This window comes from Hibiscus syriacus, unplaced genomic scaffold (assembly GCF_006381635.1).
Source record: "Hibiscus syriacus cultivar Baekdansim isolate YM2019G1 unplaced genomic scaffold, ASM638163v2 tig00015426_pilon, whole genome shotgun sequence".
Classification (NCBI taxonomy): Eukaryota; Viridiplantae; Streptophyta; class Magnoliopsida; order Malvales; family Malvaceae; genus Hibiscus; species Hibiscus syriacus.
Genome location: NW_024062362.1, coordinates 59,168 through 131,256, shown reverse-complemented (window position 1 = coordinate 131,256; position 72,089 = coordinate 59,168). Strand labels below are relative to the sequence as shown.

The 72,089-nt window shown below is 32.9% G+C and overlaps 3 protein-coding genes across 4 annotated transcripts; all 3 read left to right on the top strand.

Annotated features, from left to right (window-relative positions):
* Nucleotides 1-39,354: 39,354 nt before the first annotated feature.
* LOC120207834 (protein NLP6-like) lies at nt 39,355-43,807 on the top strand. Its single transcript, XM_039207254.1, has 5 exons — nt 39,355-39,704; nt 40,649-41,220; nt 41,373-41,420; nt 41,531-42,452; nt 42,566-43,807. Exons 1-5 carry the CDS (start codon nt 39,452-39,454, stop codon nt 43,684-43,686), a joined length of 2,916 nt encoding a protein of 971 aa, XP_039063185.1. The 5' UTR covers nt 39,355-39,451; the 3' UTR covers nt 43,687-43,807.
* Nucleotides 43,808-48,107: 4,300 nt separating this feature from the next.
* Nucleotides 48,108-68,432, top strand: LOC120207835 (polygalacturonase-like). 2 transcript variants are annotated; one of them, XM_039207256.1, is made up of 6 exons: nt 48,108-48,248; nt 48,329-48,637; nt 48,739-49,254; nt 49,332-49,592; nt 65,844-65,851; nt 68,428-68,432. In XM_039207256.1, the coding sequence occupies exons 1-4, from the start codon at nt 48,108-48,110 to the stop codon at nt 49,590-49,592; spliced, it is 1,227 nt and encodes a 408-aa protein (XP_039063187.1). In that variant the 3' UTR covers nt 65,844-65,851; nt 68,428-68,432. The 2 variants fall into 2 exon arrangements, with proteins under 2 accessions (XP_039063187.1, XP_039063186.1); XM_039207255.1 differs by lacking the exons at nt 65,844-65,851; nt 68,428-68,432 and having other exon boundaries at nt 49,332-49,762.
* LOC120207878 (polygalacturonase-like) lies at nt 51,237-52,749 on the top strand. Its single transcript, XM_039207292.1, has 4 exons — nt 51,237-51,405; nt 51,486-51,794; nt 51,896-52,411; nt 52,489-52,749. Exons 3-4 carry the CDS (start codon nt 51,926-51,928, stop codon nt 52,747-52,749), a joined length of 747 nt encoding a protein of 248 aa, XP_039063223.1. The 5' UTR covers nt 51,237-51,405; nt 51,486-51,794; nt 51,896-51,925.
* Nucleotides 68,433-72,089: the final 3,657 nt, after the last annotated feature.

The window sequence follows — 72,089 nt, the reverse complement described above, 5'->3', positions numbered from 1 at the left end:
ATTATAATTTTGAAATAATAGGATTATAAATTAAATATATTTTGAATTTTTAAATTTCTAATAATAGAGACAATTTATAATTAAAAAGTACCAATTTTGGGCTTTGTAGGGGTGCTAATCATTCCCTAAACGTAACCGACCACGAATCCCTTTTATTTTATTAAAAAGAAGAAATTTTTGGTTAAAACGCATATAAGTTTATCTTTTAATCGATGTTTTGTTAAAAACTCTTTTAAAAGATGATTTTTAGGTATTCGACCTACCTGATCCAAAAGGCCGATGGCGACTCCCAAATTATTTTAAAAACCATTTATTCATATCACGTTTCCCCCCAAATAAAAACTTCGTGCCCGGACGAAAACCGGTTACGACAGCTTGGCGACTCCGCTGGGGACCGGTCAAACTTTAAAACCAATTATTAATTGTCTCTATCAATTAGAAAATTAAAAATTCATATATTTAATTTTTAATTCTTTCTTTTCAAAATTTTTATATATATACTTATTATTTTCATAATATTTATATGTTATTTAATGCTTTATTTTCAAATATTAAATTTTATTATTTATTTGTTAGAGGTTTGAACATTTCTCCTCACACACAACACTTGCATTGCATAACATAAAGCTCTATAATTGAGTTTGTCCCTTTTAAGTGGGAGTGAAAGCGACGTCTTCGTGAGAATTTATTCTCCGTGTCAAACCTAGCAAGTAACTTTCAGGGTTCATATGCTCTATGTCTTCGTGAGAATTTATTCTCCATGTCAGTCATAGAGAAATGTGTCCCCTCGAATTGAACTCGATCCGCTTAAGTCTGTAATAGACTAGGATTGAGGGTTTGACAGCCCAAGGGGGCATTAACAAGGACAGTTCGAGTATCTTTACTCCTAGAACTGAAAACCTGCATATAATAAACCCTAGAAACTCTCCCGATCTGAAACCATGCCGAAATTTTGTCAGTAGGTATACACAAAGGAGAAATAAGCTCTAGCTTTTAATTTATTTTATTTCCTTTTCTTTTTCCTGAATAAATGCATGCGAACTAGAAATCATGCGGTTAGGTTAAATTTTCCAAACAAAGCATGGAACTAGAAAGCATGAGGTTAAGATTTATACCTTGATAGATAGATTTTTTTCCATTAGTTGGTACTAACTATTCTATTTTTTCTTATTTTTTCATGCATGTTACATTGCTCTAATCTGTTCATATTGATTTCTTTTGTTTGCATTGCATGATCATGGCATAACCAAAAGGTGTTTACTGGAAAGACTGTTCATCATATTGGAAAGAAATCGTAAATAGACAAAAAGTTTTATGATCAAACAAAATATGATGCAGCCAAGGAAAGACATCCTGAAGAAACTATGAGGATCGAGGGAAGTTTTGTACATAGAGAACCGGTTATATTAATACCAAAAGTATTACACAAAGATTCTACCAGATTGATACCAAAAGTAGTCTACAGTAAGAGTATCAGTCGGGACATTCAGAGTAGTGGAGGTTTTTATAAAGCTCAAGCATGTTATTTGAAGGACTTGAACGACCAAAACAAGAAATTGAGCACATAAATGAAAACCATGCATGAAGATTTTCAGAAGATCAGTCAAGCCTTTCAAAATGCTGGCCTAGGAAGTACCCTAGAAGAGTGGATAACAGGGGTCACCAAGCTGAAAAAGAACTGCAACTTATATGAAGATCTTGTGGAAAATAAGTAACTCCAAGAATTGATACAGAAGATGAAAGAGAATGTCATGGAAGAAGCTGCAGTCCAGACAAGCAATATAACCCATAAGCTGATAGATCAACCTGATTTTACGAGGAATTGAAGCAGACTGATAATTCAACTATTGAGCATAAATGGAAATTAACTTGGCCTTAGAGAAGTTAGGACTGAAAGATATCCCATACATGTAAAAGTTTTGTTTGATGTACCGAAACTTTTGTGTTCAATGAAATCTGTTCTAAGATGATCATTCTTGAGTAACACCTTTTCATACATACATTTGCATTTTGCATCTTTGCATTTTTCATTTTTGCATTTATACTTTTATGTTTGCTTTTGTATTGCACAATTTGCATTTTTATTGTTACATTCACATATTTACATTTGCATTTACATTTGTATTTTTTATGTTTGTATTTACATTTTCATTTTTACATAATTGCATTTGGTTTTAAATTATTTTATATACATTTAAACATGAAAACATGAGAGTAATTCGTGGAGGATTCCATGACAGAATTTCTGAAATCAAAGTGGGGCTAACTTGGTCTTCCTAAACAAGGATAAGAACCATGAATGAGATTTTAGCAAGGGTTGGTAGAATTGAGAAACTACAAGAGCAACTTATCAAGACTCAACAAGAAATGATTGATCAAGTAAAAAAATCCCATAATGATTCAAAAGAGCAAATGACAAAACTGATGGACCTGAAAAATGTTGTACTCCATGGAGAGAAACCCTTAAAGGATCCCGCTGTGAATGCTGTGAATAAGGTTTTGAATGATAATGATGAGTTCGATGTGATAGTGTCTGATGATCAAGAACCTATTAGAGAGCATGGTAATTTAAGATAGCTTCAAGATTTGGTCCCAATGGGCAATCTAAGGAGTCTGGTGAACACTACCCCAATTATAGCTGAAATGAGCACCCAGAACCCCCTCGATAACATGAGAGCATTCAGTCGTTCAGAACGATCAAAGAAGGTGATAGCCTCGCGAGCAAGAAAAACTCTGAAGGTGTTTCAAGAATCTATCTCAGACCTGTACCCTCATTTGGTTAAAGGTCAATATATTACACCAAGATTGGTGAAGGTGTCACCAAAGCCTTATGCCCATTGCTATGATCAAAATAGCTTCTGTAATTTTCACTTGGGGGTATCTGGACATTCAACAGGGAACTGTTGGTCACTGTTAAAAGAAATAGAGACGCTCGTCGACAAGGGAGTCTTGACACAAGATATGATCAAGAAATGGGGGGCAAATAAGGATAAAAATCCTGTTCCAAGTACACACCCAACATTAGAGGAGTAATGATGCATAAACAAGTGGAAGTGTTATCTACCATTGTAGTACCTTTCTACTTTCAGCATCTTGTTTGAACTTGTTTTTTGTTCCTTTTCTCCGCTCTTTTGTGCAATAAATAAATTTATGTTTCTTTTATGGTTATAAGCAAGTAATTAAGTTTTAATCTTGAAATTTTTGAGTATCAATTAGATTAAATATTCTTTTAATTTTTCAAGAGTTATAGATCTTTGGCAAGTGGTAAAATTATATCTTTCATATCCCATCCAACGCCAATTACTTGATCCTTACAAAACCAAATCCTGACATTACGATTATCTGTGACTCTGAAGAAATATCTCTACCTATTTTTGAAAGACCAAATCCATATGTTTACTGGTTTATGATATTACCCCTTCCACCATATATATATGACCTTAAAAGTCACACATTTGACCTTCCAAACACAATACCACCAAACTTTCAATTATCCGTGAATTTTCCTGCAATAAGAGATGAGATGAGGCATCATGGACCAACTTATCGAAGATAATTTCGAGTGATTGGGACATACTCAAAGAAGAAGGAAAAGGTGATTGATTGAAATAAATATATCATGCATTAATTACATTGTTTTCATGTAAATAAAGTTAATCTTGAATATTCATCCCCCTGGAGATACCTCTTTTTACAAAGGTTTCTGTGTATGAGATGATGAACGACATTGTTTCATTTATCCTTTTAAATATATATATATATATATATATATATATATATATCATTTGTTGTCCCCACTTGAGCCTGAATGATTTTTCTTCTGATTCAACCCTAACCAAGGATCACCCTCTACATTGGGGGGGTAAAGTGAAGGATATTTGCTCACAAGAATAAAGATTGTCAATATAGTTTTATTACAAAGACAAGTTTCCATGAAGTCAAGAAAGTTTTGAACTACAAGGTATGTCAAATACAGAGTGCTTGAAGATCAATCCAATCAAGAATAATGGAAAATCTCCAAAATGCAAAATGAAAATGAGGTGCTCAAAGCAATTGAAGTATTATACTCATCCAACAAAGAAAGAAGAAGAAAAAAAAGAAAAAAAAAGAAAAAAAACAAAACAAAACAAAAAGAAAAAGAAAAAGAAAAAAAAAGAAGGAAAATTGAATCAAGATGGGTGACTTATTGAGCCTCAAGTTACAAGGTTGATCAAGTACAAACAAGAAGAGCAAGAAATGTTGGAGATATGAGAAAATGGAAATGAATCCAAAATTTGGCAGTCTAGAGGGATCCAGATGATGAAAAAATCCCCAGCAAGGCAGATCCAAGTCAAACAAAACAAGATTGATGGCATCAGAATGAATTGATCCTTGGTTTGATTACCCTTAAACACTTATTTGGGCTTTTTTATCCTTTTTTTTCGTAACCATAAGCTATGGCCTACGTTACGTACCTGAAAAGTCCATTTTAATCATACATGGATTTCTAAGTAAAAGAGAATATCTTCAGAATTCATTCCGCCTTTCAAGATTGATTTTTATTTGCAAAAATTAGTTTTTAAAATCCTTAATGCATGATATGAAAAATGATAAAAGGGGGGTTCAAGATGTAAATTTTTAAATAACATCTTAGAACCAAAGGAGGATTCGAGTTGAAAACCTAAAAAGGCAGCTCGAATATTGAATGGTGCAACAAACGACATAAGAGATGATCTTAAGCTCTTAAATGAAGCACCGCACATCCCAAAAGACGTTCCTGAGATTCTGGAATCAAGAAGTATCTCTACAAGATGAGCATAACAACCATTTCTTCAAGTTAGTGGAAGCCCGAAGCGACATACTGAACCAACTTGAAAGAACTTACTTTACCAGAACCAACCTATACATTAAATCAGTCAATATTTTTGACACTTGCTATAGGACTATGATTTTTGAATGATTTAAAAGTGTAGTTGATTTTTTTGATATTCATTAAACTCATTATTTATGATTTGATTCTATTGTGAACTTGAGAAGTGCATGACTTTGCAAAATTCTTTCATTATTTGATAAAGAAAGGAGAAGAAAAAAAAACATTTTCAAACAGGACAGTCTCAAATGAGGAAGGTCCTTAAAGCAATTGTTGTTTATTCTACTTCTGTTGTAGAAACAAAAGAATGAACGAGGCCAGAATAATGAAGCACTTCACATTTTTGAAAGCCAGTGGTCCAAGAAGCCAGAAAGTCTGGAGAATTGAACTTGTGACACTCTCCTATGACATTATTAGCAGCTCATCAAGAAAGATTATCGTTTATCTCATGTTGAGGTCGATAAGCATCACCAGACAAATTATTTTTCCCAACCATTAATTCATGTTCTCTATAAGATTACATCATAGAGCCATGAACAAGTCACTACCTGCACTCTGGTTATACAGTGATGCTGGCTCAAGTCTTGATACATCATTGTTGTTTCTTCTATGCCGATCACTTTCTTTGTCAAGATGATATTCATTATGTCCTTTAGAAGATTACTGAATTTGAATTTGAGGACTTATGTCACAGAATAAGACATTGGAACAGAATCTACCCTTATAGGCCTTTTATATAGGGTAATATTGGTTACAAGATTCCAAAAGTTGAAGATGACCAGTTTTACCGTCAACTAAACCGTTCCATGATTCGAAAAAAGTGGGATATATTGGAGGAGCAGAAGATACAGTTGTCATAGCAGTCATTGCAAGAAAATGCACCAACAAAAATCCTCGAGTCCATCTTGATGATGTTTAGTGCTTCCATTAAAGTTGTTACACGGGATGCCACCGACAACAAGGTCGAATTCGAAAAATCTACTCATCAATTGCTCCAACTGATTATCATTCAGTTCTTACACATCTGTTTTCAAAGATATGCCAAGACAATAGAAGGCAATCTTTGCATAACTGATTCCAGAGAAAAGAGACAGGACATTGATATCCTAGGGGAACATGTTTCTAGCAGATCCTCCTCCTCGTGTATGGTTTTTAGGGAAACCTAGAAGCATTTTCACCTCATCAGGTTCAAGTGGAGCAACTTTATTCCTTCCAACCCATACTAGATTCCATTTTCGGCATTCATCAAGAATATACTTATGGATACTCGAAGATGGCTCATCATCACAAGCTTTAAGAACCTTGCAGATCCTTTCTGTCAATTTGGCACTTCTTGTACATGTTTGTAAATAGTTCAACCTTGTTCTTGGATCTCATGAAGGCCACCATTTTGTCAATGGAAAAGCATCATGTATGGTGCAATGAGAAGGCAGATAAGGGGAAATCTGTTCTCAATTGGCAGATTATAAATATAGCCCATTTTCAGTGTAGCAGCATGAAAATGCTTCGAATATACAAAGTCTGGCTCTACATCGAATAAGTACTCTGATATTCCAATCCAAACATTAACTGGAACAAGTGTCACGTTCTCGTAGTAGAAATAAGGAAACCCAATAGCATCTTCTGGAAGTGTTCTTTGAGTTATCTGATCTGATTTAGTATGAACCTCAAAACCAATCATTAGATTTGAAAGATGAATTTGCTCATAGTAGAAATAAGGAGACCCAATAACATCTTTTGGAAGTGTTCTTTGAGTTATCTGATCTGGTTCGGTAAGAACCTCAAAACCAATCATTGGATTTGAAAGATGAACATGATCATCTTCATTAAGAAGCTTCTTTTCAAGCTTCCTCTGCTTCTTCCTTTTCCACAAATCATAGCCCAAGTTTCGCCTTTGCTTGTAATTGGGGTCATTGCATAATGAATTCCTATCTTCTACCATAAGAAGTGCATCAGTAGCCTTAGCCATTTGAGCAGCACATATAAAATCTGTCAACTCTGCAATTGATGAATCCATACCATATCTCTCCATGGTTATTGAAGCCTCAACCTCTGAGTACCCCATTTTTGTCAAGAATAACAGTTTATTCTCCTCATCAGAATCAGAATTTAGGATTTCCTAGATATCAGAAGAACTATCAATATTTGTGAAATCATCCTGAAAGATCGCTTCATAATCAGATGAGTTGTTATCAGAATCAACATGTTGCATGGGTGCAGATTTTTCAAGAGCATGTACCACTGTATATGTAATCTTGCTATTTCATCAAATTACTGTTCGCATAAATTGGTTTCTCTCCCACAAAAAAGTATATTTCAGAGATGGCCTTCACTGAAAGATGATAAGCCACTGTGTCAGCCTGGAACGGATTACCAAGCAATTTATACTGCTCTGTCTGACTAAATCCCTCCAGATACAGAAAATGGTCACCTCATTCAGAAGACACGTATCTCAGACGTTTCTGTCAGAATGATTGAATACTTCTTAAGTTTGTGACAACATGAAGAGAATTTCTCTAGTTACTTGACAATACTACTGTTTAGTGACACCATAATGAGAGTATTCAAGATAAACAGATTTGGGGCATGAATAAAGCCACAAGTACCTACAACAGTTCATTGTCAAAATTGGACCTTGTGGGGATCATGACATTTCAGTCAAACATACATTGAGAGTGAATCAGAAAAATCTAGAGGGACATCTTGAGGGCCCATTTTCAACCAGAAATAGAATATTGGGGCATTTTGAAGGCTCACAACAATATGAATATTTGGGCATTCTTGGAGGCTCAACTCAACAAGAAGTAATGTTGAGCACACTTTTAACATCTGTATCAACAATTGTTGGGGGATTTTAAAGGTTCATTCAGACAGATCCATGTGGGGCATTTTGAAGGCTCAGATTAACAAGAAGCAAATGTCGGGGCATGCTGAAAGCCCATTTCAATCAGAATTAGGATTGTTGATGCATTTTTGAACATTCGTATCAGCAATGCTGGGACATGCTGAAGGCCCATATCATCATGTGTTAAAGATCATTGATTTGAGAAAATATTTCCAATGAGACAGAAAGATATGAAGAATGAAAATGATAAAACAGTGGCAGTCGAGCTGACTATACATAATTGCTTCATTCATTAGGCAATTATATCAGGGTCTTGTTGTTGAACAAATATTTACTCAGCAAGTATGGTTTCAAATACCCAATCTTCTTGAGCATGTGTCACATGACAACGTGTTCTTTGTTAAGCTACATCACGGTTGCATGAATAAAGATGGTCCCCTTGTAGACCATTCAATCCAAGGATCAGTTCCTCATGATCTCAGCTGTGAATTTGGCCTTTTGTGTGTCGGTGATAATTGAAAATATTTCTTTGAGATTCCTGACAGTTAGTTTCAATCATACTGTTGGGATTATGAAACTGTTTTTCACATCAGTTTTTGCTTACTTGATGACATTGAAAAGGGAGACTCAACTCACTTATATTACTGTTATTCCCGTTATTATTGGGGTTATCATTGCCAGCCAGGCTGAACTAAATTTTTGGGGTTTATCATGTGCGTTTCATCCCCAGCAGCAAGAAATCCATGAATATCTTTCTGTATATGGATCCTATAGCTGAAGTGTTTCTACTATCTACAAAACTCATTACAGAAGAAAACGTGATCAGTATTACACTTGCTCTTGCCTAAGATGATATCGAGATCAATTAGTGTCTCCTATTCAATTCTACACCAGCACATTTTGTAGACTTGACCAACTTTTTGGTCATACCAACATCACACTTGAATCCCCATTAAGTTTTGTTCTCAAGTGATCTTGTGACATCATACAAAAGCTTTGAATACTAGGCAAAGAACTTCAATGATTGAGAAATCTGAGCAAAAGCCACAGAAAAGGATGAATGTGTTGTCAAATACTTTACAAACATCTGAGCAAAAGCCACAGAAAAGGATGAACGTGTTGTCAAATACTTTACAAACATCTGAGCAAAAGCCACAGAAAAGGATGCATGTGTTGTCAAATGTTTTACGAACCAGTTATTCTGATGTTGAACCAATGTTGTGATCATATGGTTTCCATTTTTGATCCAAGATGAAGTTTGTCTTCTTCAACTTCAAGATTATAAGATGAGATATGATGAAGATTTCTTTCCATAGAAGGAGAGCTAAAATTTTAACCACAAGAAACTAGTTGAACGACAGGTTGTGGTTAAGCATCTCGACATGATATGGTCCAAGTTGCTTTGTTCGAGAACCAATTAAATGTGGAGACATGAAAGGAATTAGGATAAATCTTTCTTATGATCTGTTTCAAGAGTCAAATCAGAACAGACTCTACTCTCCTAATTAATCCCCGCTGAGTCAGACATATCTACATCTACACTCTTCAAAGATGATAGATTCTCTTTTCAAAGATGATAAATTCTCTTTTCAAAGATAATAGATTCTCTTTTCAAAGATGAAAGCTTTATTGGATTTCTACACAAATCCAGACAAAGAAAACCGGTGTTACCAAAGATAAAATAGGGCATCAAAATCCTAGTTCTGACTACGGCAAGAGTTCCACAAATGAAACATTTCTTCTGAGACTTAAATGAAACAAAGAAGGCACCAAGATACAAGTTGATCAGATGATTCTGTAGAAATGCAAGCTTGATAGCATAAGTTTCTACACTGATATCCAGAGGTAACCCTGGCAATAAATAATGAAGTGAAGGAGAACCACTTCACCACTTTGAAGTCAAATGAAGATTGCATCAACATTCATGCATTCATAAGAACATCATTTGCACAATAGAAAATGCATTACATTGATACATCTGAGTGCATTCAAACATGAAGTTTTACAGACCTTCGTAAGAACAAGAAGATTCATGATGAAAATACCTTACAAGAAGAAGGTAGAAGTCAAAACCGCAAATACAGGAATCATGCAAACATCTGAAGAATATATGGACGTAATCCACAAGAATGAGCATTATCTTGAGATTGGGTCATGTTACTCAATCAACATGTTATTTTGAAAAATAATGAGAAAACGATTTCCATAGTTTCTCATTTTATCTTTTCTAAAATGAAATTGTTGAAAATTAAGAAAACGATTTTCTTAGTTTTTTACTTAGTAAACTATTTCCACATCCATAAGACCTACAATGCAGGATGTTTTCAAATAAAATTTATCTCACTTGAGATTGTTTTTCTTAAAACAAAATTTTTCTCGCTTGAGAAAGTTTCCCTCGAAACAACAATTTATCTCACTTGAGATTGTTTTTCTTAAAACAGAACTTTGTCTCGCTCGAGACAGTTTCACTCGAAACAGAACTTTGTCTCGCTCGAGACAGTTTCACTCGAAACAGAACTTTATCTCACTTGAGATTGTTTTTCTTAAAACAAAATTTGTCTCGCTTGAGACAGTTTCACTCGAAACAGAACTTTATCTCACTTGAGATTGTTTTTCTTAAAACAAAGATTTGTTTCGCTTAAGACAGATATTTCGAATTATTTTGAAATGGGGCATGTTACCCAATCAACAAGTTATTTTGAAAAAGAATGAGAAAACGATTCTCCATAGTTTCTTATTCAATCTTTTCTGAAAATGAAATTGTTGAATAGTAAGAAAATGATTTCCATAGTTTCTTACTTAGTAAACTATTTCCCATATCTGTAAGTCCTGCAGTGCATGATGTTTCCAAAAAGCCTTCGGGAGCTTTTTGATGTTTTCAAAGCCTTAGGGTCATCTGTAAGTCCTACAGTGCATGATATTTCCAAAAAGCCTTCGGGAGCTTTTTGATGTTTTCAAAACCTTCGGGTCATCAGCATTACCAGGTAGAGTTCATAATGAGAAGAACTCATCTGAAGAAGGAAGAAGAAGTTCATAATGAGAAAAGCTTGTTCAACCTTTTGCTCAAATCCATCACTTGATGGATCAGCTTTTCCAGAGAAAGTTCATAATGAGAAGAACTCATCTGAAGAAGGAAGAAGAAGTTCATAATGAGAAGAGCTTGTTCAACCTTTTGCTTAAATCCATCACTTGATGGATCAGCTTTTCCAGAGAAAGTTCATAATGAGAAGAACTCATCTGAAGAAGGAAGAAGAAGTTCATAATGAGAAGAACTTGTTCAACCTTTTGCTTAAATCCATCACTTGATGGATCAGCATTTCCAGAGAAAGTTCATAATGAGAAGAACTCATCTGAAGAAGGAAGAAGAAATTCATAATGAGAAGAATTCGGTCAACCTTTTGCTCAAATCCATCACTTGATGGATCAGCTTTTCCAGAGAAAGTTCATAATGAGAAGAACTCATCTGAAGAAGAAAGAAGAGTTCATAATGAGAAGAACTCATCTGAAGAAGAAAGAAGGAATTCATAATGAGAAGAATTTGTTCAACTTTTTGCTCGATTTCATCATTCGATGGATCAGTATTGCCAGAAAGAGTTCATAATAAGAAGAACTCATCTAAAGAGGAGAAGAAGTTCATAATGAGAAGAATTTGTTCAGCCTTTTGTATGACTCTATCACGGAAGGAGATAGATCAACATCAACATTTCCAGAAGTGTTCATAATGAGAAGAACTCATCTGAAGAAGGAGAATAATTTATTCAACCTTTTGCTACACTACATCTCAGAATGAGATGAATTGTCATCCCCAGTGGAAAAGTTCATAATAAGAAGAACTAATCCCAGAGGAGAACTTGTTTAACATTTCCATCTTAATCAGGAGAAGTCAATTGAACAAAAATTTATTGTCTTTTCGTCTTTGCTCTATTCTTGTTAACACAAGAATAAGCAAAGAGGGGCAGCTGTAGACACTAAATTTTTGTCCCGGTTTTAATTATATTATTATTATTATATTATTATTATTTATTATATATTTTTATTATTAATATTATTATTATTACAAACAGGCCCAGATTACAATACCCAATACCCGGAGCCCAATTATGGCCCAAACAGACTGGCCCAAACCTAATAACAAACCCTAAACCCTCTTAAGGTTTTAGCATCATCTCTCAGCCGCCTTTCTTCTCAACCGTTGGATCTGGCCTTGATCCAACGGTCCCCAGATGTGCCAGAGGAATACCCTAGGGCCACATCACCGCTTCCCTTGCTTCCACCACTCCGCCGCCTCAGGAAGCTACTGCCACTGCTTCAACAGAACGCTCCAGAAGATCCAGCTGCCCCTCCACACTACAACTCTATGGTGAGTCACCACCATAGTATGGTGACTCACCAAAGAGCCCCTTTTGGACTGATTCGAGGCCATTACCATGGTGGCTATAAAGCCACCAAACCTGTAAAACAGAGAGAAGAGGAACGAAAGAAAACAAACAACAACACCCAACAGCAGCCAAATAAAGAAGGAGAAGAGGAAAGGAGGCTTACCAAGAAACTGCTATCATCGGAGCCTCCCTACGTCTTTGAAACCGAAAAGTCGAAGGTAAAGAACCTTAGATCTACACGTATTGGTAGTGATCTAAGCTAAAGTATCTTCGGATTTGGCTTTAGGGAATTTCAGGCTTCAATTTGAGGTAGATATGTAATTTTCCGGCCACCATTGACGATGGTCGGCGGCGGCAGTCGATGCCAGATAGAGACCGACCGCCTTCTGATTTCCCTCCGATGAGGGAAAATAAGAGAGAGTTGAGAGAGCTTCTAAGCTCTCTCAGTTAAAGAGAGAAGAGAGAAAGGAAAAAATGAGAGAGCTGGCCCGAAGGGCCAGCCGTTTCGGGTATAAATACCCCTTCCCAAACGACGCCGTTTTGGGAGGGGTATATCTGTAATTTCGTGCATGGCCAAACCCTTTCCGCAGCCATCCTAGTTTGTAATCCTTACATTTTAGTCACTAAAGCAAATTTTAGATCCTTTTAATTCGGTATTCGAATTTTATATATATGTATTTTAGTCCTTAACCGTAATTATAAATATTTTAGGTAAATTACTGATTTAATCCTTTAATTTTAATAATTAATTTTTTAATCCCGAATGCATGTTTTTTTAATTTGATATATGAATTTTATATAATTTTAGTTTAGTCACTAAATTAATAAATAAGGAGAATAGCATGTTTAGTCACTCAAATTTTAAATAATTAATTATGAATTAGGTATTTAATTCTATTAGATTATAATTTAGTCAATAATTTCAATTTTTTTTTTTACAAGTTTTATTTATTTTAAATATATAGTTTTAATTTTATTTATTGTTTAGTTATATGTTAATTTTATATGTTTACTTTTAATTATTATTACTATTATTATTTAGCCATAAATATATATATTTATATAATAAACAATATTTATTTTATTTATTAAAATCTTATTTAATTACTTTTAACTTATTTTAATCCTGTTTTAATATTTATTTTTCAATATTAAGAAATGGCAGTCTTAAAACAACTAGATGTTCATTTTCTGATATTTTTAAATAAATAAATATCCTATTTTATAAATTATATATTAATTGTTTTAATTATTTTTTAATATCGAAGAAAAGAGCTGTCTTAAGGCACCTAGAAGTCCTTTTCTGATATTTCTAAATAAATAAATATTTTATTAATATATTTTTTTTCATAATTATAATTTTGAAATAATAGGATTATAAATTAAATATATTTTGAATTTTTAAATTTCTAATAATAGAGACAATTTATAATTAAAAAGTACCAATTTTGGGCGTTGTAGGGGTGTTAATCCTTCCCTAAACGTAACCGACCACGAATCCCTTTTATTTATTAAAAAGAACGAATTTTTTGTTAAAACGCATATTAGTTTATCTTTTAATCGATGTTTTGTTAAAAACTCTTTTAAAGGATGATTTTTAGGTATTCGACCTACCTGATCCAAAAGGCCGATGGCGACTCCCAAATTATTTTAAAAACCATTTATTCATATCACTTTTCCCACCAAGTAAAAACTTCGTGCCCGGACGAAAACCGGTTACGACACACCCCTAATCTAAACTTTTGTAAATCTTTCCAAGCTACCTCAGTGGTTAAAAAAATATTTATTATCTCTAGATGTCTCGAGTTTGAGCACCAACTATTATAAAATTTAATCGTTTATTATCAAATGGGTACAGGTCTCTGAAGCAGATACTATCATTCGTGATCACCTTAAACTAATAAAAAAATAATCTAAACAATATTTGTGCTTAAACTGAAAAATATCAGAAAGGATGGTCCCCTGGAGGAAGGAAGGTCCTGGATAAACTAAACAGATAAGCACAAAGAATGTAAATTTGGACCACCAAATCAAAAGTATAGGTTCCTAACCACCGCATGAATTGATTTATTCTACGAATTTATCAGCCTTTTTAAATCAGAATGTATTAATTGACAAAAAATCACATTTCTCCTCTTATTCTTATCTGCGAAACGAAAATCAAAGTGGTTGTAATTGTATTTCTCAGGATCTGTAGGTTGACCGCAAACTATTGGAAAATTCAGCTCTATACGTATATTTAGAGAATTTATTAATAATAAATATCAGTTGACTTTATGAATTGTTTTATTATGTTTATTATTTTTTTAATTCTAATTTTAAGGCTTTATCATGGAATTGTCCGTCCAGCTCAGTTGGTAGAGCGCAAGGCTCTTAATCTTATGGTCGTGGGATCGAGTCTCACGGTGGGTAATTTATAATTCTGACTGTCGGAGGTCTTCCACGGAAGCTTCTCTCAACTTGGTGTTGGGGGCAGTTTACTACCTTACCTCCCCTCACCCCCATTACATATGAGAATAAGATCAGCTAATTTTTAAGGCTTTATCTTGATTAATACGGATTGATCTGCGTCTCACACCCGATTTTGGTGGGTGAGTCTCCCAATAAGAATTTCCTGCATAAATAAATACTCGAACTTAAGATCTTATTTAAATAATATCAAACTACATATCACTTGAATCATCTCGGGTTGGTTTATTAAGTTTATTTTGCTTGTCTCAGAATGGTCAGCCTATAGCACTAACTAATAGAAAACGCATTTTCCCCATATTTAACGCCGACTAATCTTTTTGTTTTTGTAGTAATTTTAAATAAGAGAACTTCTATATATATATGCTCGTAAATCTTTTAAATAAATAAGAAACGTATGCAAAATAACTTTTTATATTATTTATTGTGCCCTATTAAAATTAATTCTCATTAAATTTTTTATAATTAATGTTTTTAAATTTTGATAGTAATTATATTAAATATTTTAAATTCATAAAATGTATATTTAAAGATTTAATAATATATTTATTATGTACGAACTAAAGTGACCTTCGTGGTAAAAGAATTGATATTATTCCTTGAGGACTTGAGTTCGAGCACTATAGATGCCAGGGGTGTGAGCGATCAATGCCGAAAAATTGATAGTGTTATCTTTAAACGTAGTGGTTTTTCTTTTTCTTTCACAAATGGTTTCAAATGTCACAAATTTATTTATAAAAAATCCATAATCATAAAATAATGTCCATAATATATAATCAAATAATCACTTTAGTCTTTATTTCTTTTAGAAAATTTATATCTCAAACATTTTTTTGGGAGAAAATTGTCCATTTGTGGATAGAAATTATTAGACAACAAACAATTAACGCTTTAAAATATGGGTCTATTTTTCCTTAAATAAAATATTGGGATCAAAATGTTCAAAAAAAAATAAGGACAAAAGTATCTATTTAGTCAAATATTAAGAATATTTTTATCGTAAAATAAAATGTTGGGATAAAAATATTATTTAGTCAAACCTTTGACACATTCTTTTAGCATTGTGTCTATAAAAACGGGTAACCTACACTGATGGTCATTAAACTTTTAGGATGTTTTCACTTTAGTCACTAAAGTTTTTAAAATTTACATCAGAATCATTAAACTTTTCATTCGCTTTCATTACATTCACGGTTAGTAGCTATCACTAAGAAAAAATGATGTGACACTTAGAAATCTCCTTAAAAAAATTCTTAAGGTTCTAAATTGACAGTGGTTGCAAAGATCAAATTTTTTTATGAACAGAGCAATTATCGATAATCCTAACAATGGGAAGGCTTCGTTTAATCAAAAGGTTAATATATTTTAATTTCAAGCTGATTTGACAGTTGTTGCTGACAGATAACAATGTTTAAACTTTTATTTTGATTTTGATTTAAAGGACTGTAATGCTTTTTATGAGTATGAATTGGGAAAAAAAAGAGAGAGAAAAGATGAAGAGTAGTTAGTGATCTTTTCAACTAGAGAACCATACAAAAACGGTGAAAAAAGGAGCCACAACTGTAAACTTTTTAAAAATTTTCTAACATGTCAACCTTCTTTAATGGTTTCATGATTCGCTGATCGAAATAATATATATATTTTTCTTAACGATAGTGACTTTAATGATTGTTTCCCTCGATTTTGATGACTAAAGTGAAAGTTCTCTAAAAGTTTAACAATTATTAATGTAGTTTACCCTAAAAATAACACGAGACATCTAGGAATAGGCATGGGTATGGTCGGGTTTTTGGTTCATCCGACCCGAGAACAAAGGATCCTCCACCCGAGACCCGACCCGACTCGAAATAATAAAATAATATTATTTTATTCAATAAAAACAGTGACTTAATTGAAAAAAATTATATATAGAGGGATATTATTATAATTATTTCTAAATATATAAGATAAAATTATATATATTTTTCAAGTCGGGTCGGGTCGGATATTTTTTACCTTAAACCCGAACCCGACCCGAACACCACACTTAAAAAAATCCTCCCCGACCCGAACTCATTTTTTTAAAAAAAAATCCGACCCGATCAGGTCGGTCGGGTCAGGTCGAAACCCATCGGGTTCGAGTCCCGTGCCCAACCCTAGAGACATCCAGCAAATGGTTAAAAAAATTTGTTGAACCTAATAAGAAATAGTTAAGCTTCATATCCTTAATCTTTATCTCCAAAATCAAAAGGGAAAGCTATTTAATGGTTTGAGCACGTCAACCTCGTCTAGGGACGGAACTCGAATTCAATGTTCAGAGGGGCAAAATTGTTTTATGTCAAAAAAATGAAAATCAATTAAGTATTTAAATTTAAAATTTGATAGGGACAAAGACCTTATTTAACTAATATTTAAACTAAAAGGGACCTAAAATGTCAATATACCAAAAATTTTGGGAGAGGCAACAACTCCTCTCAATCCCTATATAACTTCGACCCTGACCTCATCCTGTTATCCTCATCTTCAACCCCTATGTAGCTTCGTCCCTAACCTCATCCTCATCTTCAGCCCCTACATAGCTTCGTTCTTATCTTCAAAGGATACATGAACAAAATAAGAGGAAGAGGAAGCTGCAAAACAAAAGTGAAGGTTCCTTTCACATATTTTTTTCCCCGTGGAGGCCAATAGGCGAATAAGGAGAAGTTTTGATTCCGAATCATGGAATATATGTTTTGGTTATAATTCATTTGTACGAAAAATGCAGCTTTCATAAGATTGAGATTTCTTTTCAACTTGAAACGCTTGGGATATCTCCCGTACGACATCATAATATACGGTTAAGGAAATGTTTTAGGTAGCGCTTTACCGGAAATGTTAAAAAATCAATAACATTTCTAGTAACGCCTTTCTTTAACCGTATGTTAGGATGTCGTACGACAAAACTACCCTAAAACGCTACGATTGTGAGAGATTATTTGTCCACCATCGCCACCAACGTATAAGTATTATTCTTTCATTTTAATCAGTATTGATTATAAAATAGTATATGCTCAATATCTTTATTAGTTAATAATGACGTTCACAAATTTCATACATACGACTGAGGTCATTCAATAAATTCACATATTATATAAGTATTATTATATTTTTATTAATCTAGGGTAAGTAAAAGGTCGTATATGTGCAAAGATAACTCTCAACCATTATGCTCACACCCCGGCATTCTTGATGCTAGAACTCGGGACGTAAAAAAATAAAAACAATTTGTTTACCACCAAGATCGTTCGGTTCGTGCTACATATAAGTATTAAAATATCAAATAAAGGGACAAATAATTTTTTTATAATACTAAATAACTTTAGTGGACTTTAACTGATATTCAAGAATAAGAAGTGATTAAAAAATTAATAAGCACACATTATATATTAATTAAATTTAGAGTAAAATACACGTTTAGTACCTAAACTATCATTTTTGTTCTGATTTAATATCTAAACTTTTATTTTTTTAAACTATACCTATTTTTACTTTTTATTTCATTTTGGTCATTGAAGTTTAATTTATCAATTTAATCACTTAACTTTTAAATCACTCATATTTTAATCACTCTAACTTATTTTATTAATATTTTCTATGATGTGTCATCTGTTAATTATTATTTTATTAATACATGATTAAAGTAAAAAAAGAAGGGACGTGTTGGAGAGGTCGATAAGAGTAAGGTTGCGAGGGTAGAGTGAGTGGTTTGTGATTTAGGGTTTGTGATATATGTTTTGGGTTTGGGTATAATTTTAAACTTAATTTTTACTTTAATTATATATTAATAAAATAATAAGAAAAATGACATGTCATAAAAATATTAATAAAATAAATTAGAGTGATTAAAATAAGAGCAATTTGAAAATTGAGTAGTTAAATTGAATTTTTTTAAACTTTAGTGATCAAAATAGGAGTGAGAAGACAGTTGAGTGATGAGTGATGTAATTTATCCATAAAAATTCCATGTACAACAGTTTAGCTAAGTTTTTAATGGCTTGATACTAAAATGACACAAAAAATAAATGTTAGGTATGATTTAAAAAATTAAAGTTTATGTTACTAAAATGAAACAAAATTGATAGTTTAGGAACTAAACATGTAGTTTACCCTTAAATTTATTGTATGAAACAATGAAACAGTCTCAATAGTTAAATTGAGTGTTGTTCTCTCTAAAGGTTCTGAGTTCGAGCAATTACGTCTGTAGAGTGTGTGTTCATTGTCAATTACTAAAAAAAATTATGAAGAGATACTACCTTATAATCGTGATTATTAAAAAAACTTGTATTATGATAAAGTTACATAATATTGAGTATTTTATAAATCCCTTCATTTTTTATAGAAAGTCGTTAGTTTTATTAAAATTAAAAAATATCTAGAATTACAATGAAGATTTACAAGCATAATCGTAAACTAACATATAATTAGGACATTTTCCTATAACTATTGACACAAAAACTAGTCACCTAGATCACACAAGGACCAAAGAAGGAAATGTTAAAAAACCTAACCAAAAACCTCGAACAAAATAAAAATACGAATAAATCTGACTGCATCAGTAAACAAACCACAAAAGGGTAGTAAGCTACTAAAAGACCACCGACAAATCGCAAATCAGAGTCGAGCGACGAGAGAAAACTATCCACGAATGCAAAACGCATATCCAAATCAATATGAGGATCCAAAGTAGGGAAGATCAGCATTATAACAAATAAACGTTATCTTGATCAGTTGTGGTGATATCAAATCCAACCATAAAAAAACAAGATAAATGAAAACAACGGCTAAACGACCCAAAACTATCACAACAACAAATATAAACGTGCTATAAAGGCAGAGATAAACATGTCACAAAGGCATATATATTCTTATTAAAAAATTAAAAAAAAAACAAATAGAAAAGATAACTTACGATCGACAACAAGTATTAAAACCAATGTGCAGACTAAAGAAAATTAAAGAAGAAGTTAATTTAACTTATAAAAAATAACACAAACTTTAAAGAAGGAAAAGGAAAAAGGGTGGGGGAGAGGAGCAAAGGAGAAAGCGGCTAGGTTCCAATGTTGACAAAAATCCCTTTATTTGTATAGTTTTTTTTTGTTGCACTCCCGGTTTTAAGACTTCGCTTTAATTAATCCGGACCGACCAGCGTCGCACACCTGACTTTGGTGGGTGAGTCTCCCAGCAAGGATTTCCTGCATACACAAAGAATCGAACTTGAGACCTTTATTTTTATCATTAATTAGCTTTAGATTTAATATTTTATAGCAACATTTAATAAATGACATAAAAAAGTAGTAATGTTTTTCCCCTTTTTTTTAGTTTATTAGTTGGAGCTGGTAAAACAAAGTAAAATTAAAGGTAAACTACATATTTAGTATTTAAATTATTACTTTTGTCTCATTTTAGTATCTAAACTTTTTATTTTTTTTAGAATTATACCTAACTTTTACTTTTTATTTCATTTTTGTATCTTGTTGTTAAAAACTTAGCAGAACTGTTACAATACAATACTTTTTATGGGTAAATTACATCATTCACCACTCAACTATCTTCTCGCTCATATTTTGGTAACTAAAGTTTAATTTTAAAAATTAATTACTTAACTTTCAAATTACTCCTAATTTAATCAATCTAAATTTCAAATTTATTTTTTATTTTAATTATATATTAATAAAATAATAATAATAAAAGATGTCAAGTCACCAAATTTATTAGTAAAATAAATTAGAGTGATTAAAGCACGAGTAATTTGAAAGTTGAGTAGTTAAATTGAAAATTTTTAAACTTTAATAACTAAAATAAGAGTGAGAAGATAATTAAGTGATGAATGATGTAATTTACCCATAGCAAATGCCACATATAGCAGTTCCTTTAAGTTTATAAAGGCCGGATACCAAAACGGAACAAAATGTTAGGTATGATTTTGAAACAAATAAAAGTTTAGGTATCAAAATATGACAAAAATAATAGTTTAGGTACTAAACTTGTAGTTTATCCTAAAATTAATGTGTGAGAGAGTAACAAATCTTGTAGTTTATCATGATTTGTTTTTGTAATTTTTGTATATTTAAATTATATTTTATTATTTTGTTTAAGTGGTTTTTTTCTTGTCATACAAAAATTATAGATAGTTTTGTTTGATCTTATAGTATATCTTTTTTTTTTAATTAAGTTTGAAATTATTTATTTATTTTGAGTTTATTCGGTTATATTGTTGATTTCTTTTAAGATCTTTTCAATTCATTGAGTTAATCCTGTGAATAGCATCCGAGGTACCTCACAACTGGGGAGCGGGGACCCTGCCGTCTCTTTCTCGCTGTTTATGGTGGAAATGACTTTTGAAAGAATAATTGCCCAATAAGATTTCTGTTTGATATTTGCATCTCTTAATAATATAATAATAATTATTTATTATTATTATTATGTGGAGACCATCAATGATTTTAACATGTCGGCCCGGCCTATTAACAGTGATGAGCATGGAATCTGAATTCGACATGTTTTTGATTTAATTTGATTTGATTAGGTCAGATTTTTAAAAAAATATAAGTTTGGGTCGGATCAAATTTTTTTAAATGTGATATTCGGGTCGGGTTGGATTCAGGTTTAGAGTGAAAAATACATGACCGACCCAACCCAAAAAAATAATTTTATCTTATATATTTATAAATAATTACAATAATACCCCTCTATATATTACTTTTTTCAATTAAATCACTATTTTTATTGAATAAAAATAATATTTTTAATATTTCGGATAGGGTTAGATCGGGTTAAGATTTTATCTTAGAAAGTCGGGTCGAGTTCAGGTCGATGGAGGATATATATTTTTCGGGTCGGGTTGGCTGAAACCCGATCTATGCCCATCCCTACTTACCAATTATATTTCTTTGGCTTAATATAAAAATAAAATTTTAAATTATACTCAAAATTTATTTTTGGGTGCCTAAAGAATTTTTTTTCTTAAAAACAAGTGTCTAATGTATTTTTCGTTATATTTTTAAGTGTCTATCGTTAAAAAAATTAAGTGATATGTATCATGTTTAGTTTTTTTAGATAATATTTTATTTTAAAAAAATATAAATATAAATGTGAAATGTGTCGCTTAATGGTTATTTTTAACGATAGACACCTAAAACTGTAACGGAGATATCATTAGACACATATTTTTAACAAAAAAAAAAATCTTTAAACACCAAAAATTAATTTTGGGCATAGTTTAGTCATTTGTTTTTGAATTAAGTCTATTTATTTCCATAGTTAACTATAATATCTTCATAAATTGGATTGTTGGTCAAAGTCTACTAATATATATAACTAATTAAAATAATTTATCAAGTGATCTCAGTGGCAAAAAAGGTTATTTTTATTAAAAAATTTAGGTTCGAGTAGTTAAATCCATTGGATGCATGTGCGTTGTCAATTAGTTAAAAATGTACTAAATAAATACTACTTATTAAAGTTAAAAAAGTTTAACTTAAAAAAATTAATAGAAAATGATTTAGGTACACTATATATTTAGTACCAACTTTTCCTACGATTTCATTTTGATCACTTTTTTTTTAAAAACATGTATAACATTATATTTTGGTTCCGTTTTAGTCACATGTTGTTAATAAACTAACAATGATGATGATGTCATGTCACTATAAGAATGTCATATCATCGTTAAAAAAATAAAAAATTTCATGTCAACTGTTTTGTTTTTTAAAAGGCGGGTAACCAAAAGAAAACTAGAATGTAATGTTAAGTATAATTTTAAAAAAATTAGTTAGGTGACCAAAATGAAACCATAACAATAGTTGGTGACCAAATATGTAGTATACCCTAATATTTTAATGAAATAGAAAAATAAATCTTTATATATTAATAATTGAATTATTTTATGTATTTCTAAAGTTGAGACACTATCAATAGGAGTGTATTCGGTTCGGTTTGGTTCGATTTTTTACTAAAAATTGAATCGAACCGAAATAAACGAATTTTTAGAATTTAAACCGAAACTGAATGGTTAAGAAACCGAATTATGTGAAATCGATTTTTTCAGTTCGGTTTATCGGTTTTTCAATGAAAAATTCACTTGAAACTATAAATTTTTTTAAAAAAATTATCTATTCGGTTTAATATGGAACAAATAGGTTCCATATGAAAAACCCGAACCGAATCAATAGAATTGAGACTTTAAACCAACCTGAAAACCGAACCGTATAAGATCAAACATAATTAAATCGAACCATTTTACTAGATTCTTATCGATTTTTAGATTTTCTCTATTTTGTTTCACGGTCCTAACTATCAATACATGTATTTACCTTGGGGAATGGAGGTGCAATCTCGAGAAGCCTCAAAACAACTCCATCAGTACGGCAATACAAATAATAATTATAATTTTCAAAACCAGCGATTTCTGTGGCGACAGCCACAGCCACTGGTCCATCTCTTTGTCTGCTTGTCTCGTATTCTATTCCCAAAAAATTATTCTCTACAACGTATTTTTTTTAATTAATTATTCCATATATTGATCAATTAACTCTGATCAGGTTCTGTAGAGACAATGACAACACTCTCAACTCAGTTTATTCTATTTATAAACATCTGGATTCGAATTACTGATTTTGTTTAAGAGATCTAGCATTTCATCTTACTAAACCAACTAATTTTTTTTAAAGGAATAATATTATTTCATTGATTTAAACTCACGTCAAAAGCTTAATATTATTTATAAATGTCAGGATTCAAATTTCTGACTTTATTTAAGGGATTTAACGTTTCATCTCACTAAGTAAAATCATTTCGGCTCACCCATACAGACCAGGAGATAGCGCAAAATGCCAGAAACCACATGGGTGCTTAGTTAGGAGCGGGGCAACAGCCAAGCCACGATTCCATAAACCCTTTTGCATCTAAAGGGAATGCGCTTTGAACCTTCCATATCTTGCACCACCTACACCACAAGTTCCACACAAAGCTACAAGAGAAAAACTATGCTGCAATGATATGGATACGGGGAAGGATACGAGGACGAGGAACGTTAATTTTTAAAATTACATGGTACGGAGACGGCAAAGGTACGACATATAAAATAATTTTAAAATAATAAATATATATAAATATCATAAATAAAGTCAAATATCAAAACTCAAACCACAATATTAAGTTTAGAATAGTAAAATCCTAACATTTGAGCATTTTTTTTAAATTATAAATATATATAAAAATCATAAATAAAGTTAATACTTCATAGAAAATTGGTGTAACACCCTAGTTTAACTCTAATTAAAATCTTAACATTTGAGAATTTTTTTCCAAACCACTAAATTAATTTTAGAGCCCAATTTGAAAAATAATGAAAAAATTGTTTCTAAATTCGAAATCCCTGGGAAGATCAAGGATCAAATAGCAATTATGCCAAAAATTCTATAAACCCTACTTTCTCCACCCCGATGCCGCTTCTTCTTCCTTTTGTTTCTTTTCTTCCTTTTCGGAAATAGGGGAGCTAAATCACCGGCTTAGGCTCATCATCTACCGATCGTGATTTCCTCTTCTTGTTCCCACTGCTTGTCTCACCACTCCCGTTCTGCTTTTTATTCGAATCCAAAGGAGGGTTCCAACGACTTCTCCTCCGCCTTCGGCTAGTGGTTTCCTCTTCTCCACCCGAGTAATTCTTGTCGGTGGTAATTACCTCGGGACGTCCCCATATAAGCTTTGACAGCCCCTGAATTCGGTCAGTCGTACCTGTCATCGTGGCACGTCCCTGGTACGTACCCCGGCCATCCCCGTACCGTCCTCGTGCCCGAAACGTATCGGGTACTTGAAACGGGACTCCTTTGTCGTCCCCGTGCTTCCTAGGAGAAAAGTAAATGTCTCACCGATTCCTCACCACTCCAACTAAGCTAATTGGGTGAAATTCATTTATAAACTTTATTTAAAAAAACCGGGTCGAGTTTATAAACTTTAAGTCAAGTCGAGTTGTTCGAGTTCTCGTTTAAATTTATTTGTAAATATTTATAATATTACGATACTATTTGATTCTAATTTAAATAATTTTCTATAACCATGTATAATGTACATATATTTTTTTTCATATTTTTTTCGTATGTGATATAAGTATATCTTACAGAGTCGAGAGACATTATTCAGACTTAAAAACCAATCCATCAATTATTAAAAATTTTGAGGTACTATTCAAGTTATATTTTATAACTTGACTCGAATTTGAAATATTTTTCGAGTTGAGCAGAGTTTATATAATTACAACTCAAAGTCAATTCGAGTCGAGTTAAAAAAACTATTTTTCAAGTTGAGTCAGTATCCATTATCAATATATCTGGGGGATGTCTCAGGTACGACAACCTTAATATACGGTTAAGGAAAGGCGCTATCGGAAACATTATTATTATTTTCTTCTTTACTTTTGTTTAACCGAAGACGATACCAATTTTAATACTGATTATTACACGTCAGTTATCTTTTTCTCTTTATTTTTTAATTTTTTAATAAGAATAATTATGTCACTGTGACATGTTCTCTGCCTTTATGATATATTTATTTCTGTCTTTGTAGCATGTTTTTTTTCTACATTTTGATAGTTTACGATTTTTTACCATTATTTTTGTTTATTTTTTTCTCAGAGTTAGATTTTGTGTTGCTTCATCCATAACATCAATTTAATCAAATATTTTAATTTTTAATATAAACTCATATATTCATATATCAGCCTGTTAATTTTATGATTTAAACTCTTAATCTAAATTGATGAAATGAATTCTTACTCGATACTAGATAAAACAATAAATTATTAAAATAAGTATTTTATTAATAAGAAAAATATATGAGTAATGTGACAGAACTTAATACTTATCGTCTTAAATTATTATGATTCAGAAATGTAGTTTGGGGTAGGAAGTTTGATATCGTTTAAGTAAGGTCTTATGTTCGAGTTTTTGTGCATGTAGAAAATCCCCGCTAAGAGACTCACCCACCAAAATCAGGTGCGTGATCCAAATCAGTCCATATCAATTAAGTTTTCACCAAATTGCCATCACTTCGACCATCAATTTTTCCAATTCAGAAATGTAGTTTGGGGTAACATTGTCATTTTGCAGCTGGACGGGTGTTGGTGCATCTAGGGATGGGCATGAGACACGAACCTAATGGGTTTCGACCCGATCCGATCCGATCGGGCCAGGTTTTTAAAAAAGGTTCGGGTTGGGTTTTTTTAAAAGGTGATATTCAGGTCGGATTCGGGTTTAGAGTAAAATAGCTGACCCGACCTGAAAAATATATAATTTTACCTTATATATTTAGGAATAAATTACAATATTATCTCTCTATATATATTTTTCAATTAAATCACTGTTTTTATTGAATAAAAATAATATTTTTTGTTATTTCGGATCAAGTTCGAATTTTGTCTTAAAAAGTCGGGTCGGATGAAGGATGTAAAATTTTCGGATCGGGTCGGGTTGGCCGAAACCCGACCCATGCCCATCCCTAACCACCACCCATAATCTTAATTAAAAAGGGATTAAGTGGTAAGGGCAGCTAAAATCGTATGGTAATCATCGTGTTAAAAAAAGCAAAACAACTTTGTTTCCCAAGTTGTGTTTATTTAAACAATTTTGCTTTAAAATCATATTTTCTTCATTTTTCCATGGGTTCACGATTGGTGCTATGTTAAAACAAAAGCAATGATGCAATTAAGATAAATTATTTGAGTGGGCTCACGAAATCAATGATTTAGAACAACATTAGACTCGAGTCGTAAATGAGATGAGACATATCATAAATTATGTAAGTTTGATTCGATCAACACTTGGTTAGAATAAATTACTAGGTGTAAATTTGACTCGAGTTCTTAACGAGCTGAAATGAGCTACTTGATATCAGATTCAAAAAAATATTTATATATTTTTTAAATACGAATATAAAGTTTTCATTTACTTAAGGTTCAAATTCGAGCTTAAATTCGAGCTTAAAATGTTTCAAGTTTGAGGTGCTTATACTGAAAAATCACCTTTTCACACTTTATATACCTATCAGACGTCATTCCATCTTTATTTACCGATCTAACACCCTTTGCAGAAAGACGCCCCCTGAAGTGCGCCTTACGCTGATCTGGCGCCACGTGGGGTAAGGCGCGCCCCCTGAAGCGCGCCTTACGCTGACATGGATACACGCTGGCTAAAGCGTGGCCCCTGGGGCGCGCCTTATGCCACGTAGGGGTATAGCGCGGTACAGAGATCGCGCCTTCCTGCAATTATGACACGCGTCAGAAAGGCGCCCCCCTAAAGCACGTATATGTGTTGAATACATTTTGATATTTCGATATAACAAATTAAGATAAATGAATTTTAAGATTTTCCTAAAGATTTTCTAAGTATATTCGATATAATTATTCGAATATCAAAATATTACTCCAAATCTTTCAAAAATCATTTTTAATCCTTACTCAAGTGTAAAATTAAGTTTTAATCTTAAAATAATTTCAAAATAATTTTACAAAATATTTCGAACCATTTCAAAGCCAAAAATTCCAGATTGCTCAGAGGGAACCGATTCCCCCCTAAGGGGGTACCGATTCCCCCTGAATGGTTTGGCTCCGAGAATTCCAGTATGCTCGGAGGGAACCGATTCCCCTCAGGGGGTACCGATTCCCCCCACTGTTCAACGGTCGAAATATTTGAATTTTACACTTAGGGAACCGATTCCCCCTATGGGGTACCGATTCCCCCACGCTCCAAGCTGTTTTATTAATTGATTTCACACTAAAACGACTATATTATCTTCATTAATGATCCCCAACATTCAGAAGTGATTCAAGGTGTATTTAAGCAAGCTTAGAAGCCATTGATCATGTACAAGAAACATCAAGCAACTAGAATCAAGAGAGAATCAAAGAGAAAGCATCAAACCTCAAGTTTGAGCATTTCAAGCCTATTTTTCATTCAATATTCATTTTGCTTTCAAGAACACTTATTGTGCTAAATTGTATTCATTCTTGAGTGTTATTTTCTTTGTTCTATAATTGTGCAAACAATCTACCTTGTGAGGATTTCCTTGTAAGTTTGCAAATTTGTATTGTTCTCTTTGGGAGAGAGTGTTCTCAAGAATTTGGGGTATAATTCTTGAGGGTTTGTAAAGTTACTCTTTGTCCTCAAAAGAAAGACAAATTAGTGAATTTGTGGAAAATCCTTAGTGTGGATAGCTAAGGTAGTGGACGTAGACTTTGGTTGAGAAAGTCGAACCACTCTAAATCGTTGTGCAATTTCTTTCAATTTTCTGCAAAAGCTTCCACCAAAATTTTTATTGCCAATTCACCCCCCTCTTGGCCGATTCCGTCAATCAATTAACTCAAAAATTGACATCAGAGCTTGAATCATTTGAAGGTTTAACCGCCTCTTGAGTAGATACAGGAAGAGTTAAATCGATAAAGATGGCATCCACTTCCGGTTCATTCTCCATGGAAGAATCCATACCTATTGACGTGCCTCCACACTTCAATGGAACAAATTATCGTCATTGGAAGAGGTGTATGATGATATTCATCAAAGCATTTGATATGGAAGCTTGGATGATAATCAAGAAAGGATATTCCTCTCCTACTAAGAAGGCAAAGAAGTGGAGTGTTCAAGAACAGAAAGAAGCTCAACAAAACTCAAAGGCTATGCACATGTTGATATGGAAGCTTGGATGATAGTCCAATTCACCCCCTCTTGGCCGATTCCGTCAATCGATTAACTCAACAATTTGCTTTAATTACACAGCCACCCCGCCCATTCACACCTCATCCCCTCCCTATAAATACATCAATTCTCAATCACTTTCATCACACCAAATCCTCTCAACTTCTCTCAAATACTCTTATATTCTCTTATAGCTAATTAAGGTATATTTTATTATATTTTAGTATTTTGTTAGTATTTTATTTAACTATTTAAATTTGTTAACATTTTATTTAATTAATTTTTTTGTAGTTATAAAATGGAAGGTGGTATACTTCGTTTGGATGGAAATCATATATCTCGACATTTTGCTAATACGGTAACATTTTAATTTAATTTAAATTATTTTAATAATTTATTTATTTAATGCATGATTATTAGTTTATAAATTAATTTTTTTAATTATTTATATTTTAGGAGAGCGGCCGTATATTAGATCCTCTTATTAGGAACTTTAAGTTAGCGATATATACCCGTGTGTGGCCGTATTTAGTCGAGGCTAGATTCAGTCACATATAGGCCTGTAAATGAACTGAACGTTCAGCGAACCGTTCATGAACCGTGCGGCGGGAAGTTCGTTTATGTGCGTTTATTTATTAAATGAACGAACATGAACAAGATTTTGTGTTCGTTTAATTAAATGAACGAACGTGAACATAGGTCTCGTTCGTTCATTTACGTTCGTGAACGTTCGGTTATGTTCGTTTATGTTCGTTCGATTATGTTCGTTTATGTTCTTTCATTTATGTTTAACTCAATCTTCTTAAATCAATTTTGGTGACCAATTTGTAAGTATCTTAAAAATATTAATTAATCTGATATTCTGATGACCAACTCTATAATTAACCCAATTTATTTGGAAACGATCGCTGAAAGCTTCAAAACAATTTATATTATAATGCAATCTGAAGTTTTACAGGTTTATTTTCATCTCTTTCTCTGTTTTATTTGGCTTAATAGTTGATATGTAAAATTATTGCGGGTATCATTACATCTAAAACTCAAGAAAACATCATACTTCTTTCTAGAAATAGATGAGAAGATAAAGGTAACAATCGGAAGTATATGAGCATCAGTAAAGAGAAAAATATATAGAATTTGCCAGAAAACAAAACAAAGGTTTCTATGCAATTTCTGAAAAAGAGTGTAATAGCAGAAGTAATGGGTTTTACAGGAAGAACCCATTAATAAGTAGAAAAAACACTTTGACAATGAACTTTTGTTTTCATAGTTCTTGTGTGACCTCTAGTTGTGGAGTACACTTTAGGTACGTTAAAATTTTGAATGGTGGTTTAGCAATAATATCAGTTACGATATGTAGCATCGAAGGGATTTCGGATCTATGTTATTGTCTTGTAGTCCAATTTGTACCGTTCGAAATCTTTATGCTGTTAAATTTTCTACTCTGCCAACGGAAATGACTATTATTAACAAACCTCACTAAATTCTGACATTAATGTCACAAAACTTTTAGCCGGCAAATTTATTAGAATAACGTAGTGTAAAATGATTGTTCATATGTAATCATGGACCACTAAGATAAATGTTATAGCGTTAAATTAAAGTCGTGTGAATCATTTAATATTTTTAAAAGATCGATCGAAATATTTGATATCTTCTAATATTTCATCACTGCTAATCAGTTCTTACGCTATTTATCACTGTAGATTTGGTTGATTTGCATTGTCGACTATTTTTCATGAAAGAACAATGGAAGGTAGGGTCTCCAACGTTGATGTTCGTTTATGTTCGTGTTCATTTATGTTCATGTTCGTTTATGTTCGTGTTCGTTTATGTTCGCTTATTTATTAAATGAATGAACATAAACAAGTTATATTCCTTAATAAACGAACATGAACAAAAAAAATTTTGTTCGTTTATGTTCGTGTTCGTTTATGTTCGTTTATTTATTAAATGAACGAACATGAACATACCTCCGTTCGTGTGCGTTCGGTTCGTTTACAGGCCTAGTCACATAGCTAGATATGAAGGTCTTTGTAAGATAGAACCAAACTTAATTTCTGCATTACTGAAGCGGTGGAGGCCGGAGACCCACACATTCCATATTCTGTGCGGAGAGTGCACGATTACGCTTGAGGATGTTTCTATGCACTTGGGGCTTTCGGTGAATGGAGATGTGATTTCGGGGATAGCGCAGGGTAGTTGGGCTACTTTGTGTCAGGATTATCTAGGAGGTGTCTCGCGAAATTTTAACGGTGGTCGGATACCGTTAGATTGGTTAGATGCAAAATTTTTGTAATTTGAGGGAGGACGCCTAAGTGGATCAAGTTAAAATGTATGCACGGGCATGCATATTGCAGCTGATAGGAGGGCTGCTGATGCTGGACAAATCGTGTAACCAAGTTCATTGTATGTGGTTACGACATCTTGGCGACTTTCATCTGATCGGATCACTGAGTTGGGGCTAGGCAGTTTTGGCATTCCTGTATAGGGAGATGTGTCAAGCGACTGACTACAGAAAAAATGCTATCGGTGGATGTCTCCTTCTGCCGCAGTCTTGGGCATAGTATCGATTACCCTTTTTATGTCATGTTGTGAAGATTTCGTTTGTATTTCTGCTAATATTGAGGTAATTATAAAACTGATTTCGTATATTAATCATTTTATCCAGTGTATAATAAAAAAATTCCTTGAATAGGTGGTCTACTGACAGGAAAAATCATCGGGAGCTACCTGATGATTTAGAAAAAATGAGGGTGCTAATCGATCAGAAGGCTGGCACAGAGGTATGCATTTTAATGTTTAAAATTTGATTTTTTATTATAGTTATATAATTAGATTATTATTTTGATAAAAATTATATATATTTGTTTTAGTTTGAATTGGTTCCATATTCTAATGATAATGTGAGGATGTGCATCCCACCTGAGTTGAGGGGCCCATCATATGTTTGGATGGCGGTGGTCCCTTTGATCTGTTATACGATTGTCGAGTGACACTCCAATGATCGCGTGCTCCGGCAATTTGGTTTTATACAACTAATTCCTGAAGTAATTCGCAGTATGGACGAGTTGCATAACACAAATCAATGCGGCAAGTCGGATACAGATTGGCAAGTTAAGCATCATGAGTAGGTCGTGATATGGGAGGATCGACATCGGCGCCTTCCCCATAGAGAGCTCATTTATGATGACCTCTTGACGGTTACAAATGATAATTATGAGTGGTTCAACAGTAACGGGAAACTATTTCTGCTTTCCGAGGATGCACGAGGGCGGAACTTTCATCGACGTCGACAAAGACGTGCACCGTCATAACCCCATCGTCCCCCCGACTCGTGGACGGAGAGCAGGTGCTTCCGGTTCGTCCTCAGCTGCACAAGCATGACCTTCACAACAACCACTGTCTGCAGCGACCTACATACCACAACCATATAGGATGCCGCCACTGCCTTTCCCTTACCAGACGCCGTCGTCGCCACCGTCACAGAGTTATATGACCCCTCCTGGAGGATATTTTTTTAATTTATTTTGTTAATTTTGTTGGATTTTTTGTTAATTTATTTTGTTAATTTTGTTTATTGCCATACAATATCAGTTATTGTAATTTTTTATTATTTACCATTTAATACTTATTGTAAGTTTGTTGTATTTAAAATTATATTCAAATACCAAATTGTTATTAGTTTGATAAAATTTAATAATTGTGTTCGATAACTTTCTTAAGTTTGTCACTTATTATCTCTTTTATTATAATCACATATAACGCTAACGTCCAATATCATTTTCTTGTATCGTTTTTTTTAATCTTCATCAGCGGTTATCAAATGACATTAACTTTAAGTAAATGCAAATTAAAGTACAAGAATTATTTTTTGATAAACAACAACTACATCAGCTCCTCATCAATGGTTACTTGATGACAACAGAAGTAGACATTTTCTCTTAGTGTGTCATGAGTTTCTACAATGACCACATTTTTTTCGTGTCTGGATGTTTCTCGAATATCCATATCACAATGAATTCAAGTGGATTTTAGACGACCACAGTCCCTCAATAAAGTCGGGTCTAGTATAATCGGAACCCAATTTTGAACCTCATTAGGGTCTTCGTCATTACCTATGGGGGGAACTCAAATTCGTATACCTTAAACACTTCTGATAGTAGGTATACGGGATCCACAAAATGATTATAGTCTTGACGGGTATACGAGCAAGCTGCTATCACATGAGAGCATGGATACTTCAGAGCTTGAAAAAACCCGCAGTCATATCATCTGTCTCGTAGATTTACTCTTAACGACACAACTTCAATCCCTTGAAGAGGTCGCGACAACTCTGTGACACGAAACAATTCATGCGTTCTAGAGAAGCTTGTTATATACATTCAATTGTTATATACATTCCATTTGATGCATCAATTTTTTTTTGTAGATCTGCAACTAATCTAGGGTGATAGACATGACCGCCTTGCATCCAGGTTTGACCTTGTCCCCTAGCTTCACAAAAAGTGCCCCCAAACGAAAATATGTAGTTTTTACCAAAACCGCTACAGGTAAGTGATGTGCACCCTTTAAGGTCAAATTGATTGTCTCAGCCAAGTTGACCGTCATATGTCCATATCGATATCCACCATCATATACATTTGTCCACATTTCTTTATCGATGAAGCTGATGTAATCGTATCCTTAATCGTTCTTCGCCCGTAAATCTTGAAGCATGAATTCAAATGTTTGAGGAAGTAGTTCGTAACCTGATAAAAAATGTAGAACTTACTAACTTTGTTTCCTTAAAAAATAAAAATGATCAAAAGAAAAAGGGTGGTTTCGCTTACCCATGCACACAAGTAATTGACGTTCATCATTCTTCTTGAACCTTCCATGGTAGTTCGCAACAATGTTTCGGATACAATATCTATGTTGGACAAAGGGTGGCTGCCACAATGGACCCAAAGACTCCATTGTTGCTTTGATTCCAACTCCGCGATCTGAAATGACACAGATTGTTTCCCTCGTGATAACATGTGAACGTAAGTTTCGGAGGAAAAAAGCCCAAGAATCTGTATATTCTCCTTCAACGAGAGCAAGCACAAATGGAAGAATGTTGCGATTACTATCTTGGATAACTATCAATAGTAAAACTTGCTCGTATTTTCCATACAAGAAAGTCTCATCGATCTGAACCATATGTTTGCAGTATTTGACAACATTAATGCACTGTGGGTAAGTCCAAAAAACCCGGTAGAATTGGCATCGATCGCAAAGAACTCGATCATTATGATATGCATAGGAGGTTTCAAAGTCCACAATTATCCCAGGATTCAACGTCCGCACTAGCCTAAACCAACTTGGAAATTCGTTGTAAGATGCATCCCATTCACCGTGAAGTTTTTTAATGGCATTCTACTTTGCCTTCCATGCTTTTCTATATGAGACAGAATACCTATACTGCGATTGTATAGCTGAAATCAACACATCAATAGCTATATGAGAGATTGCTTTTACCATGGGCATGATGGCTTGGCAGATCACTTTAGAGTCCAAGTTGGGATGATCTTGGTTGATCCCTCCAGCACAACATGTGTGAGGACCGTTGTATACTGTTAGTTCTCATCTATTGTTTTTCCTCTTCCTCTTCGATACGCAAACCATTCAATTGCATCCGTTTTCACGTCAGACACAGTGGCAGACATACTTTTATGGCGTAGAGCGGTCGACTCTGGATTGAACATAATTACATATATTGTAATTTTTTATAGCCAGCATTTCTTCTTATTTGCTTGAAAACTCCATGCCTAAAGATAACTTACCATTGTTTATTGATGAGTAAAATCTATAGTCACCGAGATTAGGTATATCTGCAAATTCTGGCCCATACATTGCATCATAATCAGCTTCATACATGTGTGCTGTGAGGGTCAGTTTGTGCCACATTTGAGGGAACTTCATCTACATCATCATCATCATCGGAGTTGAATTGCGATGATTCTGGGTGAATGAATAGTCCAGTCTCAGTACCATCCTCACTTGGCTCACGAAGCGGTTCTTCTGGTGGAGATGATGGTTCCTCCATGCTCTACACATTTAGGTCGAAGAACCTACTACTTGCATGCCTTCCCCTTGAACTAGAAGGCATATCGACATTGAGATCGAAAAAGCTCGCAGTTGAATGCCTCCCCCTGGAGCTTGAAGTTATCGTGTCAAATAAAAACTGCATAGATTGTTGCGTCGAGGGCATCTCTATATTAAGGTCAAATAAATTTGCAGATAAATGCCTTCCCCTTGAACTGGACGTGATGTTGCCATACAGATTGTTCGTGGACCTATCTCGGTAAAGATCGTAAGGAGTTCCTGATGAATGTCTCCCCATTGAAGTTGATGGGACGGCATCATGATGCGGATTTCCCATTATAACATTAAAATCATTACACATTACTGTAGTCGTGCTGTCAACTTGATCAACTTGTTCAGCCAACCCATAGTGGGAGCTTAATGACAAACCTCGAACAACACACACTTGAACAAACTTTGCATACATCTTAATATCAGCGTCTGAATAATTACTTTGAGAATCAACCATCATTTCAACATCATCATTGTTCGATAGTTCGAACGTTGTATAAGTTAATGACAACAATGATGTTGGAAATATGTACTGCAACGACGACATTCTTCTAGTACTTTCAACATGAACCTTGCATAATTTTTTTATTGAGAAGATTGTTGTATTAGTTTTTTCAGTTGAGAGGAAGTTGTGAGAGAGTTTACGGGGGAGAGAGGTATTTATAGCCGAGATGAGATAGTGTAATTATACAAGGCGCGACCCATGCACCGCGCTTTGCATAATTTTCTCAGAGTTAAAGCAAATGCGCGGCCCCTGAACCGCGCCTTGCATAATTGTGTCAGAATTAATGCAAAGGCGCGGCCCCTGCACCGCTCTATAACCCTATGTGACATAAGGCGCACCCCAGGGGCCGTGCTTTAGCCAGCGTGTATCCATGTCAGCGTAAGGCGCACTTCAGAGGGCGTCCTTTCTACAAACGTGTTAGATCGGTAAATAAAGATGTAAGAGTGTCTGACAAGAATATAAAATGTAAAAAGGTGATTTTTCGGTATAATCACCCAAGTTTGAATTCCATCTCTTTAATTATTCTTTCTTTTAATAATTCCTTTTCTTTTTCCTATTTGAAGGGTAAAATTGAATCATTGGATTCGTTAATTCATTTATAAAGAAAAATCATAATTAATTATGGTTCTAGGTGGGATGGTGAAGGGTTTTCTATTTTAATCCTTGGTAGTGGAGAGTCCGATCTCCCATCTAGGCAGCCTTAAAACATGAGGTCAACTATATTTATAAAAATAATTAATGCATTAATGTGATTAATTAAAATATATTTGAATCTAGATTATAATTTAAAACTAGATAATTAAGATCTCAAAACTTCAACTGTACCAAATAACTCTAAATCTTGGTCAGAATTTCTTTTGAATTAAAATTGGAAAAAGGGTAATTGAGGCCATGTAATTTTTCAACAAAAAAAATCAATCTGACCATCGAACTTTTTTTACATTCAATGTGGTCCTAGAACTTAGAAAAAGAACCCAATGTGACCCTTTAATCAACGATTTTCATTATTGATTGTTATGATAATGACGTGACACTTAACGGTATTGTTGTGACAGTCTATAATGGTGATGTGATAGTTCACGGTTGCTGATGACATGACAAATATGTTAAATTGATTTTTTTTAAATTCATGGACTTGTTTATTTTTTAAAATACAAATATTTTAAATATAAAATATAAAAAATTAAATATAAAAATATAATTAATTATTAGTATTATTTATTAAATAAAATATTAAAATTAATAAATATTTACTATAAAATTAAGAAAAATCAAACATGAGTAAAAAATAATATATATATATATATATATAATATACAAGAATAAAGAATACATCATTTAAAAATAAGAGTAAAATCTTCATACTAATATGAATAAAATGAATTTTCAACAATGATTTATATTGCATTACAAATAATCTCATCCAATCAAATTTATATTATTTTAATCATAAATTTATTAATTCATAAATATTTTTTAATATCATAATTCATAACATACTAACACCAAAATTTTCTTAAGGTATATCAAAATCTATAATTAACTCTAAAATATCTACGCTCTATTGTACTACCTAACATTATTATGTGTTTTAAAATAATGACACTAATATCAACCGTGACGAAAACAAAATGCTTAAGTATAGGGTCCTCATATAAAATCGAGGGCTACCTTGGATTTTTAGAAAAGTACAGGGGCCTCATATACCCTTTTGCCATTAAAACTTTAAATTGTTTTTAAACTTTTAAATATTTAAATATTTTACATTGGATTCTAAATTATGATTCACTCTAAACTAATCTCTAAATTTTAAGATATTATAAACCAATCCTCAAAATTAATATCATTACTATTCACTCTATGGTTTTTAAATATAATTGAGAAGTAAATATGTGACCTCCTAAAAAAAATTAAAGTATAATATTAAAAAAATGTACTTAACATTTAACTAATAGTTATTTTAAGGGTAAAGTATATAAATGGTCACTAAACTTTTCAAATGCTTGAATTTAGATCCCCCAACTTTTAAAATTTGCAATTCAATCACCCAACATTTAGTTCGTTTGCAATATGATCCCAATGTAATAGCCGTTTCACTGCCGTTAAAGTAAATTATATAAATGGTCATTGAACTTTTCAGGCGCTTATATTTAGGTCTCCCAACTTTTAAAACTTGCAACACAACCATCAATTATATTGTAAACCCCAAATTCCAAAATACTTCAATTACATTCTAAACCTAAAACACTTCAATTACACGCTCAACCCCAAATTCATAATACATTCTCAAAATATTCCATAGCAAACTGAACTTGATACAGTAACCCTAAACCCTCAAAACATATTTGTTTCAAAAAAAATTAACCAATTATAAGTGAACAATAAGTGATTATGTTGGGTTTAGGGTTATGTTGGTCCTAAATACTCAATTCAGTTTATAAAATAGTTGACTCGATTTTTTTTATTTGAGTTTATAAAATTTAAATCAAGTCGAATTGAATTGAATTTTCAAGTTTCTGTTTAAAATTATTATAAATATTTATCATATTATAATATTATTTGATTCTAATTTAGTTCAGTTTATAAAATATTGACTCTAAATTTTTTCGATTTGAGTTTATAAAATTTAAATCAAGTCGAATTGAATTGAATTTTTGAGTTTCTGTTTAAATTTAATTATAAATATTTATAATACTATAATATTATTTGATTTTAATTTAAATAGTTTTTAACCATATACAATACATATATTTCGTCATATTTTTCTATATGTGATATACATATATCATACAGAGTCAAGGGACTTGACATAAACTTAAAAATTAATCCACTAATTACTAAAAAATTTGAGATATTCGAGTTGTATTTTACAACTCGATTTTAACTTGAATTTTTTTTAAGTTGAGTTTATGAAATTACAACTCAAAGTCAATTTGTATCAAATTTTTTGAATCAATTCAAGTAGAAAAATATTTTTTTTGAATCGAATTGAGTATTGTTCACTTATAGTTGGTTAAATCTAACTTTTAAATCCTAAACCCAACATAATCACTTATTGTTATGGACCCAAAATGAACTAAATGTTGTTGATTATGTTGGGTTAATTGGTGAGGAAATTTAGCATTTATGGTTATGCTTTGAGGGTTTAGGGTTATTACATCAAGTTTAGTTTGTTATGACATATTTTAAGAATGTATTATGAGTTTGGGGTTGGGCATGTAATTGAAGTATTTTTGTAATTTGAGGTTTAGAATGTAATTGAAGCATTTTGGAATTTGGGATTTAGAATGTAATTGATGAATGTGTTGCAAGTTTTAAAAGTTGGGGGACCTAAATGCAAGCACTTGAAAAATTTAGTGACCATTTATATAATTTACCCTAACTACAATGAAACGATCGTTATGTCGGGGGACCATATTGCAAACAACTAAATGTTTGATGATTGTATTACAAGTTTTAAAAGTTTATGGACCTTAAATGCAAGCTTCTAAAAAAGAAAGGTCCCAATTTTGGAGTGTACAATTTATTAATTAACAGTTTCAATTCATGAAGGAACATTTTTACCTTAAAATTAAACATTGAGGGTAAATTACGTATAATAATTGATATATAATATTTTAAAATTTAAGAATCAATTTAAAATAAAATTATAATTTAGAAATTAATATGAAATATTTTAAATTTTAAAAAACAGTATAAGAGTGTCTAGATCGCACATTAAATAGGGTAAATTACATATTTAGTACTTAAATTATCAATTTTTGTATGTTTTAGTATTTAAATTTTTAATTTTTCAAAACTATACCTAAAATTTAATTTTTGTTTCATTTTAGTATTCACATTAAAATTTAATACGTTTAGTACATAAACTATCAGTTTTGATCATTTTTAGTACTTAAACTTTTTTTCTTTCTAAAACTTAAAATTAATTTTGAACGAGATTACTAAAATGAAACAAAAACTAATAATTTTCGTGAAAAAATATTAAAATGAAATAAAAACTAAATTTTAAGTATAATTTTAAAAAATATAAATATTAAAACAGACCAAATTAATAATTTAAGTACTAAATATATAATTTATTTTAAAAAATATATATATATAAATATACACAAAGAATATACATAATATTTAATATTTACCCTTTAGATAAAATAAGAAAAGTAAAAGAAGACCAAAGGTAAGATGTGTGATGTGTGATGTGTGATGTGTGATGTGTGATGTGTGATGTGTGATGTGTAGAGAGGGGTAGGTGATAATGGAAGGGGAGCAGTCTCCCCCACGACATTTTTCCAATCCACATTGTGGCAACTAGGCGTAGCCCACAACCCAGCTGTGGATTCCATCAATTAAATTAATATAAAACAAATGGAATCACTGTCTGCAAAATTTACCACTACCAATTTACCAATTCCATTATGTGCCTTTGTGTGATTTTATTTATTTATTTTAATAATCTTATCTTTTTCTCTCCTTCCAAACACCAAAGAGAATGAGAAAATCAATTACTCCGCAGGAAAAATAATTATACAAGAAACCCAGGTGTATTTTTTCCCTTCCGTTTTGTTTATTCCCCATATAATGTGCGAGCCGGAGGAAGACAACGCGTGTCCTTTGCCGCCAAAACAACAGCAGCAGGGGATGATGGATATGGATAATCTGGATCTCGATTCTTCCTGGCCCTTGGATCAGTTGACTTTCCTTTCTAATCCCACCTCTCCTTTTATCATACCCTCTTCTTCCGAGCAGCCTTGTTCTCCTCTCTGGGCTTTCTCTGATGAAGATACTAAGCTCGGGTCTGCCGCCGCCGCTGGTTACAATCTTTTTGTCAAGTGTTAGTCCTTTTTTTCAACTTCGTAAAATTGCTATCTTTATCCCTTTCTCTTCTTTTTTATTTTTAAGTTCCCCTTTTTTCTTGGTTTATTGAGTTGGATTGGTGTTCGCTTTTGAATGTTTTGCGTTTTAGTTGGGTTTTCTTGGAGCTTTGATTTGGTTTTGTCTGTATTGATTGAATCATATATTCTTGAAATATGGTAACCTCAGGATTTGGATAAGTTTTCCTGTTAGATTCAAACTCAGTTTCTCAAGAACTGGAAAGTGAAAGGATCGTTCAATGGAATACAGAGCCATGGTTTAGTTTTTCTTTGTATGTTTGCCTTGTCCCCCCCCCCCACACCATAGTTTCTTTAGCACCTATGTAAACCATTATATAAACCTCTGAGCCAGGGATTTAAATTGCGGTTTCAGTGGTGTTTTCGGTTGAGTTGTGTTTATAGCTATTTCAGCAATAGCGGGTTCAATTGTGGACATTGTGGGTTGATTCTGCAATATCGGTTTCGGACGGTACTTTTACCGATATATGTTGGCCGCTATTCCAATAGTGGACTGTTATTTAAATCTCTGTTCTGAACAGACGCGGTTCCTGAAATATTTTTAAGGGGACACGTAGATATTGACATCATTAAACTTTTGTAGAGCGAGTACAAATAAAATTTCAGGCGTAGTCGATAAACTAATTAATTAATAGAAGAAAATTTAGATTTCAGTGCCCACCCTAAACCATGGATCCGCCACTGCCTCTAAGCTAGCAGGATTGAAGCTGCTTGCTTTTCCTTCTCAGCCTGGGGCTTCTTTAACTTCAATGGTCCAGCACCTGAATTTTATAATTTTCTCGGTTTAGTCCATATCATCATACTGTCAACTACTGTTCATATTTAATTGGTTCAAGCATCTAGCTTGCTTGAGTTTTATTTGAGTTTTAAATTGTACTAAATGCAGGTACTACCAATCCTGTAAATGAAAATGCAAAGGAGGACAATGATAATAGAAGGCTGCCATCTCCATTTTTGGGATTGCTGCCCCTTGAAAACCCAGATAGTTATTGTGTTATTAAAGAGAGGATGACTCGGGCACTGCGATACTTCAAGGAATCAACTGAACAACATGTTCTAGCACAGGTTTGGGCACCTATAAAGAATGGGGGTCGGTATGTTCTAACAACTTCGGGGCAACCCTTTGTCCTTGATCCACATAGCAACGGATTGCAACAGTACAGGATCGTTTCTTTGATGTACATGTTTTCAGTGGATGGAGAGAGTGACGTCGAGCTTGGACTTCCTGGCCGTGTTTTCCGGCAAAAATTGCCAGAATGGAGTCCAAATGTACAGTATTATTCCAGCAGAGAGTATTCACGGCTTGATCATGCTCTGCTATGCAATGTTCAAGGAACCTTGGCGTTGCCAGTCTTTGAACCTTCTGGACAGTCTTGTGTGGGTGTTGTCGAACTCATAATGACTTCACAGAAGATTAACTATGCACCCGAGGTTGATAAAGTATGCAAAGCGCTTGAGGTTGGGTTTCTTTCTGTCTCCAGTATAGCCACTGTGCATTTCCTTTCATTCGTATACAACTTTTCCTTTCATTCGTAATCATCAGTCTTGCAAATATTTCTTGCTTTAATGCTCTGAGATTCCTCAGTCATGTAAATTCAGTTCTTGTGCAGGCAGTGAATCTGAAAAGCTCAGAAATATTGGATCATCCAAGCATCCAGGTGAGTTTTAATTTTAGTTTTTATTAAATCTCATTATTTTTGGATGTTTGAAAAATGTTTATTTTGTGTGTTCTTCTTCATATTCTGAAAAGCTCACGCTTTTGTACCAGATTTGCAATGAAAGTCGCCAAAGTGCACTGACTGAAATTTTGGAGATTTTGACGGTGGTCTGCGAAACTCATAAACTACCTCTGGCTCAGACTTGGGTCCCTTGCAAGCATCGCAGTGTTTTGTTCCATGGCGGTGGTCTAAAGAAAAGCTGTACAAGCTTTGATGGTAGCTGTATGGGACAAGTTTGCATGTCAACAACTGATGTGGCATTCTATGTTGTAGATGCTCACATGTGGGGTTTCCGGGACGCTTGTCTTGAGCATCACCTACAAAAGGGTCAGGGGGTTGCTGGGAGGGCATTTTTATCGCTCAACTCGTGCTTTTGCTCTGACATTACTCAGTTCTGCAAAACCGAGTATCCTTTAGTACACTATGCTCGCTTGTTTGGATTAACAAGCTGTTTTGCAATCTGCTTACGGAGTACTTATACCGGAGATGATGATTATGTTCTCGAGTTTTTTCTGCCCCCTGCTATTGCTGACCACAATGAACAACAGACTTTATTGGGCTCCATACTGGCAACGATGAAGCAGCATTTCCAAAGTCTTAAGGTTGCTTCTGGAGCTGAACTGGAAGAGCATGAAGGATCTATTGAAATCATTGAAGCCTCTTCAGAAGAAAGGCTTGAATCAATTCCAATTAGTTCATCTGTTAAGTCGCCACCCGAGAATAATCCCTTACCCAACCGAGGCAAAGGGCAATTAGACTCTTCAAAGCAGCGATTAACTGTGAATTTGGACCCTGCAACTCGTGGAGGCGACCTTGTTGCTAGTGGAAGCCACAATCTTGTTTGTCCTCAGCAGAATAAAGACATTAAAAAACAGGAGAGAAAACGCGGGAAAACTGAGAAATCAATTAGTCTGGAGGTGCTCCAGCAGTACTTTACAGGGAGTCTCAAAGATGCTGCAAAGAGCCTTGGTGGTATCTTCTCTCTTTGAGAATTTCTCATTGCCTTCAAAAATAAATTTGTTTAAAAGAATATGTGTTGGTACATATTGATATGGACTGTGCTCAGAGAGATTCTTTCTTTGCAGTTTGTCCTACAACAATGAAGCGCATCTGCAGGCAGCATGGGATCTCCCGGTGGCCATCTCGTAAGATCAACAGAGTCAACCGTTCCCTCACTAAGCTAAAACATGTTATTGAATCTGTACACTGTGCTGATGGAGCATTTGGTTTAATTTCACTTGCCAAGAATCCACTACCTGTTGGTGTTCATTCCATTTCGTGGCCGAATGGGTCCAATCAACAAAACTCACCAAACTCGAGACCTTTTGAGCGTCAAGGTGAAAGAAATGATTCACCAAAATGTATGACACCAGGAAGTAATGGACATGTTTTAGTGGAAGATCAATTGTTGGGAGGGAGGACATTGAGCCCAGAAGAATTTTTCCCTCGGCAGAATGGATTTTCATCAGACTTTGATATAGGGATAAAGAGATCCAAAGCAAGGAGTGGCTCTAGAGAAGAGAGTGCTGGGACGCCAACTTCTCACGGTTCATGCCAAGGTAGCCCTGGAATCGAAAGTGCTGCTACTAAGGCTATGCAACAATGCTTTAAAGCACACGTCTCTCCCGAGCTGGCCTTCCAACATGCTTTAAGGGATCAAAATATATCAGCCACGTTCTCAATGCCTACAGCAGCAGAACCCGAAGAACCATTCGAAGGTATGCTAGTGGAAGATGCCGGCAGTTCAAAAGACTTGAGAAACCTTTGTACTTCAGCAACAGGTATCGGCTTTGATGAGCGATTTCCAGAATCTAGTTGGACGCCACCTCCATGTTGTGATCCGGCTCTTAAGCAAGCCATGGCCACCTTTACTCACCCAACACCCCATGTGATAGCAAGACAGGAAACGAAGAACGTGACCATTAAGGCTACTTACAGAGAAGATATAATTAGATTCCGGATCTCCTTAAGTTCCGGTATCGTGGAATTAAAAGAGGAAGTAGCCAAGAGGCTGAAGCTAGAGCTTGGTACCTTTGATATCAAATACCTGGATGACGATAACGAGTGGGTTTTGATAGCTTGTGACGCCGATCTTCAGGAATGCGCAGATGTTTCGAGATCATCAGGCAGCACTATCATTAGATTGTCTGTTCATGATGCCATGGCCAATCCAGGGAGTTCTTGTGAGAGCACTGGTGAGTTATGATTAGGCTGTAGATAAATTATTAATGGTGTAATTCTTAGTCCTAGAATTATAGGAGGGTTAAAGTGCAGATTTTGGTTCCAAGAGCTTCCTCAAGTGTAAGAAACTTTCCTTTTTGATCTTTGATGGTAGGTAGTTTTTATTTTTTTATATAATTGTTTTTTTATTCATATCCTTTATATATAAGAAAATAAAATCTTAAAACAAGTATGAACAAATTTTTAATTCACATTCTAAAATTATGACGTCGATATTCAAAATAAAATAATTCAATAAAATAAATAAACAATTAATTTGCATATTCAGTCTATTTATAACTAATGTAAATAAAAATAATTTATATTTTTTTTTGGAAAATGAAAACAAGTGCATGTGAAGAATGAAAGCAAGTGCTATACAAAATAACAATCATACAAAATAACAATTCTAGACAAAATAGACACCAAGAAAAATTAAATAAAGGAAAATTATACTTTCTTTAGAAATAACTGAAAATATATAGAAAGAAAAATACTCTTTTATTGATTGATCTATTGATCGGAAATGAGTTGAGATCTGTCGCTACACAGTTTTCTTAAGACGGATTTTCGGTCATCTGTCTCTCGGATACTACAATTAAAATATTAACGTACAGTAGTACGAACTATCTCTTGCCTTTGCCTATCACTAAAAAACTAAGGAAAGAGAAAATAATTTTCAAGATTTTTGAAGTTTTCGAATTCTGAAATAAATTTAACCTAGCATGTTAGATCAATATGTAATTTTCAAGAGAGATTTACTCAAAATATATTTTAACATTCAAATCTAAACATATAATAGATATTATTTTAATTTGAAATATTCAAAAAAGGATATTATTATCTTTTAATACTCAAAGTTAATCATATAACATATACCTTTTAATTTGAGAATTTTATTTTTTGAAATAAATGAGGTCTCGTTAAAATCCCTTTCATACCACTGTCAAACCAAGGCTCGATCATGATAGCGGAAGAGAAAAAAAAAAGTGCCTAGGAAACCTTTATTCAAAATCTTGGATCCAAAGAACATAACAATACTCCATTGACCATTACAATCAAACCTCAAAAGATTACCCAAAGAACAGTCTCCTATACCAAATAAACACCAAAAAACAATGCAAGATTACATCTAGGCTAAACCCAACTCCTAGGCTCGCCTACTAGGCTAAACCCATCGACTAGGCTCGCCCACTGCAATGGAACCTATCAGCAAGGAAATAGATAATGAATTCTCCAAGGTAGCGAAATCATACAATAGAACCAGAGAGAAGAAAAGTGAGAAGGTAGATATCAATTCCAATGCACCCAACACTTATCAAACCAAGCTCGGAAAATGCAGATCGACCATTTCGCTATTCATTCACACAATCCCCTTCTTAGCGAGGGAATCGACCCCCATATTGATAGCTTTTGAAGCATGATGAATCACTAACCAGCCTGTCGATACATATCAGAGATGAACAGCACATCCCTATTAAAGTTCCGAGGACAGGTGAAGACGAGGATTCGAAGGTGGATTCAGCCCTCACAAGATCAGCTATAAAGTTATTAAAGGATAATAAAGATTTCGGGAATTTACCTAAACACCACCAACAATTTGATATTTAACTAGAAAGATCAGTTGTGCTGTGCCGATCGACTTCCCTTTACAGATTATATCATTTCTGAAAAGCCAGAGAGTCCATATTACAACAAAGGGAATATATTTTCAAACCGCATACTGTTTTCCCTAAGGCCGAGCCTCACTCCAAAGGGAAAAGACGTTAACCGTATCATTAGGCGAAGCAATGGAAATATTCCAGAAAGCAAAGAAATATATGACCATACCTGCCATAAGAAACCACACGAGAAGAATAAATGTTCAATCGTTTCTGAGAACTTTAAGCAAAATGGGCTTAGAAATACTCGAAACGCCCCTTTTCACACGCTCGGCTTTCATCGGGACTCTACGAAGGAGCACCCGCCGCACAAACGCTTCCACACTTGGAGGGGCTAACCAAGCCAGACCATCTTTTTCCAACTGAAACTCGAGTTGACAATGGGAGGTAACAATGAAGAAACTGATTTCACCGAGAAGGGCCCATAGATAGCGCCCCTCTAAACTAGGGGTGTGCAAAAAAAACTCGATCCGACTGATTCGATCCGAAATTTCAGATATCTGATCCGTTTTTCAATTTTTGTATAGTTTGGATCGATCAAAATCCAATTTCGGATTATTAGAAAACCCGAAAAAATTTGGACTATATTATTAGCCCAGAGCTGTTTGGGCTATATTAGACAATAGTAGGTTTCAAACCTTGTTCAGCCATTTATAAATATGAGCCTACTCACATAACATTATGCAAATCCAAGTTGATCATGTACTCACTAAATTAACAACGAGATGATAGATTAATACCAATAATAATAAATGGAAAATTCCATTCATCATATACACCTAGATAGGCATTTCATCGGAAGCAAATAGAAACTTTCATATTCAGAGAAAATGAAAAAGAGCAATTGTTCAATGATCAAACCTGTGTTTTTTTTCCTTCGAAGCACTGTTTGCTGCAATTAACACCTGAAACAACAAAAGCCAACACATGAGATCAAATTCATTTCACTAACTTGAGATCAAACCCACTTAAAAAAACCAAAATCAATGAAACCAACAAAAAATTCAAAAGAAAGAACCATAACTTGAAAACCTACTGCAAACTCATTTTAGAGTTTTTATTTTGAGCTACAATTAAACTACAACCCATCAAACAAGCACAAAAAAAATCCAAAATCCACCAAAAAAAAATATAAAAAAGAAAAGAAACCTCTTTGACAACAAGAAGCTCTTCGGAATCAAGATTCATTACCATATAAACCCTGCCAAAGGCACCACCCAATCAACTGTCCTTTGCGCCATCGGATCAGAGAAGGAGAAGGCGACGGAGAGGAAGGCTTGGAGAAAACCTGTGATTTGCGGACGCAAGAATTTATCTTTTTGACAAAGGCATTGATTGTGATTTGCGGACGCAAGAATTTATCTTTTCGACAAAGGAATTTACCTTTTCGACAAAGGAATTTATCTTTTATTCTGTTATTTTTTTGAATTTTTTGCAAAAAAAAAATCGGATTCGGATATGGATATTCGGATATTTGAATTTTCAGATATCTGATTTTTTCAGATTGGATACGGATCATTACTTTAGATATCCAAAATTTTCGGATATCCGAAAATTCGGATCGGATAATATTCGATATCCGATAATGCACACCCCTACTCTAAACTACCCAATCCTTATCCGATTCAAAACCAATGAAACCTGATAACAGAAAAAATAAATTCGTCCCATTGGAGTAACAACCCGAATTCCCCCAAATTAAAAACCCTAAAATTTGGGGATTTTCATTCAAATCCCTATATTGAACTTGGTGACTAGATTGCAAAAAAAAAAAAAAAAACAATTGGTGGCCTTATCGTAACAAAAACAACGTTTGGATCCTATTTTGAAATCCTAGGAAAGTCAAGGACTTAGATGTGATTTACCTTTTTTCTTTTTAATCACAAACCCTACCTATTAATTTTAGTCTAGTATTATTTGTTTATGAAAGTCATATCTGAAATATCTTATCATAGAATAAATAGAAAAAAATGCGTCATAAAAACTTTTTCAAAATGGATAATTATCAAGAATATATTTATTATTGAAAATGTTACAATATGTTGTAACTTGTAAGTTCTTGTACTCTTCGTACATTTTTAATTTAGTCAACCTAATTTTGCTTTTATGAAATTAGGTAATTGTTCAAATTGGAATATGTAGTTGGATGTATTAAACTCTACTTCGCCATACCTAGGGTAATGTCAATTCCAAGTAATCAAATTATAACATTTTGATTTAACACAATCACTAAGTCGATTGAAAATTTTAAATCAAACACTTGTAGGAAGTAATTTTCACTTTCTTTTATAAATGATTAAGTTTCAAAGCCTTTAGGAGTACGAGATATACTTCAGAACTAAAAATTAATTATATGAACAAACAGTTTTTATCAAGAAAATATTAAGTAAAGTTTTTTAGGACCTAAACATTATACATGTTTACGGTTATATTGGATCATGTCCCGATTTAATTCTAGAACACCATTTTTAAGTAATACTGATAAAATACTTTTGTTTAATTTACATGATTGAAGTTTGCAAACAAGCTAACCAAATATTTATCTAGCCATGCCATATGTATAAGAAAACACAAGCTACTCATAGAAAGTAAATTCTAGCCATATAATTTACACAAGTCGCTTAAATTAGAAAAATGTTTAATTGAAAATTTTGGTTGGTTGTAATTTTCCCAACCATCTCTATATATTTGAGACTAAACAAAAGGAAAAACCATTCCACCTTCAAGTGAATACAAAGTAAAAGAGATGGCAATAAATTTTAATGTTGTTTGTACAATGTCGATAATATTAAATTTATTCCTTGTAGCTATGGAAGCTCAAGCAGGTGCACTTGATGTCGTAGCTAAGTTTGGCGCAAAGGCTGACTTGAATACAAATTTGAGCAAGGTAAGAAAAATTATAACGCACTTTAATACTCTAACAGTGAAAAACAAGTAAAACTTCTTTATTAATCTATTTTGTTTTAGCCATTGTTGGATGCTTGGAAAGAAGCTTGTGCTTCACCAACTCCAACAACAATTGTGATTCCTGAAGGGACGTATTTATTAAGCCAAGCAACCCTTGAAGGTCCTTGCAAGGCTCCAATTGAGCTTCAAGTTCAGGGCAATATAAAAGCACCAGCTGATCCTAAAGGTTTTAAGGAGCCTAAATGGGTTAGCTTTCTTCATGTTGAGAACTTTAAATTGTTTGGTGGAGGAGCTTTCGATGGACAAGGGACCGCTGCTTATAAGAGAGAAGGTTTCGAAAAACACGACTTCTGTAGTAACCTCCCCATCGTAAGGTTTCTTACAATTCGTAAGAATTAGATATTATTTTTAATAGTTATAACTAATACATATTTTTTTCTCGTGACTCTTTTAACTCCGAAATTAAATAGAATATCAGGCTTGATTTTTTGACCAATGCAATGATACAAGATATAACTATTAGAGATAGCAAACAGTTCCACGCAAATCTTTTGGGATGCAAAAACATTACTCTCGAACGTGTTACTGTATCTACACCTAAAGATAGTCCAAATACGGATGGGATTCACATCGGAAGATTAGATGGGGTTAAAATTATAAACACAAATATCAAAACTGGTGATGATTGTATTTCAATTGGGGATGGTTCCAAAAATCTGGACATCACAGGGGTAACTTGTGGACCCGGACATGGCATCAGTATTGGTAGTCTTGGAAAGTTTGCAAATGAAGAACCAGTTGAAGGAATTAAAGTATCCAACTGCACCCTGACTAATACTTCGAATGGTGTTAGAATCAAGACTTGGGCAGGTCAATTTCCTGGCACTGCATCGGATATTCATTTTGAGGATATCACTGTAAAAAATGTTAGTTGCCCCGTCCTAATTGACCAGAAATACTGCCCATGGAATAAATGCAAAATGAATGTATGTACATACTTATCAAATACCCAATACAATTAAAATAGTTAATCAAACATCTAACTAATAGATTCATCTTGCAGGAAGAATCAAATGTTAAACTAAGCAACATCAGCTTCAAGAACATTCATGGTACGGCTGCGCTTCCAGAAGTTGTCAAACTCGTTTGCAGTGGTGCTTTTCCTTGTGAAAATGTAGAACTCGCCGACATTGACATTACGTTTAATGGACCGAATGGACCTGCCAAATCCGAATGTAAAAATGTTAAACCAAATATTACTGGCAAACAAAATCCGGCTGCATGTTCTACTCCTGTACCAGAAAACCCTACCCCTACGGTTTAAGTGTTGGCTTGCAATAAAAAAATGTGAGCGTAACTTATGTATCTTTTCATTTTATAAATGCATCCAATTCATATTATTTCTAAGTTATTAAGAAATATTTATATTAATTTTTTTAAAGAACAATATACGTTAAAAGAAAGAGAAACAACACGTATGTGGTAACATTTTAAGTATTTTGACTTATTCGTTTCGGAAGTGTGCACTGCACTTGAACGAACACGATATTTATCTTTATTTCAAGTAAAAACGCTAAGCAATCATCATTAAAGCTATATAAAACTACACGAGGTGTCAAACATACAAAGTTTACTTATTCAAACTTTTTATTAGACCCGTTTCATAATTCCAATAAAATATTGAAGTCTCAAAGGCGTACCACTCTAACGCTTACTCAGGGTGTGAGTCCGATTTTTTTTGAAACTTCATTAAACTATTTTGAAGATTAACGTTGAAAAATGAAATACATAATTTTGAGCCTTGAGGTTAGACTTTTGTTTACTTTACATATGCAAGGCTATAAAACAAAAATGGTTTGAGTATGTTAAAATTTGTCAACTAAGCTATTCATTTTTAATTAAATATAAAATATTTAATTCCAATTTTTAATATTATTTTTTAAAAATAGGTCTCGTTTCAATATATTTAAAATATATTATCTAATTTTGAATAAAATCTATTTTTACAAAATTGGCTCTTGTTTGCCAACTTTTTTACTTCTAATGAAATTGGTTATATTTTGATCTATGTCTCCTCATTTAATTTCATAAATTAATATTTAATTTTTAGGACATCTTATAAAAATATTATTTGTTTAAGAAAGTCATATATGAAATGTCTTATCATAAAATAAGTAGAAAAAATGTGTCATAAAAACTTTTTCTAACAAATTTGTAGTTTTGATGACATCATTGCCTTCAAAATGGATAATTATCAAGAATATATTTATTATGGAAAAACATACAATATGTTGTAACTTGTAAGTTCCTGTACTCTTCGTACATTTTTAATTTAGTCAACCTAATTTTGCTTTTATGAAATTAGTTAATTGTTCAAATTGGAATATGTACTTGGACGTATTAAACTCTACTTTGCCATACCTATGGTAATGTCAATTCTATGTAATCAAATTAAAACATTTTGATTTAACACATTCACTAAGTCGATTGAAACTTTTAAATCAAACACTTGAAGGAAGTAATTTTCACTTTCTTTATAGATGATTAAGTTTCAAAGCCTTTAGGAGTACGAGATATACTTCAGAACTAAAAATTAACTATATGAACAAACAATTTTATCAAGAAAATATTAAGTAAAGTTTTTTAGGAGCTAAACATTATACATGTTTACGGTTATATTGGATCATGTCCCGATTTAGTTCTAGAACACCTTTTTTTTTAAGTAATATTGATAAAATACTTTTGTTTAATTTACATGATTGAAGTTTGCAAACAAACTAACCAAATATTTATATAGCCATGCCATATGTATAAGAAAACACAAGCTACTCATATAAAGTAAAGTCTAGCCATATAATTTACACAAGTCGGTTAAATTAGAAAAATGTTTGATTGAAAATTTTGGTTGGTTGTAATTTTCCCAACCATCTCTATATATTTGAGACTAAACAAAAGGAAAAACCATTCAAACTTCAAGTGAATACAAAATAAAAGAGATGGCAATAAATTTTAATGTTGTTTGTACAATGTCTATAATATTAAATTTATTCATTGCAGCCATGGAAGCTCAAGCAGGTGCACTTGATGTCGTAGCTAAGTTTGGTGCAAAGGCTGACTTGAATACAGATTTGAGTAAGGTAAGCAAAATTATAGCTCACTTTAATACTCTAACAGTGAAAAACATGTATAACTTCTTTATTAATCTATTTTGTTTTAGCCATTGTTGGATGCTTGGAAAGAAGCTTGTGCTTCACCAACTCCAACAACAATTGTGATTCCTGAAGGGACATATTTATTAACTCAAGCAACCCTGGAAGTTCCTTGAAAGGCTCCAATTGAGCTTCAAGTTCAGGGCAATATAAAAGCACCAGCTGATCCTATAGCTTTCAAGGAGCCTAAATGGGTTAGCTTTCTTCATGTTGAGAACTTTAAATTGTTTGGTGGAGGAGCTTTTGATGGACAAGGGACCGCTGCTTATAAGAGAGAAGGTTGCGAAAAACACGACTTCTGTAGTAACCTCCCCATCGTAAGGTTTCTTACATTTCGTAAGAATTAGATATTATTTTTAATAGTTATAACTAATACACATTTTTTTCTCTGGACTCTTTTAACTCTGAAATTAAATAGAATATCAGGCTTGATTTTTTGACCAATGCAATGATACAAGATATAACTATTAGAGATAGCAAACAGTTCCATGCAAATCTTTTGGGATGTAAAAGCATTACTCTCGAACGTGTTACTGTATCTGCACCTAAAGATAGTCCAAATACGGATGGGATTCACATCGGAAGATCAGATGGGGTTAAAATTATAAACACAAATATCAAAACTGGTGATGATTGTATTTCAATTGGGGATGGTTCCAAAAATCTGGACATCACAGGAGTAACTTGTGGACCCGGACATGGTATCAATATTGGTAGTCTTGGAAAGTTCGCAAATGAAGAACCAGTTGAAGGAATTAAAGTATCCAACTGCACCCTGACTAATACTTCGAATGGTGTTATAATCAAGACTTGGGCAGGTCAATTTCCTGGCACTGCATCGGATATTCATTTCGAGGATATCACCGTAACGAATGTTAGTTGCCCCGTCCTAATTGACCAGAAATACTGCCCATGGAATAAATACAAAATGAATGTATGTACATACTTATCAAATACCCAATACAATTAAAATAGTTAATCAATCATCTAACTAATAGATTCATCTTGCAGGAAGAATCAAATGTTAAAATAAGCAATATCAGCTTCAAGAACATTCATGGTACGGCTGCGCTTCCAGAAGTTGTCAAACTCGTTTGCAGTGGTACTTTTCCTTGTGAAAATGTAGAACTCGCCGACATTGACATTACGTTTAGTGGACCGGATGGACCTGCCAAATCCGAATGTAAAAATGTTAAACCAAACATTACTGGAAAACAAAATCTGGTTGCATGTTTTACTCCTGTACCAGAAAACCCTACCCCTACGGTTTAAGTGTTGGCTTATAATAAAAAAAAGTGAACGTAACTTATGTATCTTTTCATTTTATATAAATACATCCATTTCATATTAATTCTAAGTTATTAAGAAATATTTATATTATTTTTAAAAGAAAAATATACCTTAAAAGAAAGAGAAACAACACGTACGTGGTAAACATTTTAAGTATTTTGACTTATTCGTTTCGGATGTGTGCATTGCACTTGAACGTACACGATATTTATATTTATTTCAAATAAAAATGGTAAGAAATCATCATTGAAGCTATATAAAACTACACGAGGTGTCAAACATACAAAGCTTACTCGGGGTGTGAGTCTGATTTTTTTTTGAAATTTTATTAAACTATTTTGAAGATTAACTTTGAAAAAAATGAAATACATAATTTTGAGCCTTGAGGTTAGACTTTCGTTTACTTTACATGTGCAAGGCTATAAAAAAATATGGTTTGAGTATGTTAAAATTTGTCAACTAAACTATTTATTTTTTAATTAAAAATCAAACAATTAATTCCAATTTTTAATATTATTTTAAAAAATAGGTCTCGTTTGAATATATTTCAAATATATTATCTAATTTTGAATAATTTTTTTTTCAAAATTGGCTCTTGTTTGCCAACTTTTTAACTTTTGATGAAATTGGTTATATTTTGATCTCTGTCTCCTCATTTAATTTCATAAATTAATATTTAATTTTTAGGACATCTTAAATATATTATTTGTTTATAAAAGTCATATCTGAAATGTCTTATCATAAAATAAGTAGAAAAAATGTGTCATAAAAACATTTTCTAACAAAATTTTCAGGAAAATGTGACATCCAAAATAATGGAGGTGTACCAAATTTGCAAACGAAAGAAATGGTTCATAAGTTGAGAAGATTATGGAGGGAAGAAATGAGAATCGTTTCAAGAAAAAAATGTTGTGAAGCATTATTCGGGTTCAATCTCTGAATCGAGTTGAATTCCAAGAAGTGATGATGTAGTTTCTCAATTAAGGAAGTACATGTCAAAAGAGAAGACTACTCCAACCAAATGTAACATACATCTATATTTTAGATGCTATCATTGCTTGGGAAAAGGACACGCAACTAGTCAATGTCCTAATCAGAAAGCTACAAAGCCTACATGCATTTCTAAAGTTGTTGCTAATTGTAAACCAAGAGAAGATGGGAGCAAAGTTACAACCGACGTAGCTCTGAGAAATGAGACGTAAGATCAAACTTCCTTTACTTTGCACCACTGATATTGAAATCATTCTTAGTGCAAGCAAAGGTGGAAATTATTTTACACCTGAAGAAGAATCCGAAGGCAATGCCCTAGCCATTTACAAAGCCATTGCTGAAACCAACACTTGAAATACCCTGATAATTCGCAAAGCCATTATCGAAACCAGTAAAGGCAATGCCCGGACAATTTCAAACCATTCCCATGACATCCAGTGTTTCAAGTGTTTGGGGCAAGGACATGTTGCAAGCCAATGTTCGAATCATAACGCCATGTTTCTTCGAGTTGATGGAGAAGTCGAGACGGATCAGGAAGAAAATGAGCATGAGAGAGAAAAAAAATTAGAAAGCGATATGAAAAGAGGGAACATAAGTGAAAATGACATTGAAGAAATATTGATAGAGAGTTTTGAAAAAGGTAAAGAGGAGGAAAATAAAATCAACATCTTTGCGAGGGAAAAAGTGATTCAAAAAGAGAATGAGAGTGAGAAAAAAAGAATGTGGAGGAGAAAAAGAGAGAAATTTCATCTTCCACTAACCTTTCTTTTCTTCCTATTCTTGATATTTCATCAATACATGATGTTGAAAAGGCTTTAAGGGACATTCCAAAATCATTACCAATCATGAGGATAACTAACTGACACCCAAATTTTTTCTATGATTCAAAGATGAATCCAATGAAATTCAAGCATCAACCACCAATTATGATTGTCAAACATCCTTCATGGTTTGATATTTCCATACACTTCGATATAAGTTTCTCGTTTTCTAACATTGATTTATTTTGCAGCAAATTGATTGGTGTACATGGTTTTATTCTATCAAACTATGGTGGCAAGTTCCTTTGACATTTTGGAGTTGATTGATGGATCAAACTCGACTAATAAAAAGTATCAAATGAGCATTGACTATCTACTCAAGGGCTGTCACACCCCAATTTATGGGCTAAATTTTAAGAATTATAAAGTGGTGGATTTAATTGGTATTTTGGGAGGAAAATTAAGGATTAAATTGAAAAATTTCAAAGTTGGCAGACTGTTTTATATTGTGCAAGAAATTCAGTGACTAAACTCATGATTGACCATTTTTCTTTTGGGATGAATTATAAACCCCATTATATGTTTTCTACAGAAAAATATTCCCAATTTCCCTCCGCTTTGACCCTCTTTTCAACTCCGATCTACTCACCGTCCGACCTCCGATCGACGAACCGAAACAACCATCGTGTTTGTTGCCGACCGATGAATAAAACCCCTAAAACCTTTCTTCGTGAATCATCATCGTTCGTCGTTAATTTCAGTTCGAAGTATCATCGATTTTAACTCGATTTCCGTTGGTTTTTCGTCGATTCACGACGATCCGACCATCCATTTTCGACACCTCTCGCACCATCGTGTTCCTTACATCGTTCCGAGTCCACCGGTGTTCTCTGTTTCTCCGTCGCCGCCGACGCGTGGAGGGGTGAGACCATCAAAGTTTCCAACGTTTCAGAATCGAGATCTCCGCCGTTCAAAATTATAAACCGAGCTTGGTAAGTGTCTCAAAATGCCTTTAAATAATTTTTAGGAGTTTTTCAACACCGTATCACTGTTCACGCACCGCATGCGCCGCCACTGCGCGTAGGGGGTGCTAATTTTGTAATTAATTTATGTTAGAGTGATATTTGTGGAAAATTCGGGTGTTAGTTTTGTAAATATTTTTTGAAGGTGGTTAAATTTGTAATTAATTTCTGTTAGGATGACATTTGTGTAAACGGTCGACTGTTGACGTTGATCGTTGACCGGCGTTGACCACTGTTGACCAGAACTTTAACCGGCATTGACCGGGCTTTGAACGACCTTTGACTTTAACCGGGTATACCTATTCTTACATTTTTCGATGTCTTTAATCTATTTTTAGGGTCTGTTTCGCCAAATTTGAACCCGATAAGTTGGTTTCCACTGATTAATCACCCGATTCGATTTATTTTTTGGAATTAAGCCCCATTTTTGATGACATGTTTATTGTTATGTATCTGAGGAATTATTGGAAGACGATTTCAAGATTAAGGGCATTTGAATGGAATTTAATGGTCGATCAGTATGGCATGAAAATTGAGGTAATACATTACTACCTCTTTATGCTTTATAGAACATGTTGATATTGATAAATGCAAGAATGGAAATGTTTGGTCTCATATGTGTAATTAATGAAGTTCTACACTCGATATGAATGCGGTAGAAAGTAGGTAACTAAATATGGCTCAGATGACTATTATAAGAAATTGAAGGACGGTTGGAATTAAATTACAAGTTCTGGAATTAAGTGATAAATGAATCAGCCAAGGATATGTAAATTATAATTTATCTCATTAAAGGTACTTAGATGATAACTTATGAGAATATTTTGATTAGGTAAAATTATGAAAATGTCCCTATGTTGTAAAATGACAAGAATTATCCCTGGAAGTTGATTAATAACTCTAAGAAGACATATTGATATGATAAATTTTTAGATGTGCATAAGAAATGCTAGTTTTGCTTGGAAAATTTGGATAACCGATTTTTAAACCCAAGAGGGTTTGTGCAAGATACTAGAAGTCTGTTAAGGAATCATTTCAAGATAAGAGAATGTTCAGGAAAGCAATTAACCATAGGATCTCTAAATTATAAGTATGATCGTTAAGAGTTAATACCAAAATTATATGGATAAGAAATTACGAAAATGCCATTGAGAGGTAAAAATAGTCTGAGTTGACCCTGAATGAGAAAGTACTTTGAGAATTCGTACTTAACTCGATAAATTATGGATTTAATTGTTAAGATCCTGTCTTTGTACAGAAAAATTCCAGATAACCTGTTAGTAACTACTGAGAAGGCAATTGACTTGAAAATCTACGAGTTAAGAATAAATTTTAGAGGGTGCTCTTTTGTCAAAATTGTTCGTAAGGACTGGAAAAGATTATACGTTTGAATTAAATAATAAGATCAGGAGGAAGGAAAAGATTGAAATACGTTGGATCAATAAAATGATCAAAATACCCTGTAATGGAAATAACTGAAGAATATCACCAAGCCCAAGAATAAATGGATATCCTCGAGCTTTGAAATGAATGGAAAAACATTGAGCACCAAAATACCCAAAATGCCCTTATGGTCTAGACTAAGTAAATGTTTTGGATTAATTAAGGAATCCAAATAAACATGGGTGTTGAACTACCCTTAAAAGTTATGGACTTCAGATTAAGTGAGTTGACCAACGCTAATGATATGTCAGTACTTGAACGACATAGGCATCATTTGAATGTATGTTCGTCTTTTCAAGTTTGGTTCGATGATAATTTTGGAAGTACTCAGCTCAGCTCAACTTTAGGTCGCATTCGGTACTAAGAAATGGATATTCATTAGACAAATCAATCACAGAGACCAATTTGAATTGAACGGAAGTATAATATGTTGAAAACATTTTGATGTTTCGATATAACAAATTAAGTTAAATGAATTTTAAGATTTTACAAAAGACTTTCTAAGTATATTCGATGTAATTATTCGAATATCAAAATATTACTCCAAGTCTTTCAAAGTTCATTTTAATCCTTACTAAAGTGTAAAATTGTGTTTTATACTTAAACTATTTTAAAAAAATTTTACAAAGTATTTCGAGCCTTAATCGAGCCAAAAATATTCTTTTTTTAAAGGGTTTCAAGAAAAATCAGATTGTCCAGGGGGTACAGATTCCCCCCCAGGGGGTATCGATTCCCCGGGAATAGATTCCCCCATAGGGGGTACATATTCCCCCTACATGGTTTGGCTCCGAGAAATAACAGATTACTCGAAGGGAACCGATTTTCCCTTTGAGGATACCGATTCCCTCATTGTTCTTCAACCCAACGGTCATAATATTTGAATATTATGAAGGGGTATCGATTCCTTTTGAAGGGGTACCGATTCCCCCCATTCTGGGCAGCCTATTTTTGCAGAAAAATCATTCCCAAACGGCTCCAAAACATCCCCAACGGCTAGATATGACTTCAAACACATTCAAACTATAAATACAAGTTAAGGACACTTGAAGAAGTAAGAGAACAACTATCCAAGCAATCAAACACAAGAGAAGAGTTTTTCATTCTTATTTCATCTTTCTCTTGTATATATTTTGTTCTTGTGAGCTCAATCTTGTAAACACCTACCTTAGAGAGGTTTTCTTGTTTACATTTCTTATCATTTTGTAAAGGGGAAAGGTTCTAGCTAATCCCGTGTAAAAGCTAGGGAAATGTTCTAGTTTAGCCCGGAAAAACTAGGGAGTTTGTAAGGTTACTCTTTATCCTCAAAAGAAAGAACAAATTAGTGAATTTGTTGGAAAATCCTTGGTGAGGAGCTAAGGTAGTGGACGTAGACTTTGGTTGAGAAATTCGAACCACTATAAATCGCTATGCAATTCTCTATCTTTCAATCTCCTTACTCCCTAAACACAAAACCGTTCCGACCCCTCTTTGCAAACCGTTCCGGTTGTCGATTCAAGCTTCCGAAAATCCTAACAATTGGCATCAGAGCCTAACTTGTTAAGAAGGTTTAACCACCTTGAGACGATCCTAGAAGAAGCTCTACCAATTCCCTACACAACTGAGAAGATGGCTTCCACCTCGGGCTCGTTCCACATGGAAGACTCCCTACCAACCAAAAAACCTCCATACTTCAATGGAGTCAACTATCATCATTGGAAGAAATTAATGAAGGTATTCATCCAATCCAATGATCTTGATGTATGGGAGATAATCGAGAATGGCTACTCTTCTCCAAAGAAGAAGGAGAAGAAGCGGAGTGACAAGGAACGGAAGAAAGCTCAACTTAATGCCAAGGCCATAAACATGTTGTTTTATGCATTTAGTCCTGAAATCTATGAAGGGGTTTCTTCATGTTCAAGTGCCAAGGAGCTTTGGAATAAGCTCGAGGAAATCCATGGAAACAAGAAAGAAGAATCAACAAAGGTGGTGTCTCTAATGGCTTATGAAGAGCCCGAGGTATCTTCTAACTCAAATGAATTTAATTCATATACGTTTGACGAGTTACAAGATGCTTTTAATAGGTTATATTCGGAGTTTGAGACCATGAACTCCAAATATAAGAAAATGATTTCAAAATTTAAAATTAAAAACGATTTTCTTTTGAAAACAAAAATAGATTTTGAAAGCCAAAATGAAATTTTGAAAAAGGATTTAGAGCTTTCAAAAATAAAAATTGATAGTTTTGAAAAACAAAATTTTGATTTAAAAGTTAAGCTTGAATGCTTAACAAAAGAAAAAGAAATCATTTTAAATAATTCATTTAGTTCAATAATGACAATATGCTCACATTGTCATTATCATGGTCATTTGGAACATACTTGTCCTTTGAAGAAAGGAAAACGTTTTAAAATTAGGCAAGTATGGGTTCCGAAAGGAACAAGGGGCATTGAAACTAACGTCCAAGGATCCAAAGCAATTTGGATACCAAAATCTACTTAAATGTCTCTTGTAGGTGTGTGGGAGCAATGGTGATGAGAGTGATGATATTCAAGATGCTCTAGCCACACATGAAAAAGGAATGGGTAACCTCTAAGCTTAATGCTTTTAATTTTGGTTATTTGGTTGCTCATTTGATTTTAAGCATGCATGAGTTTTGTTTTTAAATGATTATGCATCATTGTTTTAATCTCATGTATGTTGAAAAGATGATTATGGTGAACATTTTAAAGTTATATTAATTTTTAAGAAATTATAGTTCATCATAATAAAATTTTGGTCAAAATTGGTTTTAATGCAATTGATATCTCTCTAACAATTGATATCAATTTTTCAAATACTTTGATTTTACAAATTATAAAATTTTTGACCTAAATTTGAATGTTTATGCATGTGGTTTAAATGAAAATGATATCTCTCTAACAATTGATATCAAAATTTTCAAATGCATAACATTTTTGGAAAACTTTATGCATATGCACTTAATTTTAACAATTGATATTGATATCAAATTTCAACAATTGGTATTGCATAAAGTATTTTAGTCTTGGATATATTGAATTTCATGTGCTACTAACATGTTTGTTATTCTTTGTTGAAATTCAATTTTGTTTAAGTGTCTTGTTCTTAAAGCTAAATTTTATTTGGAATGCATTTATTGAGGGGGAGCTTTGATTTTTTCAAATGATTTTTAAAATGTCAAATTTACTACTTACTCTCCAAAGTTATTTTGAACTTCAAAGATTAGAGTCTTTTTGATTTAACAAAAAGGGGGAGAAGTGTTAAGGTGTTAAAGGGGAGAAGTGTTAAAGTAAGAGGGAGTAATTTCAAACTTTATTTCAAAATCTTAAAATTACTCAAATGTTTTGTTATATCAAAAAGGGGGAGATTGTTGAAAACATTTTGATGTTTCAATATAACAAATTAAGTTAAATGAATTTTAAGATTTTACAAAAGACTTTCTAAGTATATTCGATGTAATTATTCGAATATCAAAATATTACTCCAAGTCTTTCAAAGTTCATTTTAATCCTTACTAAAGTGTAAAATTGTGTTTTATACTTAAACTATTTTAAAACAATTTTACAAAGTATTTCGAGCCTTAATCGAGCCAAAAATATTCTTTTTTTAAAGGGTTTCAAGAAAAATCATATTGTCCAGGGGTACAAATTCCCCCTAGGGGGTATCGATTCCCCGGGAACAGATTCCCCCTGCATGGTTTGGCTCCGAGAAATAACAGATTACTCAAAGGGAACCGATTCCCCCCTTGAGGGTACCGATTCCCTCACTGTTCATCATCCCAACGGTCATAATATTTGAATATTATGAAGGGGTATCGATTCCCTATGAAGGGGTACCGATTCCCCCCATTCTGGACAGCCTATTTTTACAGAAAAATCATTCCCAAACGGCTCCAAAACATCCCCAACGGCTAGATATGACTTCAAACACATTCCAATCTATAAATACAAGCTAATGACACTTGAAGAAGTAAGAGAACAACTATCCAAGCAATCAAACACAAGAGAAGAGTTTTTCATTCTTATTTCATCTTTCTCTTGTATATATTTTGTTCTTGTGAGCTCAATCTTGTAAACACCTACCTTAGAGAGGTTTTCTTGTTTACATTTCTTATCATTTTGTAAAGGGGAAAGGTTCTAGCTAATCCCGTGTAAAAGATAGGGAAAGGTTCTAGTTTAGCCCGGAAAAACTAGGGAGTTTGTAAGGTTACTCTTTATTCTCAAAAGAAAGAACAAATTAGTGAATTTGTTGGAAAATCCTTGGTGAGGAGCTAAGGTAGTGGACGTAGACTTTGGTTGAGAAAGTCGAACCACTATAAATCGCTGTGCAATTCTCTATCTTTCAATCTCCTTACTCCCTAAACACAAAACCGTTCCGACCCCTCTTTACAAACCGTTCCAGTTATCGATTCAAGCTTCCGAAAATCCTAACACAATATGTATCCGAAATTTAAAAATGTTTGGATTACCTTGGAAAACTCAGAAGTAACTAGAATGAACTTGACTACTCAGTGAATTAAGTAACCTCAAGGACTAAGGATTAAGTAAGTGATTTGGATGAGTCTGGAAACATTAGTAAACATACATGATGTAATGTTCTTATGGATCATGAACTACAAATCAAGCACGTCAGTATTTCATGATATAGTGGAAGCGTGAACATGAAATAAAGACTTTGGAAGATTAATTCAACGATGATTCCGAATATTATATGTGGACTAGAATTTGTGGTATTAAAGTGTAAATACCCTGTAAGGACAATGAATTGACCAGTCGATAAGCATTATTTCTGGGAGATATTCATCTGAAGTTGTTTGATAATGAAATCAATCGACATAGACTGTAAATGTACTGAACCTTCATTTCTTCCTTACCAGCTCAAGTCATATTCTGAATAATTGATGATTCCGTCAGTTATTGAACTCTTCCAATAGTGATTCTAAATTCTGACATTCTATTTCTATACTGAATATGCGTATTTCTCTGACTGCTAAGATTATCCAGTACCTCTGAATAACATTCGTAAACTATGGTGTGTTCCCTAATCACATGAATATTTTATTTGATTTCCGATTTGAATTCTGTTATGATACTTGACCTGGATTCTGATATGATATTGACATGGATTTTAATCTGATACATGACCTGGATTCTGATATGATACTTGACTTGAATTATGTTTTGATTTTTGATATATCCGTTTACGGACGTAACATGTTTTATTGGGGGGTATTGTTGGAGGAAGAATACTTGCAGATTCATCGACTTTGTGCTCAGGGCCTTACTGGACGTGACGGAGTTGTATGTTTCTGGGGAACCTACACATTTTGTACGTGACGGATGGAGGTATATGTATATATGTTTTAAAAGATTATATATATTTTTACTGGTTTTATGGGAACACACTAGATAACCTATTCTGATCTCCTGAACTTAGTCATCCAAAATATTTCTATGATCTGAAAGCTCATTGTCTGTTACCCCTGAAATATTAGTAGGATCCATGCTCAGCCTAAAAATCTGTAGATATCTGAACCAGTAAGGAAATATATGTTTTTCTGTATCTGCACATTCTTCAGCATCATCTGGTAGTTCTGTATTACTGAGCTTTCCGAAGCTCACTCTATTACTCAACATTGCAAATTAAAAGAATTGTACCAGTGCAACTATCAATATCAATAAGGGAGTTCTTCTGGCGTTGCTTGCAGAGAATGGTACATGTGATTAGGGGGCATGTAATTGTATTTTGTTTTATATACGAGTCTAAAAATCTATTTTATTTCTTCGTACTGATAAATCATTTTATAATTTACATGTTTTAATAAAAGTTTTAAATTTTCCGCTATTTTTACGGTGGGTCGCTTTGGTGACCCTAATGTGACACTCCAGATCAGATCGGGTTACCCTTATCGGTCTGAGGGGGTTACAAAGGCTATAATTTGGAAGGAAACAAGGCATAAGGTAGTCGATGATATCTACCTACTTAAAAGAGTTCAAAGGACACCGTTTTCGCCATCCAACATGACGATTCAATGAGTGAAAATGGGGGTGTATTTCTTAAGCATTATGTTGATCCAATAAAGAAAAGCAAAAGGACAAGTCCTTTCATCTATGTTCATGACATTTCAAGCAAAGGAGGAGTCCAAATGATGAGTCCTTTAACTGAAATACATGATGGACCCGTGGAGTTTTCCAAGAAAAACATCAAGCATCAACCACCATCCATGAACGTTTTTTGGTTTGCTTTCTTTATTTTCATAAGTCTGTTTTTCTTTTCTACTAATCTAGTTGTGATTGTAGATATCAAAAGAAGACATGATTTTGAGAAGGAACCACCAGGAGATTTGAGGAAACAAAGACGATGTTCGAACACTTTATGTCATGAAGTTTATTAAGTCATATAGCATCGCCTTGACTTTAGAGCATTGTTGGAAGACATTTTGAGAAGAATATGAACAAAAGATCATGCATAACCCACAAATGGTTGTTCAAATCAAAGAAATGGAACGAGGTCTGTTCATTCATTCAAAGGTCATCATTCAAAAAGATAAATCATAAATGAGAGATGGCATTCCATAAGAGGTTGTGTTTGTGAAATGTTTCGAACATTGTGAGCACATCCCTAAATATTGCAAGAGAATCAATTTCGAATCAAGTGAGTAACATGGAAATAACTATATTCGAAGTATTTACATGTCATCAAACTCGGATCATATCATATATATATATCTATCTATATATCTTTCTGACGTCATTTTCTTCACAATCATTATCGATATCACCTTGAGCTATGATTTTATTTCTCATTAAAAATTATAATTTCCATAACCTCTGCATCTTTCTGGAAAAATCGTCTCTAGAGACAAACAAATTATATTCATTATGACTTTAACTCATCAAATGAAAATTTCTTTAGGTTCATTGAGAACATAGCCCCTGGAATTTTATCAAATGTTTACTATCTGTCCAACTCACACTTGCATTATGACCCACTAGGGTTTAAAACTATCATCTCACTCGAGATTAAGTTAAATAGAATACTTTTATTTTAAAATCTTCTATTTCCTTCTTTAGAAAATCCGTGTAACTTTTCATATCCATTTAAAATATTCTTGAGGAATTGAAACATTTTCCCTCTCGACTATGAAAGTCTAATTATCTACATTATTCAATAAGAAGACTTGACAACTTTGTAGCAATAACCTCATAGCAGTTAATGCAAAAATTACACTAGTAATGAAATTTACTCTTAAACAAACTCATAATCACTTGATCCACTAATAATTCATCTTTCTATAGGCTTTTAGCAGTCAATGTATTTACCGTTTACTCATTTCCACTTACTTAAATTAAATGTTTCACTTAAATATTTCTCAATTAATTAAGCTTACCCAAAGAAATCTCGGAATCATCACTAGATTCAGAACTCTAATATGAATCCTCATCCGATTCAATTTCTCTTGTAAACCGTTCAAACTTTCTTAATAGATTTCTCAATTACAGAATCATCATTAGACATTGGGGCATTCCTTCCACAAAATGGAGGAGTTCCCTAGCAACTTCTACCATTTTACGACATGATACTAAAATCATGTCGAATTCTCTTGGGTCGATATTGATCTTGACCTTTTTTTCAATATCATCTACTTTATTACCTTTATTCTTAGTTTCTGACATCTATTATGACATACATAAGAATAATACTCAAGTTAATAAGGATTGACATCAATCACCATCTAATTGACATCATCTCAGTAACTTTGACAATTTTAATGGTATGTAATCCTTTTTACATTAAAATACATTCAATTTCAGCTGAAAATGTTGTAACTCTGATACCAATAAATATAACACCCATATCCCGTATACCTTTCCGTATACGAGATACATAGGTCACATCACTTTATAAAAACCTTTTATCATTTGAAAACCCATAAAAATTTGTTTCAATTTGATCAACTATAAAATATGATATTTATAAAAGCAACATACTAAAACTATCACTTAAATACATTACAAAACATCCACTAGAGTTTAATTACATGTTGGCTATGTTCTCAAAATGAATAAGATTGTCATAATGTTACTGATGAGTTAACCGCCATTTGATGAAAACTGCTACTACTGCTACACTTCTTACCCAACTAATCTTTGCCTTTACCTACGTGTGAAAGAAACACACGTTAAGTATTTAATTAGTGAGATATAATACTTAAAGGATATTACAATTATACAACAATATCTTATAAATATTGAATGAATAATTTAATTTCATCATTCATAAGGACCAGTCAAGCCCTCATCAGTTAAACTATAATTCTTTCATACCATCAAAAAAATTATTCTTAATATGTCCATCATACTTATCCTTCTGTATAATTTCCCATTTTATTCTTTATTTACCCTGTGTACATTAAATGTGAAAGTACTATACATGTATTTCACCAAGGTACCAATTGATTATGTATCTTTTATAATCAACATAACAGCACCTTAAATACTATTAATACACAGTTTTGAATTTTCATTTGGGCATTCTTTCATGCCCATTATGTCATGTTTACGTTTTCCTTTATATCATCCATTTATAATAGTTATGCATTGTTGTACATTATAATTCCTTTATTCTTTTACCTAAAGGTATTCATCCTTTCATCTAAATTGTATACTTGTCACTTTTCTGTCAAACACACAACTAGTCCATTATTCTTTTATTTAACAGTGTTTAATCGTTCATCTTTTACTCAACAGTGTTTAACCTTTTATCTAACTGGCATAATTGACACCTTTCTGCCAATTGCACAGTTAGACCATAAATATTGTATTTTAAAATAGTTTCTACTATAATAATTATTCATAATACCAACGAACTCTCTCAACTCATTATAGATTCTATAATTTACATTGATGGTGTTAATACCGTTATTTCTTAACCCTTAATATAATTTAGATGAGTTTCATACCCACTACTAATACTAAAATTCATAATCGTATTATGAATTTCTTAGTTTTTGAAATAATCCCTATCATCCATAAAGATTAGATAAGTCCCTATTTTTGGAACCAAACTTCTTTCATAATTCTTATCATCAAAATCCATAGTATGTCCAACATACATTTCTTTTCATTTTTCTTTAGTAATTACTCGTTAATTTCATTTATTACATCATTTCATGCATTAAGGCACCCTTTATGCATTTTTAGTTATGGCATCCTTTCATGCCAATAATGCACCCATAATCATTATTCTCTTATGCTGATAATGCATCCATATGCATTTCAGCTATGACATCCTTTCATGCCAATAATGCACCCATATGCATTATTCTTTTATGTTGATAATGCACCCATATGCATTTCAGCTATGGCATCTTTTCATGCCAATAATGCACCCATATTCATTATTCTTTTATCATGATAATGCACCCATATCCATTTCAGCTATGGTATCATTTTATGCGAATAATGCACCCATATGCATTATTCTTTTATGCTGATAATGCACCCATATGCATTTCAACTATGACATCCTTTCATGACAATAATGCACCCATATGCATTATTCTTTTATGTTGATAATGCACCCATATGCATTTCAGCTATGACATCCTTTCATGCCAATAATGCACCCATATTCATTATTCTTTTATTCATTCGTTCTAGAGTAGTTCATACTCTGAAACGTATTCATAATATTCTTTCCATAGATATAGAAATAACATAATCAATATTATAAAACATATATAAATTTAAACATTCAAATTTGAATGTTCTTCCTCTTATATACTTACAACAAGATACTTACCTGGTTATCCCCATTAATAAAGTGTAGAAACTTTTGACTAATCATTATCTTTATCTTTCTCCCTTTTCTTGCTAGACTCAGGAGCTTGGTTCCGATCTACACAAGTATCCATTAAGTACACATAACATACAAATGTTAGTATACTCCTTAACCTTATACTTTAAGAATATTCCAAATATCATTATCTCAATTTCTATAACAATTTTAACCTAGCTGGTCGTTCCAAGCTTTATAGTATCGATACTACTACCTTGGTACCGATACTTCTATACTATGGTACCGATACTTCTATACTATGGTACCGATACCCCCTTCCGGTATCGATAGTAATTTTAGGTCCGATAATGCTTGGTATTGATACCCTTACCATGGTATAGATACTACCTTTTCGGTATCGATACTGATTGAATCAATATCAATACTTCTTAGCTAATTCATCCCATTTTAGTCTATAGTATCGGTACTGTTCTATCAGTATCGATACTCGTGCCCAGATTTTCTAGTTTTTAACCCTATTAATACAAAAATGAGGTCAAATTTAGTTATAATTAATACCCAAAATGTTACCAAACTCTTCATTATTTATACATACTAATTTCCCCTCATTTAGATACTTTAAACATCTAGTATCCCTGAAGATCATTTTATTCGAAGAACCACACCACATTTCTATCTTGTTTTTAAACTCATCAAATGTTTATAATCTCTCATTCATCTCTTTAACAAGTCAAATATACCAATAAACATCAATAAACACTCATATATTAACATATCATTTCAAAACTCATTTCCAAAAATCTCCATTATTTCTTTCATTCATAGATTTAATCTCATTAAATCCTTCTGTAAGCTTCTATACCACTTAAGGTTGTAAAAGTAACTCATAATCAACAAGAAAAACTGATTAATTGAAGGTTACCTTTGAGATATACAGAGGAGGCTTATCACGTGAAAGAAGAAGAAGATGAAAGAGCTTTTGTTGATATCTACTTTCCTTTTTTCCCTTACCTTTAATATCTTATAAAATAATAATTTTAAATTCATTTTTCTTTAAAAGACCAAAATGCCCTCTAAACCATCCCTTGCTACAATTTAGTCTAAATCACTAATCCAAATCATTCTCTCATCTTTTACCATTTAATCAAATAAATCCTCACATTTTAAATCTTTTCAATAAAGTCACTTACATAAAAATTAGGGTATTACAATTCTCCCCCCTTAAGAAAAATTCATCCTCGAATTTTAAGGACTTTATGCGTTGACCACAATGCTTTAACTAGAGAAAAATTTTTGTTACGTGGTTTTTGTATTTCTCTAGTCCAAATTTGTATTGGTTCTTTTTCATAATTCAATTTTAATCGAATCTCCATTTCCCAAACTAAGAACATGTAATGGATTTGATTGATCATTACTAAGTAATGACACATGAAAACATTATAGGTATTGTCCAATTCGGGAGACAAAAGCTAACTAATAAAATCTATTAAAGTTCAATAGTTCTCGAATTCATTCCAACATGCAATACTTCCTTCTAAAGCGATACTTTAAGAAATTTTTTTTCACTTTCTTGCTACTCAACCACTTTTTTCTTTATATCAGCATAAAACTTTTGTAATTAGCACAACTATAGCACATCACACTACACAATTAATGACATCAAATCTTTTAAGGTACTCGACTATGGCCGACTCTAAATCATGCATAAATAACTCCTATTGTGAGTCTTTCACTTTATTAAGGCATATGCCACAACCTTAACTTTTTGCATAAGTACACTTCCTAAACTGTTGATTGATGCATTAGTAATAACTACATAATATTTACCAACTCAAGTTGTATAAACACTAGTATCTCTGTTACAATCATCTTTCGTATTTCCAAAACTCTCTTGACCCTATTTCTTCTACAAAAAGACATATTTTTCCTTAAAACTTGGTTAGCAGCAAAGCTAACGTCGAAATGTTTTTCACTAGCCTTTGATAGTAAACAGCAAGCCCCAAAGAAATCCAAACTTCAGGATCATTCTTTTGGATTTTCCAATTTACTACAACATGAGTTTTTCTTACAAACTACTCTTATGCCTTATACCAAAACAACATGGTCAAAGAAAACTATCTCTGCTAACCAAAGTTTCACAGTTGAATAGTTTGGCAAACAAGTTCTTCCCTCTAAGAGTCTTATTTAAATGTCAAAATCTATGTATAACCACATAGATTTATCTTTCCTTTCGTTAATAAATTACATACTTCCCAATATGAAATACTCAAGTTGATAAACTTTGATCACTCAACTCTTATAATTGAGTCTCTAATTCTCTTGACTCACTTAAGTCATTTAATACTAAATCATATAAACATGTTCAATACCTTAATAACTATTAACCTTGAACTCCACCTTTCGATACGGAGGTATTTCAATAAATTTACTTTAATAAAACATCTATAAATTCCCAACTTTATGTGAGATTATCAAACAATTTTACTTTAATTATTTGAGTATCTATCACATTAACCATAAAAGCTATATATATATATATATATATATCCATCTATCTATGTATCCATCCATCCATCCATCCATCCATCCATCCATCCATCCATCCATCCATCCATCCATCCATCCATCCATCCATCCATCCATCCATCCATCCATCCATCCATCCATCCATCCATCCATCAATCCATCCATCCATCCATCCATCCATCTTTCTAACGTCATTTTCTTCACAATCATTATCTATATCACCTTTAGCGATGCTTTTATTTTCTCACTAAAAACTATAATTTACATAACCTCTGCATCTTTCTAGAATAATCGTCTCTAGAGACAAACAACTTATATTCAATATGATTTTAACTCATCAAATGGAAATTTCTTCAGGTTCACCAGGAACATAGCCCCTGGAATTTTATCAAATGTTTACTACACTGTCCAACTCACACTTACATTATGACCCACTAGGGTTTATAACTATCATCTCACTCGAGATTAAGTTAAATAAAATACTTTTATTTTAAAATATTTCATTTCCTTATTGAGAAAATTCGTGTAACTTTCCAGATCCATTTAAAATATTCTTGAGCAATTGAAAATCTTTCCCTCTCGACTATGAAAGTCTAATTATCTACATTATTCAATAAGAATACTTGACAACTTTGTAGCACTAACCTCATAGCAATTAATGCAAAAATTACACTAGTAATCAAATTTACTCTTAAACAAACTCATAATCACTTGATCCCCTAATAATTCATCTTTATATAGGATTTTAGCAGTCAATATATTTACCGCTTACTCATTTCCACTTACTCAAATTAACTACACTTTGAACAATTTAATGTGTCACTTAAATATTTCTCAATTAATTAAGCTTACTTGAAGAAATATCGGAATCATCACTAGATTCAGAAATATACTCTGGATCCTCATCTGATTCAATTTCTGTTGTAAACCATTTAAACTTTCTTAATAGATTCCTCAATTACAGAATCATCGTTAGACACTGGGGCATTCCTTCCACAGAATGGAGGAAATCCCTAGCATCTTCTACCATTTTGCGGCATGATACTAAAATCATGTCTAATTCTCTTGGGTCAATTTTGATCTCGACCTTTTTTTCAATATCATATACTTTCTTACCTTTATCCTTGGTTTCTGACATCTATTATGACATACATAAGAATAATACTCAAGTTAATAAGGAGTGACATCAATCACCCTCTAATTGACACTATCTCAGTAATTTTGACAATCTTAATGGCATGTAATCCTTTTTACATTAAAATACATTTGATTTCAGTCGAAAATCGTGTAACTATGATACCAATAAATGTAACACCCATATCCCGTATACCTTTCAGTACACGAGATACAGAGGTCGCATCACTTTATAAAAACTTTTTGTCATTTGAAATGTAACATCCTCAATACCGGGTTAGTGACTAAATTGTAAAAATTCAGAATTTGATGACTAAAACAAAATAATTGAATAGTATTGTTATTTGGTATAGGGTTAAATTACAAAGAAGAAAGAATAGAAGGATCGAATGGTCTTTTGCAAGGAAAAATAATTAAAGAAGGGATTTATATATTAGCTCCACGTGGAAAAGAAGAAAGAAAAACAAGGTTCTAGAGTTCTCTTCTTCTCTTCTTTTCTCTTAAACGTGAAGAGGTCATAGCAAAGGTGAGATTTTTCATGAGTTAATTGTTTGCTGAAATATAAGTTTTGTTTTGATCCTTAGATGCTAATTAAGCTTAAGGAAATCTTAATTTGCTTTAAAACAACAAGATGAAGGGTGTAGGAAGAATTAAAGATTAGGAGTTCTTGAATGGAATTTTGAAATAGAGTTCATATTTGAAATTGGAGGTTGAATTTGACTTGTCATCGACTTAATTAAGACATACGAAGTGTTAAAATTAGATTTAGAACATGTTGGAAATTGAGGGAGATTCTTAAAATCTATGTGGAGGATTGGATTTTTAAGTTTAAGAGGTATTGAATGGGTATTAATTAGTTTAAGTAGGTATATGCAAGTTAAGGATATAAAAAGAGGGGAAATATAAAGTGTTGAGAAGATTATAAAGAGATTTTCGTGCTAAAATAACATTTCTGGGCTATGTGCATCGATGCACATTCAATGTGTATCGATGCATCAAGGGTAAAAACCCAGAAATTGTTCAATGTGCATCGATGCACATGAAGTGTATCGATGCACTCCTTTAAAATAAAAACATCGAATGTCATCAGTGTATCGATACACAAATGGTGCATCGATGCACCCCCTAAAATACAAACATCGAATGGGATTTATATATCGATGCATAGATTGTGCATCGATGCATACCTTCATTAAAAGATGAAAATAGCTTTCTTTTAGCCTAAAGAGTGATAGTTTAGAATATATTAATTAGTATATTGATTAGTACCAATGTATTACCATGTAGTTATAGAACATAATTTCATTCCGGAATAAACAAAAGATTAGGATCAAGTCAAAATAAGCAAGGCTAAAGTGAGTGCATATCCTAGATGAAATGGAATTGAGACAAGACTTGCGATAAGTATATCTCTTATCATTGAATTTATGATTTTATATTCATGCACATGCATACATATATATGTGTTAACGTTATAGTGATTTCATGCATTTTTCATTCATGATTAACATGGTATTATATGAATGAATGCTATTATCAGAGAATTCTTCCAGATATGTGAAATAATGAAAATGATCATATAAAATGACTTATGTGTTTACATGGATAGCGATGAAAGAGATATGAAATGAGAAATGTATTTATAATT

What these genes read in the sequence shown, in the direction of transcription:
- LOC120207878 (XM_039207292.1), top strand. Translation starts at nt 51,926, where the DNA reads ATGATACAAGATATAACTATTAGAGATAGCAAACAGTTCCATGCAAAT. An exon ending in GGAATAAATACAAAATGAAT is followed by an intron (nt 52,412 to 52,488) that starts GTATGTACATAC and finishes TTCATCTTGCAG; the next exon opens with GAAGAATCAAATGTTAAAAT.
- LOC120207834 (XM_039207254.1), top strand. Translation starts at nt 39,452, where the DNA reads ATGTGCGAGCCGGAGGAAGACAACGCGTGTCCTTTGCCGCCAAAACAA. An exon ending in TTACAATCTTTTTGTCAAGT is followed by an intron (nt 39,705 to 40,648) that starts GTTAGTCCTTTT and finishes TACTAAATGCAG; the next exon opens with GTACTACCAATCCTGTAAAT. An exon ending in TGGATCATCCAAGCATCCAG is followed by an intron (nt 41,421 to 41,530) that starts GTGAGTTTTAAT and finishes CTTTTGTACCAG; the next exon opens with ATTTGCAATGAAAGTCGCCA.
- LOC120207835 (XM_039207256.1), top strand. Translation starts at nt 48,108, where the DNA reads ATGGCAATAAATTTTAATGTTGTTTGTACAATGTCGATAATATTAAAT. An exon ending in TGAATACAAATTTGAGCAAG is followed by an intron (nt 48,249 to 48,328) that starts GTAAGAAAAATT and finishes ATTTTGTTTTAG; the next exon opens with CCATTGTTGGATGCTTGGAA. An exon ending in TCTGTAGTAACCTCCCCATC is followed by an intron (nt 48,638 to 48,738) that starts GTAAGGTTTCTT and finishes GAAATTAAATAG; the next exon opens with AATATCAGGCTTGATTTTTT.